Source organism: Pseudonaja textilis, chromosome Z, assembly GCF_049901715.1.
Source record: "Pseudonaja textilis isolate UNSWEBS1 chromosome Z, rPseTex1.2, whole genome shotgun sequence".
In the NCBI taxonomy this organism is placed as follows: Eukaryota; Metazoa; Chordata; class Lepidosauria; order Squamata; family Elapidae; genus Pseudonaja; species Pseudonaja textilis.
The window spans coordinates 6,272,339-6,337,351 of record NC_142008.1 but is presented as its reverse complement, the minus strand read 5'-3'; the positions used below and the strand labels follow the sequence as shown (position 1 = coordinate 6,337,351).

Sequence of the window (65,013 nt, the reverse complement as noted above, 5' to 3'; positions counted from 1 at the left end):
ATTATAAATAATCATCTTTCTCAGGGGAACCTGCCCAATGAAAGCAGCTTTCGAGCTGGCAGCCGGCAAGCTAGACCTAAAGGCAGTCCTCGACTTATAACCACAAATGAGATCAGAATTTCCATTGCTAAGCAAGGGGATTGTTAAGTGATTTGCAACCAATTTCACAATCTTTTTTGGCCATAGTTGTTTAGCAAATCACAGCGGTTGTTAAGTGAATGGTGCAGTTATTAAATGAATCTGGCCTCCTGCTCCTCCACAGCATTTGATTGTCTGAAAAGCAGGCTGAGAAGATAAAAAGGACATCATCTGACCCAGGAAACTGTCATAAATACATACTGATTGTCAAGCACCCAAATTCTGATCATAAACTTTAAGGCTGCTGTGACAGTCCTAAGGACTGATCTTAAGTTCCTTCCCCCGCCCCCAGTGTTATTATAAGTCACTAAATAAATGGTTGTAAATCGAGGATTTCCTGTAATGTTCTCTCCAGGGTTGGGATTCAAATTTTGTAACAACCGGTTCTGTGGGCGTGGCTAGCTGGGCACAGTCATGTGACTGGGTGGGCATGGCTTTTTTTGAAGCACCCCCCCCAATTTTGGGGGCCTTCTGGGCCTTAGGGAAGCCTCCAATTTGGGGCCTTCTGGGCCTCAGGGAAGCCTCAGTTTTTGCTCCCAGGAAGCTTTCCTGGGGCCCAGGAAGATAAAAATGGAGGAGGGGTGGGGGAGCTATGCCCTCCCTCCATTTTTTGCCTCCTGGACCTCAGGGAAGTTTCCTGGGCAAAGCAGTAAGACAGCGAGGGAATCCCAGCACAGCTGATCATAGGAACAGCTGATCGTCGGAGAAGGAAAAAGAAATACCTTAAGGAGTAACTGGCCGGGGAAGAACACAGTCAGCAATGTTGGACATGCGTGCAATGTTGCACATGTGTGATAAGGACTGACTGGGCAGGGAAGGGAGGGGCACGTGTAGAAGGGCAGGGCCAGCCAGGGGCACGATTCGCCGGTTCTCCAAACTGTGCAGAATCATAACAACCAGTTCTATACAACCGGTTCGAACCTGGAGAATCCCACCCCTGCTTCTCTGCCTCTGAATTTGGTTGGAATACCCAAGGTATCTTTAAAGCATTCTGTGGGGTTATACAAAAAAAAATGATATTTGAAACTCCAAAAAAGAATCAATTTCCACATGCTGTAAGAAATGCACAAAAACCAAAAAAATACTGTTTTTCTTTGAAAAGAAAAGACTATATTTACACTCCAACTTGGAAACATTTTCAACAGGCCAATGTTCCAAATGTGAAATGAGATCTTGAGATGTTTCTAAAAGCAGATCTCCTCATCTCCTCTGTTGACTGCTTAGCTCGGGTGCACCTATCCAGCAGCAAAGCAAAATAGTTTCAAGGCATAGCAAAGCAACAGCCCGTTATGTCATACACATTAAGGACTTTCTGTAGATGCTATTCATGGATGCTGCCTTATAGTTTTCCGTTTTCATTTTTATAGAGACTAGATGCAAAGGAACTTTCAGTTCTGATGCAAGCTCTTCTTCTGAGGAAGATGCGCTTGTATTCGAGAGAAGAATTCCTGGCTGGGGAATCCTGGAAATTGACATTCACACCTCTTAAAGTTGACAAATATTGATCTAGATTCCATTGTTTAGATTAGAAGATGTAAAGGTTAGGAGCAGTTACTAGGAGAAGGAACTTTTTAACTAATTGCCACAGGACTGAGAGCATGTGTTCTAGAATTCAAAATGAATTAATATGGCTTTCTCTTGATTTTTAAGTAGAGAATGGAAGTTAAGCAGCAGCTCTGAAGAACAATTCATTTCTCAGAAGAGAAAGAGGGAAGAATTTTGGAATAATTCCAATTTCCTGGTTGACTGAGTTTTTGTATCTGGGAATGATACTCATCTTAGTTTTCTCTCTTCCAGGTATTTGTTTCGATAACCACTGAGCCATAAGTATATAATAGTTATTGTGGATTTTGTTTTAGTTGAAACAAAATATTTTAATCATTTGTGTACTTTGGGGGAGGGGTCCTTGTTACATACTGTAATCCTATCACTGTCCATGGGGGAGGGGGAATAAAAGAAATTGGGAAATAAATATTCTTTTAAAGAGAACACGGTGTTGTTTAGTTTGGACTGATTTTGGTCACAGTGGATGCAGAAGAGGCAGCATCTTTTTGGCTCCCGATTACATTACTGAAACTGAAAAAAAAATATAATTGTTGCTAATTGATAATCTTGTATCTCAAACCTGGAAAACATCTTCTCAGAAGGACAATTCAAATAGAATGGGCTGGAAAAGATAGCATTTCCACCCAAACTCTCATAGGAGCTAGACTGCTGGGGGGAAGAGGGAAGAGGAGGAGGAGGAAGCGGGGGAGGAGGAGGAGGAGAGGAAGGAGAAGGAGGAGGAGAAGAAAAAGAGGAGGAGGAATATGAAAGGGAAGGAGGAAGAGGAAGAGAAATATAAAGGAGGAGTAGGAGGAATAGAAGAAGAACCTCAATGACCATCAATGAATAGCCATCTCAACTTGTCTTCCAATTAGTGTAATATTAGCATTCCATACAATTGTGTCTATGCCAGTATGAACTACAAACCTTTGATAGAAACCAAACTGCATCTTCCAGTATTACATGCTTGACGTTCTTCAAAACTTGGAAATTAATTAAAATTGCTTGCTTGAAAAGAAACTGAGAAAGAATACTTTTCAATAGCTTTGTACCAATAAATAGCATAACTCCACAACTATTCTATTATTATTCCTTCCTAAGATTGCTTAGATGGTAAGGGGGAATGTTTTGGGGGTTTCCAGATCTTGCTAAACCATAAATGATCTCAATTAATACCTGCAACTGTCAAAGCTTTCTCGATTCATCAAGATGGCATCCAAATGTAAATATTCGTCAAATTCTTGTGAGATTCCAGCAATCTTCTTAAAAAATCACATGGCAGCTAAAGAGTGAGATGGCTTTGAACAGAAGATTTGAAAGATTTCTCAAGAATTTGGGTAATTTTAAATGAATCTTAACTGGCAAGGCGAAGTGCCCAGTGTATTGTGCATAATTACCTGCTGAAGGCTGTTAAAGTATCAGCTACTTTGCTTGAATAAATCACAGTTACTATCTACCATTTATAATAAAGGTAATTCTTGAATTAAAACCCAATCATTTGAAATTATGACATTGAAAAAAATAATGTTTATATCCAGACTTCACATTGAACACTGTCATAGCAACCTCGGTTACATGTTCAGAATTTGGGCACTTGGTAACTGGGATATATTTACAATGGTTGTAGTAACCTGTGATCACATGATGACTGTGAACTTTTCAGTTCAGAATGGGATACCTTATCATGGCCAAATCTTTGCCAACACACCATAGCCAATTCACTGTGGCCAACTCGCCATTGGACAATTTAACAATTCAATTTAATTATTTAAATTAAATATATATATAAATTTTTGTCATTGATGTTTCATTTTGCCTGCCCTTTTCCATCCTTTCTTTAATGATTCTATATTTCCATTTCTTTGATATTAGTGTAACTCATATGCTGTATTTAGTCATCACACGGCAAGTTAGCCATGGTGAATTGTCATTGACCCTTCCCAGTGGGTCTCTAACAAGCCAAGTCAATGGAGAAAGCCAGATTTGCTTAATGATACGATTCACTTGAAATCATGGCAAAAAAAAGGTTGTAAGATTGGGCACTTAATAAGTACTTTGCTTAACAACTGAATTTCTGGTCCCAATTGTGAATGTAACTGTATTCTTAAAGGTTTGTAATCCTGAAGATACGCATAATTATTAAACTGGTAAATTTCCATCACAGTACATCTCATCTGTTCTCTTCAATTCTGAGCCTAGTTCTGACTTGGAATTTCAGTTCAGCCTGAAGCTCTCTGTTTGCTGTGACAAATTACAGTGAAGATGAAGATTGGCAAAACAAAAGTGACAATGACATTGTTTGGTTCATTTCCTTTGCCCCAGTGAAACAAGGTGGCTTCCACCCAATTCTTCTGTCTGTTTAACTAAGGTGGATAGATGCATTTTTAATGTGTTTTTTTTTGTTTCTTTCTGAATCAAGTGCATGTTTAATGTTTCTGCCAATACTGTTTTGGGGTTTTTTGCTAATTTCAAACACTTGAGCAAAATTTTCCTTGGAGTGGCAGATTTTGAAGCTGCCGACTTTCAAGGAAGAAATGCAGGGCTTTTCTGTAGTAATTAGCAATCATCAAATTCAAACTCAGAACTCACCAAAATGATAGTATGAGAAAAAAAATACGAGAACGCTGTAGCAAAATCCTGAACTGGGAGTAAGGAAATGAGTCTCTGCTTATATAAAATTACTACGAAAACATGAAGATGACAGCACAGGAATTCCAACCTTTGCCTTCAAATATGAATCTATACAGACACCAATGCATTACTTTGTAAATATGTGATGGCTTGCATTGCTTATATAATGGCAATCACCTCCATTATCAGTGTGAGAATTCCTCATTGAAAAGGAAGATCAAATCAATGTAATCACTCCTGATGTTTATTTTTATTATATTATTCTACAATACTAACAAACACAGCAAATAATAATAATAATAATAATAATAATAATAATAATAATAATAATAATAATAATAATAATAATAATAATAATAATAATAGAACTGGTGTGATCATAAGCCTGAAAAAGTGGTTGAAAATGAGCATGCAAAACTACTGTGGGACTTCCAAATACAGACTGACAAAGTTTTGGAACACAATACCTCAGATAGAAAAGTGTGGATCGTCAACATTGCCATACCTGGTGACAGCAGAATCAACGAGAAACAACCTGAAAAAATCACCAGATATCAGGACTTGAGAATTGAACTGCAGAGACTCCGGCATAAACCAGTGCAGGTGGTTCCAGTGGTACTCGGCACACTGGGTGCTGTGCCTAAAGACCTAGGCAAGCGCTTAAAAACAATTGGCGCTGACAGAATCACCATTGGTCAGTTGCAGAAGGCCACCTTACTGGGATAATAAAATTACTCACATAATCCACTGATACACCATGCAGTCCTAAACGCTGGGGAAGTGTTCAACTAGTGATTTGTGATACGAAACCCAGCATAGTTATCTTATTTGCTGTGTTCACTGTCGTTTTTTGTGTATAATTATAATAATAATAATAAATCCAAGTGATGAACAACCCTAATATTCCTTCCTCTTCCTCTTTTCCTTAGAACAACCCTGTGAGGTGGGTTAAGTTGAGAGAGAGGGATTAGCGCAAAGCAGTGGTGGGATTCAAATTTTTTTATTACTGGTTCTGTGGGTGTGGCTTGGTAGGCATGGCAGGGGAAGGATACTGTAAAATCTCCAGTTAGAGGTAGTACTTGCTATTCTCCAACTTACTCAAAATTTCCACTGCCGGTTCTCCAGAACCGGTCAGAACCTGCTGAATACCAACTCTGGCGCAAAGTCACTCACCCAGCTTTCATGTCTAAGGTAGGACTAGAATTCAGTTTCCTGCTTTCCAACTTGGTACTATTAAACCAAATTGGCTCTCTGGAACTGACTGGAGAAATCTTGAAGTCCATTGGACGTTGCTGAAATGGAGAAATATGGCAGAGACTGAAGTTGAAAAATGAAGAATTTGCCAGCTTGTCAAAGTTGACTCAAAAACTCTTAAAGCAAAACAAAACTGAATCACTGACAAATACGTGAATAATTTTGATATGAATATTAGGGGTGCATATTTGACTCTAAACATTTCCTATCCCCCAAGGTTTATTATTAGTTGTGTGCCCATTATAAGCCAGGGCTTCTGGGTGCATTGTGCAAGAATCGTCTTTCCCTCCTAAGGCCAAACAAATGAGAAATATACTATGTTTAGTTAGTTAGTTTTCTTTATTGTAATTGCACCTCGTACAACGAAATCAAACACCATCTTCAGTGCACATCATGACCATGAAAATAAACACAAACACACATCTTTCACCCTTCACACATTGAACCGGAAACATCCGACACCACACCAACACTGTGATACAGCAGAATTCAACAGAGCTACTGCCCTGGGATAGAAGCTGTTTTTCAACCTATTTGTCCTTGTTTTTATTATTATCCTGTATTGTCTGCCAAAAAAAGTTCAAAAAAAGGGTTCCCAGGATGAGATAGATCTTTGAGGATGTTTTGGACTTTCTTAAGGCAGCGGGAGCTATAACGCTCTTCCAAAGAGGGGAGATGGCAACCAATTATCTTCTGGGCAATGACATTAACCCTCTGGAGTACTTTCCTATCTGCCACTGTGCAATTGGCAAACCATACAGAGGTGCAGTAAGTTAAGATAGCCTTTATGGTTCAGCGGTAGAAGGTCACCAGCAGTTTTTCATTCAATTGTTGTTTTCTGCGAAATCTCAGGTAATATCATCTCTGCTGGGCCCTTTTGACCAGGGCTGCAATGTGAGCACCCCAGAAGCTTTAAACTGGCCACTTGCTACACTCGGTCTCCATTGATAAGGGCTGGATGTCTGATCATTCCTTCTATAATCCACTATAAGCTCTTTACATATGCAAGCGAATAGCTGTCTGTTTTACCTCTAGCAAAATCCCTCAAATTAGGTGGGTACACAATAAATGTCTCCCCTAGATCTGCCCTTATTTAGTCACACATTTTAGAAGTTCATTGCAACATCTATCCACTATTTCTGACTCTTCTGTCTTTTGGCAGTACAGCCCTGATCAATTTCATATAAGGCTGAATTCATTTGCAATTCTTCTGGACTTTGCAGTCCCAAATCCATAAAAATGTAGAGATCTGTCTGCAGGAATCCCTTCCAGAATCATCTACAACTTTATTCCCACAGGACTGGTAACTTGTTCCCTCTTTCCAGCCATATCTCAATGTTTGTTTCTCCCTGGCATGAATTCCTATAAGACTGCTGGCCCCACACTGTTAAAATAAAAAGCTACTGTAAGCTGCCAGCTGCAAGGCAGAACAATGACAGTCATCGGGAGCGACTCTAACCCTCCATTGTGGTGACGTTTAGTGTTCCTCATCACCCAGATGTTGGTTTGTACTTGTAAACAGGAAGCACAGAACCAAATTGGGGCTAGCTTTGCTGATGCTAGTGCTTTAAAAAGCGAAAACACTGCCACATGGATGTCTAGGCATGCAGTCAGTCATCTTCAAAAATCTTGACTGGAAAACAGGGAACAAACTTGCTGCTTTGGTGCATGTGGACAATGGATGCTCCAGTCATTTCCTCTCCAGACCAAGCAATTCTAAGGATGGTACATTCAATAAGGCAAGGAAGAAACCTCAAGTTAGGAAATATGATGCTTTGGAAGATCTGGAAATGTAGACAATTCATGTCTGCCCTCTGGTGGTTGCATTGCTTTATTAGTTTTAACTTTGGCAAGATTCAAAGAATCCTTTTTCATTTCCCGCCCCATAGAAGTTATTCTTCTTGCACTCAGTTCTTCAGCATGCGAGAGAATTAAGCTGCCGTATTAGAGTTGCTACTTGTAAATTCTCAATTTTTAAAAAACTGAGAAGACCTATATCCGCTGAACACTATAAAACAGAAGCCAGATAACCTAAATACGCTGCATTTAAACTTTCCTGCAACAAAATGATTTATTAAGTGTGAAGAGATAGGCTAGAAAACTCTGAGATGAAATTCTTATTGATCTTAGTTTTATTTTATTTTTCCAGGCAATGGTGTGTTGTACATTGTTGTAACTGCAGTCACAAAGTAGATCTCTACAAAGCAAATTTCCAAAGTGGCCCCATAAACTAGGTTGTGTGCACAGCAGTACGGGAGAAACAAACGTCTGTTCATAATAAAGTGTTTTCATCTCCTCCCAAGTTGATTGAATGAATCCCATCCTCACTGAAAACAATTTTAAAACTGCTAAATCTCAACTCTTAGAATATGCCACCTCGATTCTGAAAATTGCTATTTGTAGTTTAGTCACGTCTGAAATCCTTCGCATCTGTCATGCTGTGCAGGAAACCAAACACACACACTCATTTATGTAGGAATATATTTATGCTGACCAGGAAAACATCTTCGTTTTACCATGAAAGTCCCACTCCCCATTTTTTCCATATCTTTGCGCACCTGATTAACATGTAGGGAAAAAGGTATCTGAACGGTGCAATAGGGGCATCCTTCCCCAAAAAAGCAGCCTGTCTTGCAATAAATCCTTTCTTGGGTACGTGCAGAAATCACGTATTTTTATTTATTACCTTGCAGATGACAAAGAATGCACATCATATTCTATTTCCTAAATAACAGGTAGTTCTCCACTTACAAATATTTGTTTTAACGATGTTTCAGCCCTGGAAAAGGTGACTTATGACCACCACTCGCACTTACGACCACTGCAGCATCCCCACGGTCACATCATCAAAATTCAGGCACTTGCCAACTGGCATATATTTAGGATGACTGCAGTGACCCAGGTTCACCTGACGGTCATTTGCAACCTTCCCAGCCGGCTTCTGGCAAGCAAAGTCAATAAGGGGAGCTGGTTTCACTTAATGACAGCATGGTTCATTTAACAACCAAATTTGCTTAACAGCCATAATAAAATGTTTGTAAAATTGGGTCTGATTCACTGAACAACTGCCTTGCTTACGTGGAAATTCTGGTCCAATTCCGATGGTACACCCATACATGTAAGTTGCAAGTTTGCATTAATAATGGTGTGTGTTGTGTCTTTTTCCCTCCTGTGGATGCTTAGGATAATATAGGAAGCTGGCAGAGAACCAGTTTTGTCTAATGATGAAAGCATTGGGCTAAAAACTGGGGGAAGTCGCCAGTTCTAGTCCCACCTTGGACATGAAAGCCAGCTGGGTGACTTTGAGCCAGCCTCTCTCTCAGAGCCCTCACAGGTTTGTTACTGTGGGGAAAATAGGAGCAGGGAATAGGTTTGCTGCCTTATTTATAAAAACGAACGTGTGACAAAAGTAAACAAACAAAAATACATGTCACTTTATCTAAAGATCGTAGACGTTAGTAAACCCAGCATTCCAAAACGGAGGCAAATTACCAGCCGGAGTCAGGTTCTTGTGAAAGGGAAGGCCATATAAATATAAGTTTCAGGGGAATCCAGAGTTGCTTTTTCAGGAGGCAACTGGACTTTCTTGTTATTTCTTTTTCTTTTGAAGACGTTTCACTTCTCATCCAAGAAGCTTCTTCAGCTCTGACTGGATGGTGGGGAATGGAATCCAGAGCTGAAGAAGCTTCTTGTTTAAGAAGCGAAACATTTTCAAAACAAAAAACACAAAAAAAAAACAAAGAAAATCCAGTGGCCTCCTGAAAAAAAAAAAAACACCTTTGGGACAACCACCACCTGGATGACTGTGAATCGCTACAGATTCAAGGGATAAATTTCAGAGACATTTTCTCTCTCTCTCTCTCTCTCTCACACACACACACTCATTCTTTTCTGCGTTTTCAAGACAGCCTTTGTTCCTGCTAGTATTTTTCAGCTTTTCAAAACACTGTAGCCGTGATAAATGTGTTTTTTATTGGTTAGTAATGCATTAGCAAGTGCTTAGAAAAGGAAAGTATTTCAATTCCACACACAATAGATTTACAATAGTATTAAAAAAGGAAGGAAATAACTCCACAAAACTGCTCTACACACGAATCCTTATTTCTAGTGAGAAAATGCCAGGGCTTATGTCATCTTAGTGGGATTCTACTCAAGGGCTGCCCTACTGAGATCATTCGCTGTTTTTTAAAAAATTCTATTGTTGTGAAGGGGTGCAAAATGGATTTTATTCAAGCTATGATTTAAATAAAAAAATTTACATCAACATATTTATATAGTGAAGTGTTCTACAAAAATACTTCTGTAAATATTTCTGCTCTACAACTGATAATACTGGCCAGTGGTGGCTTTAGATCGCAGTTAAATAGACTTATTTTGCATGCCAACGTTTCAAAACTATGCAGCTAATTAAGGCATCTGGAAAAATATCAGAAAGCGACCAAACCTTAAGCTCTGGACTGGGACTAAATTAGTTTCAGTTAAGTTAGCTGAGTTCTTGAGTTCTACGAGACTTAAAAGCAACTAACTCTGCCTGATCCAGCCCCAAAAACCCTGAAATACATAACTGAGGTGCAGCCTCTCAGTCTTGTCTCTACTTAGAAGGGATCTGCAGGTGTCTTATATAGGACAGGTACTCATTAATGACAACTTCCTCTTCTTCCAAAGTTAAGTCCAAGTAATCTTCTTCATGTTCTGGAATATCTTCTAAGATTTCACTGACAGCATCCACTTCCATGTCTTCATCGGTCGAAGCCCCAGATGTGCCTACAAATACACGAGAAACGAAAAGTTCACAGAGAGCAGAATTTCACTTCCTGGGCTCTTTTAATCCAGCCTCGCCACAAAGGGCATCTTGCGCCATCATTTCTTATCTCCTCTGTGAAATAATGGGCTTAATCAAACTAGAAAATATCGGCTCAAGATTTAAGACTGTTCCTAGTTTTGATGAAAATCAGTGAAAAATGGAAACACCGGTAGTCCTCCACTTACTCCTTTAGTGACCGTTCAAAGTTACAATAGCACTGAAAAAAGGTGACTTATGCCTCTTTTTTCACACTTACGACCATTGCAGCAAATGTAATCAGAATTCAGACGCTTGGCAACTGACTCGCATTTATGACAGTTGCAGTGACTTTTGGACAAGCGAAATCAATGGGGAAGCCAGAATCATTTCACAGTCATGCTACTATTTCAACAACTACAGTGATTCACTTAAACAAATGTGTCACGAAAGGTCGTAAAATGAGGCAAAACTCACTTTACTCTCTCACTTAGCAACAGAAATTTTTAGCTCGTTTATGGTCATAAGCTGGGAACTGTCTGTATAGGTAATCCTCAAGTTATGCTGTAATTGAGCCCTGCAATTATGGTAGCAGTTGTGACGGTTGTAAAAAGGGTCACCAGGTGACTGGACCCAATTTTACAACCTTTTTACATGGCATTAAGTGAATGTGGGAATTAAAGTTAACCCATTGTTGGGACTGGGCTGAGGGTTACTGGCCCAGATGATTTTCCTGTCTCAGATGACAACACAATCCAGTTTCTATCCTGGTGCCTTAACCACTAGACCAGGGGTTCCCAAACTTGGCCACTTTAAGACTTGTGGACTTCGGCTCTCAGGAATTCCTCAGCCAGCTATGCTATGCTGGCTGAGGAATTCTGGGAGTTGAAGTCCAAAAGTCTTAAAGTATGCCAAGTTGAAAATCCCTGTACTAGACCAAATTCACTTCACGTTAAAGTCCAAGTCACCAACGCGTGGGCCTCTCTGCAGCCCATGGAAATGCCAGTTCTTCCACCAACCCCGCCTTCAATTGCCACATGACATTAAGAACCTTCTCGCCTCTCCTGGTTCGCTGCCTCAGTGTGTCCCGTAGGCTTTCTGTCATCCCTGAACTGGGCCTTTTACCTGCAGAATCCGTAGGCGAGTCTTTGGATGAGCTGGATTCATTGGAAGTGGCGGTGCTGTCCGAAGGGGTCTGTAAATCCGCTGGGAGGGACCCCCCATAATGAAGAAGAGTCTGTACGGCCAGCTGAATGTTGCCTCGGAATATTTTTAGAGCTTGCTCTACAACGCCAGGATTAAAGCCCATGTATACCAGCTAGGTGAAAACATACATTAAGTCACATTTTAATCTCCTTCCAAGAAATTTAGTATTGGCATCTTTCTCTCAGAAGAGACCTACTTCCTAATACGAGATGGAAGATAAAGAAAGCCGTTTAGAACTTCAGAGAGCGATGGAAATGTTAAGGGTGAACATGAACACAACAGATTCCAAGCCCTTCCTCAAGCCCTTCCCAACAGGCAGAATCCCAGATCCTCAGCAATGCCCGTCCTGACTGGGGAATTCTGGGGATTGAAGTACACACGGTACACGAAACCCAGCTCTGAGACCCATAGCAATAGCACTAAGGCTTATATACCGCTTCATGTGCTTTCCAGCCCTCTCTAAGCGGTTTACGGAGTCAGCGCATTGCCCGCAACAATCTGGGTCCTCATTTTACCCACCTCGGAAGGAAGGAAGGCTGAGTCAACCTTCAGCCGTTCAGGATCGAACTCCTGGCAGTGGGCAGAGTTAGCTTGCTGTGTTCTAACCACCATGCCATCTGATTCTGGCGCTATGCTGGAGACAATTTGAGAATCCATAGAGAGTCCTTGCTTATCGATTGCCTTGTTTAGTGACTGTTTGAAGTTACAATTGTGTAAAAAAATCCCTCTGCTTTGCGATCAATCACTGCATTTGTGTCGATCACAGTGTCCCATGTTTATGCTATTTGAAGGCTTCTCAACCAACTTGCGAACAAACTTCCGTGGAGAACATGGAAGCAAAATCGAAAGTCACAATCTTGTGATGTTTCGCTTAATGACCACAATGAGTTGTTTAGTGCCCAAGTAGGAAATGATGCTGTAAGTCCATCATTGTCATTGATTTACCCATTTAATGATTGCAGTGCTTAACTATTATCTTAATTGGGCTGCTAAGGGAGGATTACATACATATATACACCTTTCTTCCTTCCCTCCCTCCCTCTCATCATCCATGCAGATTAAGGTGTGAATTTATATTCCAATTTGCCAATATAAAGCAATGGGTGAAAGATTATGTGGCCTTATCTGCTACTTAAAACAGGAGAGCTATGCATCTAGATGAGGGCTGTCAAATTCACGGCCTACAGCCTGGATGCGTCACACACTGGCCACGCCCATGCCCGGTTTAGCAAAGGGGGGAAAAAGTTGTGATGCGTCACGTGATGCTGCTGTGCGACACAAATTTGACACCCCTGCTCTAGATAGAGCCATGCTCTGCAAATGGTCTGCTTTAGATAGTTTCCAATTTAGTTTCTAAATCTAAATTGGATGCAAGGTCTCAGTTTCATGCGCTCCCAATGGAACAGGGACTAATTTCAGAGGATTACTGGGCACAAAAACAGCTGGTCGATGTGAACCTACCAGCTGAACCTGGCAGCTGAAAAGAGGGACAAACAGAGCAAGATCAAGAACGTCTACCTAACAAAGGATGTTGTAAAGTACACGAGCAACTGGAAATAACTGCAGAAACAGAAACAATGCCAACAAAATCACTGGTACCTGATTAAGTTGCAGAGAGGATTAAGATAGCCACCCTACCTCCTTTGGCTCACATTATTTTAGCATTTTTTGACATTAAAAAAAAATGTGAGCCAAACTCGATGAAGAAAAACTGGGTTTCACCAAACAAGGAATTCTGACTAAAACCAGGACTCTTTAAAGCATTTCTTACAATATTGAGTTCTTCCTTGGTCACACTGGGATTTTTTTGAGTTGCAAATGCTCCCGTGTACCCTCCCAAGATGCTCTGAAGATGGGATGAGTAACTTGCAGCAAGTTGGAAACTGGAAATGAACAAGACCTCAAGAGAAGAACAGAACAGAAAACAGGAATTGCACACAGCACACGGGCTGCACTCCCGACTTACCTGTTCAATACTTTGCTGGGGAACCTGAAAGTCATCCCCTGGCGTAGAAGCATCATCACTTGGTAACAGCAACTGGGGATTATCAAGTATAACCTAGAGCAGAAAATGAATAATGTGAGAAACCAAACCAAGGAGAGTTATCCCAAGATAGTACAAATAGTCCTCACTTTATAGGCAGTCCTCGACTTATGACAAGTTTTATACACCGGTGCCCGGTCTTTATATTTTGTGCCACAATTGTTTAAACGAATCCTGCTTCCCCACTGACTTTATTGGAAACCTCCTGGAAAAGTCATAAATGACATCTGGGACACTGCAAACATTGGAAAGACGTGCTGGTTGCCAAGCAACCCAATTTTTATAATGTGACTGTGGAGATGCTGCAACAGTTGTAAGTAAAGGACCGGTTTTAAATCACCTTTTTGAGTGCTGTCATAACTTTAAATGTCATTAAATGAATGGCTGTAAAGCTGAGGAGGACTCGCCTAAAGCAAGCAATGCTTTGGCCTAATGAGAACAGAGGTAAGCACTAGGAGTCACCGTTACCTTCACCGCTTCTTCAATGTTCCCTTGTGACTTGTGAAGTGCCTCTCTGGCTGCTCGCTCTGAATAGCCCATGCTTTTCAAAGAGTTTATGCCTTCCAACCGCTTTCTCCTTTTCGCCTTCTCCTCCCTCCGTATTTGAGCCTTCTCCTACATGAGAACAACGGTTGAGACATTTTTTTTCACTATTCAGCAAAACTGTGTTTCCACACTCAACTTTTTATCTATAGATTGGTTCTTAACTTTGAATGCATTCCTTTCGACTCTGTGCCAGATCACAAAGTCATAATCTTAAAATCGTTGCCAATTTCTAGCGACCACAGAGATAAAAAGATTTTTCTCCGTTTACCCTAACCGGGTATTTCAACGGTGTGCTCATAGCACTATTTTATCTCAACGCTGATTCACGTATCAATTGTGAAATCATCTAAGAGCTTCTTCTCTAAGAATCCAGACCCCTCTGTCAAAACAACTCAGCTGTTACGTTGGAATATTTAATAGAATGTAATATTATAAAGTTTTGTTTGAGCTTGTATGTTTTCATTAAAACCCAGAAACCATGCCTCGTTTTGCTTTCTTTAGGCCTTCTTAGGCTGGCCTTCTTACTCCTTGCTGCTCACAGGCCTTGAATGAAGTTTATCCAGGCAAGAGAGATAACCAAGAGAAGAAAATATTTTGCGGTTCGGGGATGAATTGTGGTGTCCTTGGTGTTCTCCAGCTTGATTGTTTTCTTGTGGATATCTGGAGGAAAGCAACCAAGCTCAGAGAGCGCCAGATGTCTGGAGGGAAGAAAGCAACCAAGTTCAGAAAGCGCCAGATGTCTGGAGGAAGAAAGCAACCAAGATCAGAAAGCGCCAGATGTCTGGAGGGAAGAAAGCAACCAAGTTCAGAAAGCGCCAGATGTCTGGAGGGAAGAAAGCAACCAAGTTCAGAAAGCGCCAGATGTCTGGAGGGAAGAAAGCAACCAAGATCAGAGAGCACCAAGGACCCTGAAGGGAGATAAGGCCTACATTCCAGAGACAGTTTACGCTTAGATAAATGTATTCTCAGAAAAGTTAAGAGGCCTTGGTAAGAAAGGGAGGAGGAAGACCTTTATTTGGAGTGATACTGAGATGGGAAATGGGAGACAGGGTAAGGGAGTGTACCTGATTTTAACGTGCATTATCTGTGCTGGATAGAGGGGGCAAGCTGGCCACTCATCTGTAACCACGTACTGTTGTTGTTCTTAGGTGAAGAACAAAGAGCTTAATTTCATGCAACTTTTTCTTTTTTTTAATTCCAGCTCAGAACCGAACTTGGTAAGGAATAAATATTGCAAACCGCTCATTTGGTGAGAAAATAGGGGGATTCATAGGTATTTCAGTGCAAACAGAGGACAAACTGGCCATTTCAAATTTGTAAGAAAACCAGAGTTCTGATGTGTGGACTTCAATTCCCAGAATTCCCCAGCCAGCTTACTGACTGGGCAATTCTGGGAGTTGGAAGTCCACACACCTTAAAGCCGCTGAGATTGAGAAACACTGCACCAAATTCTTGAAATGCGAAATTTTATTAACGGTGCGCTATTTTCTGTACCCCAGCCTGCTATGAAATTGCCTGGCATGCTTCCTGCCCCTAAAATACCCCTTTTGGCACATTACCTCCCTCCTGTTGGAAATATGATTGGCAGCATGCTCCAAATGGCCGTCGCAAGCTCGTAGACCAAGGCGAGCCTCTTGAGCAGAGAAACCCAGAAGTAACAAGCTATTGACCTTTTCTGGGTCTATGACCAGTTCTTGGAATAAGCTATGTGCCTGCAAAGAAAGAGAGAGAAACAAGCAAACAAGAGTGAATTACAGAAACTGGTTGCTGTTTAGAAGTGCAGTGGTGAAACCATCATGCACCATAGTGCTGATCCACTGTACTCAAGGAGTCATAATCCAAGGAATCCCATGGGTAGATTTAAAATTTTAGGAAAGGATTTTAAACCTTGATAGGAACACGAGAACTCACTTTTTGAAGACATTCGGCAGCTTCTTTTTCTTTGCCATTGTGATAATGGCTTATGCCTTCAAGCAGGTAGAGCCTCAAGAATAAAGCTTTCTCTCGCCCAGAGCTCCCCTGGAGAAAAGGGAACGTTTACAAAGGGACCTCTCTCAAATCACAGCATCACAAACCAAGTCTATCTATCAGAAATCACTGATATCTGAGTGGGATTAGGAAACAAAAAATTAGAAGCCCATCTATACAAGGATCACCTTCCAACCAGTTTGGTGCTGATCCGGTGAAACTTCGCAGAATGAAATGAAATGATTTTAACAGGCACACCGTCAAACGTTTCTGATATTTTTGGCTTTAAACATTCAAATGAATGAAGCTTTAGGAATAAATACTCTTTTCCAGCACATCTTGCTTAATGTTAATTCAATGTAAATGAGGATATTTATTAGTAAATTTACATAGGTGGCCCATCTCACAACCCAAAGTTACTCTGGGGACTAGCTTGCAACGTGACTAACACCCCCACTCCACCCGGCCCGAAATATAAAAACACTGAAGTTCTTTTTCATGTACTTAATATTCATTCAATGGATCGGAGGATGGGGGCTCATTAAAACACACGTAACCAGCCTACTTTTATGGTGACCAGCCTTTCATGGTGCTCTCCGTAACACTTTCTGAAGCAGTCATGGGCGGCCAAGAGCTTTTTCTCAGCATCGTCAAGGCACTCCAGTTGGCCCAAGTGGAAATAGCACCAGACGATGTCCAGTTGCAGCACGGCGTAATTATCAACAGTGGTGAGGAGTTCTGAGGCACATTCACTGGAAAGCAGAACATATTGGACACAGGGGCTATGGAGCTGCTGAAATGCAGGTGGAAATTAAGAGGTACTGGGGGGGGTGCAATAGAGGTAGTCCTCAGCTTACAACAGTTCGTTTAATGACCGTTCAAAGTGACAACAGCCTAAATAAAATAAAAACGTGGCTGGCTGCTAGCATGTTTAGGATGACTGCAGTGTCACAGGATCACATGACCGTCATTTGTAACTTTGCAAGACACCTTCTGACGAGTAAAGTCAATGGGGAAGCCGGATTTGCTTAATGGCCAAGTGGTTCATTTAACGACTGCCATGATTCGCTTTACAAGTGCGGCAAAGAACGTAAGAACAGGTGTGACTTGATTTTAACTGCCTTGCTTGGCAACAGAAATTTGTCTCCCAATTGTGATTATAAGCCAAGGACTATTGGTACAGCCACACATCATCGTATCAGGGATCTCGCAAGCCAGGCGAATAATGGCAGGATCCTGTACTGAACATCTGCGGGGCAGGGTGAGTGAAATAGAATGACAGCAATGAAATCCCCAAAGAAGGGTATGGAGCAGCAATGCTACCCAAGACATAGAGATCAGCCAAAATATAGACGAGGGAAGTGCGGAATATGCCCAACTCCGAAAGAGACACCATTGTGTCAGCTCCTTTCTTTCTGAGCCACAACAACACAACTTTACAGAAGTCTCAGGTACCTCCAGGCAGACTGGCTAGAATGGAAACGGATCCCAAGGCTATTAGGAGGAGCTGAACTGGTTTCGGTCAGGGATGCTTAGAGGGTGGATCTTTGAAGTCTTTCCCACAGCTTCTCTGGAACTTTATACTTATATTTTGAGTTTGTGAGGTTCACATTTGGGCTGGGAAAGAGATCAATATGCAACCTTGTTATGCCCTTATCTCCAGACTCGCTAGCACAAGACGTCTCTTTCTGTTTCCGAGTACGGACAGCCTTCGAGTTACAACTACAACGGAGCCTGGTAATTACGGTTGCCAGTTGTGACAGTTGTAAAGTGGGTCACCATGTGACTGGGCCTGACTTTACAACCTTTTCTGTAGTGGTGTTCAAGCGAACCTACTGCTGCCTAGGAGTCAGTTTTTTGCCAGGAGCCAAAAATAAAAAATGGCTTCCGGCAAAACTGTCATCAATCACAGTCAACTAACTATGGGGCACCATAAAGGAGAGCTGGTTGCTGAGTGATCAAAAGGCAATCAGGATATTGTTTGGAACTCGAGTCGTTAAGTAGCTTTTGTAACTTCAGATGGCCACGTAACAAAGTTCGTAAGTTGAGGACTACTTGTACTGGGTTACCACTTTCTGGGATTGTTGGTTCAGTGACAAAGTTGCCAACACAGTTGAGGTCAAGGCTAGCTTTTAAAGCTTCTTTCTATTGTTGTGGGCTAAGCACATTGGGAAATGACAAGAAGAGAAGCGAAATGTTTTTGGGCCATTTTAACAAGTACATAAAATTGCTAGGTGAAGAAGCGCTGTAATTACTGCTGAAAGAAGCTTTGCAAAAGGAAAGCGAGATTTCTTTCTTTCTTTCTTTTTTTTTTACCAGAAGAATTTATCTGCATCCAACAGGTACGGCAAGGCCACAGCATATTCTTTTTTTTTGAGGAAAGCTCTGCCCTTTTCATGGTACCCCATGGCAATTAAAAGAGCCTGCAAAAACAAGGAGGAGGCGAAGAAACCTTTTACTCATAACAAAGCTTAACAGTGAAATTGTTTTTCAAACAAAACAGCCTTGGCTGCCAAGCAGGATGGGGGGGACGGACTAGCGGGACAGAGCGCAGCGTTTGCAGAATTCATGCTTACTTTTTTCGCTTGGGGAGGAATCTGGATAGTTCTTCCAGTCTGGTTTGCTATGTCTAGGTAAGGTACGTTGTCTGGGTCGAAAGAATTTTCTATAAAAGAGCACGTGCACAGAAAAAAAACAACACGTTTCAATAAGCTTGACTTATTTTTAAATAAATAAAAAGTGAAACAACCTAAATTTTGAGGGTCACACAGACCTTTCCCCCAATATTTTAATGAAGATACTGGAGACACACACCCCCAACGTTATAATCAATATTTAAAGTGGCAGAAAAGACACAATTTTACAAGTGCAGCATTTTTAATGAAAATGATTTGAAAATCTTGCTTTATGTAAGCTCAGTCTTGGAGGATTGTGCCAGCAAACTACTCAAAGGGATAGGGCGGCCATCAGCCTGATAACAGATGAGCAGTCCCTAAATAATTGGGGATGCCTATAAAACTGGACCACAATGACCGATCTAATCCCCTCATTCTCTATTTATAGGCAAGGATTTTCATAGGAGTTTTCCAATCAGGAATCTTGTGGCATCCCAGAGGTGGTATTCAGCAGGTTCTGACCAGTTCTGGAGATTCTGAGTAGTTCAGAGAACCAGCAAATACCGCCTCTGACTGGAGATTTTACAGTATCCTTCCCTGCCATGCCCACCAAGCCACGGAACCAGTGGTAAAAAAAATTTGAATCCCACCACTGTTGCATCCCAAAAGGCTGAATTTTTCAGTTTCTCAATTAAAGCTTTGTAACAACGAATACTATTTTCCTCATTCAAACCCTCCATACTTGTGAAAGAAGAGTTGCTTATTTTACAAAGTATGGGATGATAGTTCTTTCTATCAATAATAACTCAATGATTAGCAAATCTTTTTGGGGTGGGGTGGGGAGGAAGCAGGAGGAGCGCATTTAATCTGAGCTGACCTCGCCACTCTCAGTCACACAAATTTACATGTTGATTCTGGATCAGTCACTTTCTCTCAGCTCGATCTACCTGACTGGGTTGTTGTTGTTGTAGCCAAAAAAAAAAAAAAAAAAGGTCTGGTACTGAACTTGAACAGAAGTGCATGTCCAATGCTAATTACTACTAAATTGGAAGGAATGTAAGAAGGGAAAGACCAAGAAAATCATGGTTGGATGGAGTTGACAAGAAATTTAAAGGAAAAAAGGTGGCATGAAAAGCGTTGGACGATCTGAAGGAAAGAAGAATGCCTTCCTCCTCTCTCTCTCTCTCTGTGTGTATCGTACTCATAGTAGTCCGGGACTCAAGGAAAGAGTTCCTTTACCTCTTTCAGCAAGTATTTCTAGGCCCCTTTTCGTCCTCTGCATCCTTTGATTGATCTCTTTCTTCTTTAAGGCCTCTTGTTCATACTGTATCTCTTCTTCACGCATTTTTCTTCTGGCTTCTTCTTCGCTCAGCTTCAGCTCAAGCACCATCACTTTGACATTGTGGGTGACTCCCTGCTCTTCCAGTGTCTTCCCTGAAAAATGGAAACCAACTGGTGTTTCAGGTGAAATCAGCAGGAGGACTTCTGAAGTAGAAACTTCAGTGCATAGCCGTAGGAACAACTCTGTTCAGAAGAGGAATAAACAATTATTCTGATAACACGTTTAGGCACAAGATACGTACCTAATTCCAGTTGCTTCTTGTTTATGATTACTTTAATGCAGTTTTCTTCAAATCCGTATGTCTGTGCTATTCTGGAAAGAAGCACAATAGTTAGGCAAAACAATCCAACAATTCAGCTAGGTACCTTTTGAAAAAAAAACAAAAAAACCTAACTTTGCAAAGTTATCTCATATCAATAGTTTTTTTATTTATAATTACTTTAATGCAGTCTTTTTCAAATCTATATGTTGGCGCTATTTTGGAAAGAGGCACAACAGTTAGGCAAAACAATTCAGCTTCATGATTATACCGCTATGTTTCTTGGGGGGGGGGGAACCCTAATTTTTCAAAATTATCTTTATACCGGTTGCTTCTTATTTATAATTACTTTAATGCAGTTTCAGTGGGTGGTAAAAGCAATTCAGCTTCATGATTATACAGCTATGCACTTTTTAAAAAGCCAATTTTTCAAAATTGTTTTAATACATCATGATAGCAACCAAAGAGCACCATTTCGCAATCTTGATAAGAACCAGTGAAAATCCTTTCTATTTCTGAAAGGATAAAATAACAGGGTGAAGGATGATGCATTAGCCAGACTATTCCACTTAATGACATCAAAGTCACAATTCCAGACACACTCCAAGCCCACTGCTCTGGAATAAACATTTTTAAAAATAAACAGTGTATTTTAAAGGTATATCTTTTCATAACGCTATATCTACAGACCTTGAGTTATGACCCTTTGTTTAAGAACAATTCAAAGTTGCGGTGGTTGCAGAAAAAGGGATTTATGACCCATCCTCTCTTATGGCCATTGCACTACCCACCCACCCTAATGAATGTAATTTGGGCCCTTAATGGATTCCATTTACAACCAGTTGCAGCATCCTGTGATCACATGGCTGCAATCTGTGCTCTTCTGGCCATGTGATGCTTTATAATGTGACTTATAATGGAAATTCCAGTCACAATTGTGGTCATAGGTGGAAGACTATCTATACCCTGAAAATCTACTTCTACAGTCAAACTGAGGAACTGGTAAAATAATTTTCTTCTATGTTTATACCCTTCTGAGAACAAACATACACAAATGATCTGTATGGCATGTATGGTATGATATCATTATAGTATGCAGTTATATAAAGTAAATTACAGGATCTTTTAGCAAAGCACTTAAGTGAATGGTACTTACTGGGATCGCAGCTCTTTGCCTGTGATAACCAATTTGGTTTCCAGTATATTCTTTTGCATCTATGAAAAACGGGAAAATACTGATTCATTTAAAGGTGATATAAAAGATTTGGGGTATTCAAGCATGTTGGTCTTATTTACAGAGCAGCACTGCTATATTAAACATTCAATATTTTCATTTAGGAATTGTGGATATTGTTCTGATCAGCTTAGCAATATATTCTTTAACATAAATTTGGTTTCATTCCACTCCTTCCTAACTTTTTTCATTTTTTTTCTTTCCAATTTACATGCATTAGTAAACACAGAGCAAATGGGAATCTTAATATTCAGTCTAGTCCTATATACATACATAAGGCAAAAGAGGGGAAAGAAATAAGAAGAGAAAGAAAAGAAATTGCAATGAACAATGCAAACCTCAACTCTAGAACTAAGGACTGTAATTATACCCATGAAACCTGAAAGAAAACGAGGAGAAAAAGAATTCGGCAGAACAAATCTATTCACAGACATTCTTGAAAATCTCTTCACTTGCAGATTGTTCCTGATATTGGTCCTATTAAAGTACAAGAAGCATCAATTTCAAGTAAATACATGTACTTTGTTTTTAAAAATTCAATACTGATAATCTTTGATTTATGACCACAATTGGGACCAAATTTTGTGTTGCTATACAAGGAAGTTGTTCAGTGAGTCACACCCATTTTTATAACCTTGTTTGCCAGGGCTGTTAAATGAATCACTGCAGTTGTTAAGTAACCAGGTAGTTGTTGACCTGATCCAGTATGCCCCATTGACTTTGCTTGTTGGAAGCTTACCAATGGTGATCATGTGACTCTGGAACGCTACCTGCAACTGTTGTAAATACATGATTGTGAGGATGTCACTCAAACAGCTCTGGTTTCCCAGCAGCAACAGCAGGAGCAACAACGCACCATCATGTTGGCTACACACACCATCATGTTGGCCTATCTAAAAAAAAGCACTTGGATTGTTCTCCTGCCATCATTAAGTACAGGAACTTTTTTATGGACAGCGTTTTTAATGAACCACTGAAATAAAATGTACGCCATAATAGTGAAGATAGTGCCATGCCTTATTCCCGTTAAACGAGCATTCTTTTTAATGTGAGGGCTGGTGAAGTTTTCAGTCTTAGCCAGACATTGTAGCCAAACGCATTTCATTGCTTTCATTCAATAATTTCATCTGGAGCTATTTTCCCCTAATCAATTGCCTTTTACAATCCTGGGAGGATGAGCTAGGTTTTACTAGTGTTTCTACAACATGTTTATCTATTATTACCTTAATCACTGCTGAGACAATTGACTAAGTTTTACGGTAAACACAATCACATCAGCTGGGTTTGCCTAACACACATTAGGTTAAAATGTAGACAGACATTTTCTGCTTCAGTGTGTAATGAGAACAGAACTAACATTTTGCCTTGAAAGTTTGCCTCCTCTGGGCTTATGAAAAAAAAGACAATTCCAGGGGATTCCTACCCTATTCTCTTACACACAAATAAAACTAAGCAGTCTCCGTTTTTCTGGAGAAGGTGGAAGGAAAGAGATGACCAGAAGCAAGATGACTAGGCTCAAGTTACAGTAGCAAAGGGGGCGCTGTTGGAACAGCTGAAGGGCCAGGCTGAGGAGAAACACCCACTTGATAGCATATAACCGATCAATGCAAAGTATCCCCTCTCTTGAAAAGTCTATAATGTTGGGATAGAAGGAAGGAAAGAGAAGATGAAGTTGACCAGCAGCAAAGGGGATGGACTCAGTTAAGAGTGGCGATGGGGATGTTGGAAGAGCTGACGGACAGACTGTCAAAGAGAAAAGTCTACCTATAAAACTACTAAGAATCAACAGTGGCCTAATGACGTGTAGCTAATCAACGGTATCATTTATTCGTGTAGAAATGAATTATAAGTAGTCCTCAGGTTACAACCATAAGGCAGCCCACCCAATTTTTTACATTTTTTTTTATGGTGGTCCTTAAGTGAACATAGTGATTGTGAGTGAATCTATTGTTCGTTGTGGGAGCCGTTTTGCTAAAAAAACCCGCAAGTGACTGGTTTTGAGCAAAACTGTCATAAAACAATGGCCATATGACTGGTGGTGGGGATGCGACCATCAGAACTGTGAATCCGGCTCATCCGGCTCTGGAGGTCATAACTTTGAATGGTAGCTAAGCAACCAGTTGCAAGTCAAGGACCACCTGTATTATCGCTCAATATTTGACAAAAATGCACAGGCCTCAGGCACATTTGACGGACTTTCTTTAGATAACAGGAAGCAGCTGCTTACTTTACCCATCCTTGAAGGTAAAGCTACTTCAAGGGTCGCCACGCCCGTTGATTTATAAGCTTCGTTTCCCATTCCTCTCTCCACAGCTTTGCAACGTATTTCTTCCAGGAGAGCTTCTATTTCATTGCCGTTGTAATTGAGCCTGGCTGAATATTGCCGGGTGAGATCCTAGGGCAATAAAAACGAATCTGCTAAGAATACAAAACGCCATAAAAATGGCAGGACACAACAGGAGTGACTTGCTAGCTTACCTTCAGCTCTTCTCCAGCTTCTTGGTTGCTGTTGGTGTAGGGAGGCTTCCATAGCTGAATTTTGTCTTCACGCAAGTAATTTTTCAGCTTCGCTAAAAGGTATTTGTTCTGTGCCATCCTGACATTAAAAAACAAACAAAAGGAAAACATCAATCTTGGTGTGAGCCTAGTCCATATACCGGTAGTCAACTTACAACCCCTCGTTTAGCAACTTTTTGAAGATACTATGGCATTAAAAAAGGAACTCACAACTGGTCCTCGCACAAAGGATTGTTACAGCATCCCCATGGTTGTGTGATTAAAATTTAGGCGTATGGCAATTGGCATGTGTGGCTACATCATTCTCTGAAGCTTCCCTGGACAAGCAAAATCAACAAGGAAAAACAAATTTGCTCAACAACCATGTGATTCACTTAACAATTGTGGCAAAAAGGGCCATAAATTCAGATGTGGTTCACTTAACAACCATCTTGCTTAGCAACAGAAATTCTGATCCCAATTGTGGTGGTAAAAGGAGGATTATTTTATAACATTTCTATCAAAGGAACATGCATCCCACTATATTTATTTTTATACGTGTACATACAGTTTCCAAAAACCTCTTGATGATAAGTGAATAATTCAAAACTACTATCCCGTGACTTCTCTTTCTTGTGTTCAGAAACAAGTTTACTTTTATGTGAAAGTTCACACACTGTGGAGAACAGTAAAAATCCTCCTAGCATCCCACTATCCTGACCCACAGATAAGAAGGACTTTCTGTTCATAAGATAAACTAGAGGGAACTGAGTAGCAAGCAGCCTGTCAATAGGAAGCACGTTGGTGAATAATGTATTATGTTTTTTTTATTTATTTGCTCATGGAGTTGTCCTCATTTTACAAGCAGCAACTGGCAGGGTACAATCGTAAAACCTCACCCTCTGAAAGAAACTAACGTATGTGCCCACTAGAGATGGGTGCTGAATCCAAGTGTAAAGAATTCATGCTTTCCTTAAGGGGACACATTTTTTAAATTTCATAAAGCTAATCAAACTAAAATCTTAGCCATTTTTTATAAAGCTAGTTCAATTGTGTACAGCGAAAGTTTGTAGCTCAACTGAAATGTTATTTAGTTTTGGTGCCTTTGAGTCAGTTTTTGACTCCTGATGACTGCCTGATATGTCCTTGGAAGTTTTTTCTTGGCAATGTTTTTGTGGTTTGCCTCCCTCCTTCCTGGGGCTGAGAGAGGTCATCCAGCTGGCTTTGTGTCTAAGACGGGACTAAAACTTGGCTTCGAGCACTGATGGTTGAGGAATTCTGGGAGTTGAAATTTAAATTAAAATTACAAATAATCAGAGTTCAGGCATCTTAAAGTCGCCAGGGTTGAGAAACCCTGCACTACCCCAAACCAGGTTTCTAGAATGAAATACTGGAATAATGCTACATTTATCAAATTTTGTACATTGCATTTTGATCTGCAGAATCAACAGGTGACACTTTGCAATGCCAAAGTCCAGGAAGGCAGTCCAGAAATCCCTGGAGATTAAAAAACCAGCTAAAAGCCAGCTGAAAAGTTCACATAAAGAACAAAACAGAAGTTTTATGGGCAAACATTTCAAGCCATTTTTTTCCAGAAAAATTCAGTCCTCATGAAAAACAAAAAAAATTCTGAGGACTGCAGCTGTCACTACAACTCTGCCATTTCTGGTCTTCTGCGTTTTACTCTCTGCCAACAATCCCAGTATGATCCAAGTGGATGCCATGTTTTACAGATGTAGCCCATAAAGCCAGCCAACATTTCTGTTGTTTTGGAGTTGAGACGCAAGAAGGAAGCCAGAGAAAAGCACTGACTGGTCCTTTTGCAGAGACTCTCCCAATCACCATGTGGGAAACCAGAAGGTCAGCAGCTTAGCTTCCTTCCGTGTTACCCATTCCACCAACTCTATGATCCTCCTGCCCAGCTGTGCCATTATTCTTTCAGCCAGATCAGGAAATGGGAAAGTACCCCTCGAGCCAGGCAGATCTCCCAAGCAGCTGACTGAGGAAAGGAAGCCACCTTAAAGGGCAAACTTAATGGAAGGGGAAGAAGGAAAGGATACAGAGAATGGTTGTTGGTTATGGGCCCAGCAGAGAGCACAGTCTAACTAACCAGGATATACCAGTGAGAGTTTTTGGGGTGAGTTGCACATTACTGTAAAACAAACTGTTTGTTGAATAGTTATTTATCTGAAGAGCAATGGCACAAGTAAATTTGCCAAGTCTGTCCATGATATCCAGACTAGATGGAACAAACTATGTTTCATGGTCAATGAAATGTAGTTTACTGCTTACTAAGAGAAGGTTTGTGGGACATAATAACAAACCCACCAGATGTATCTAACTTTAGATCCTAATGTAGAAGAGGATGCCAAAAAGATACAAGACTATAAACGAAAGAATGAGCAGGCTTTGTGCATCATAGGTCTCACTCTCTCAGACCAGCAACTCATTCATATTCGTGGAGAGTTAAATGCTGCAAACTGCTGGGAGATTCTCAAGAAGATTTATGTTCGAGACAGTGTAGGAGCTCATATCAATCTTACACGGAAGCTGTTTAGAACACATCTTGAGAAGAATGGAGACATGTTAACTCATTTAAACTGTATAAAAAGCATTTTTCAAGAATTACAAGAAAAAGAGCTTATATTTAATGAGTTGCAACAAGTATACATTATACTGTCTTCTTTGGATCGAAGCTATGATGATTTTGATGACTGCTTTAGAGGTATTGCCAAAAGACAGTTTATCAGTAACTGAGATAACCGGCAGGCTATTAGAAGAAGCCAGAAGAAGGAGTGAACGTAACCAGCTGAGGGAAGATAAGCCTAATAAAGAAGAGAAATTATCTTCAAAGCTTGAAAGAAACCAGCTATAGTAAGTAAAGCACCCGGAAGAAGAGAATTTATCTTCGACGTATACACAATTAAAAAGTGTTTAATTGTGAGGCAGAGGACATTTGGCAAGATTCTGCGGAAAGGAAAATGCCAGAATGTAAAGAAGCCAAAGAAATCCTTTGAACCAGCTAACATACAGCAACTGTGATGTGAAGACGATTTATGGTGGTGGATAGTGGTGCATCCTGCATCACCAGAAGAGATAAGACAAAGTTTAAAAATGTCCACAAGCTCTCAGCATATATCACTCAGAATGGCTGGCACCTCAAGGCCAAAAGTGAAGGTATTATATATTGTCCATGTTTAAACCAGAATATAAAATGTGTATGTACCCACAGTTAAAGATGAACTTACTTTCTGTAAGAGTATTAGATAAACTAGGTTGTGGTTACATTTAAGGATAATAAGTGCATACTGAAAGGATAAATAAAGGGTAACTGCAGCTTTAAATGGAACATTGTATGTATTACATGATAGAAGAAAAGGGGCACAGACTGTATTTAACAATACTCGGGCCTCATAATGAATGTATCCATTTATTGCAGAGGCGCTTAGTGGCAAATTTAAATGCTAAAACGTAAGTAGAGTTATTGATGGAATAAGAAAACCCTGTGATAAATATTTATGCTTGTAATGTCTGCTGTGAAGATAAGAGTAAAAATATTGCCTGCAAATAGGCTAAAATGGTTTCAAAACTAAAGAACCTTTAGAAGTAGTATTTACAGACATTATAGGTCCAAAGAAACCCAGTATGGGGGTGCTAGATATATAGTGAGCATTATGGACTATTATTTAGATATGGGTTTTGCTACCTAATGAAAAGCAAAACTGAAACATATCAACATTTCTTCAACTGGTTAAAGTTTAAGAAAGAAAGACTAAACGGCAACTGATAACCTTTGTGAAAGATAATGGAACTGAATTTGCTAACAGCAAATTCAGAATAGATTAAAGGTAGCTGAATAGAGCACAAGAAATCTGCACCATACAGACCACAACACAACGCATTTATAGAGAGAGGCCAAACACTACAGGCAATGGTTAGAACAATGTTAACTGATTCTGGGTTACCTGACTTGTGTGGGGGAGGCTGCAATGTAAAAGAACAACATATTGAACAACGTGGTTAACTCAACTACTGGTGAATACCATTCACCATGTGGCATGGCAGAAGCCTGATCTGAGTTACCCACACATTTGGGTACCAGCATGGGTGCATATCCTCACACAACTCAGGCGTAAAGGGCAACAACAGAGCTAAACAATTTTTTCTTCGTTGGTTGCCAAGCTAACCATAGGGCATATAGATTTTGGGAGAGAAAGGCACATCTATGTTAAGTAAGTGCCAATGCCCAATTTCTAGACTACGTGAGGATGGGATAAGTTAGAACAGGATAACAATAAAGAAAGTGATTATTGAATCCACTATGAAATCATTAAGTATCCCTGTAACTTTAAAAATAAAGTAAGAGAGAAGTACAGGAAGAAATTCAGCCCATAGAGAAGAAGAAATAGAACCAATAAGCTCAGCATGATGAGAACCTGACAGGTAGTAATTCAAAAAAGTCCTCATACAAGCCCTGTAATTCCCAGAAGAACTACACGTATATCTAGACCGCCTGATAGATACCAGACTAAACAGTATGCCCGAGTAAATGATTCATACTTTGTGGATGAGAAATTAAAAGGTATCCTTCTAAAGATAAGGAAAGTTGGTATGCAGCAATGAATGAGGGTGAAATCATGAAGGATGTGAAAGTATATGTAATCACTTAGATTACCTGTAAAATATAAAACCGGTAACAAATGGAAGGACATAAACTGATAAGGATGGAAATTTAATCCATAAGGCAAGATTAGTAGCCCAAGGTTTCAGACAAAGTGCAAATGACTATGATGAAGTATTTGCACCTAGTCTTCAAAAACAGCAACATTAAGGCAGCATGCCTTAGTGTGGGCAGCAAGCAAGAAATATATAGTTAACCATCTAGATGTGGAAACTGCTTACTTGCATGCTCCACTAAGACATACTGTATATATGAAAAAGCCTAGTGGATTGAAAGGTGAAAATAATAATGATTGTTGGTTGTTAAAAAAGAGCCTCTATGGTCTTAAACAATCTGGCTATGAATGGAACCAGTATATTGTAAAAGAACTGAACAATATAGGGTTTAAAGCTGGTTTAGCTAGTACCATGTCTGTTTAAGAGGGAGATAAATGGGAAAATATCATTATTATTATTGTTCACTGATGATATTGCTTTGATTACTGAGACTAATGATGAAGCAAATAAAATTATAGCATCATTAGGTAAGAAAATAAAAATCAAGCAATTAGGGGAGATAAAGAGATATCTAGGTTTGAATATACTGAAAACACAGAAAGGTTTTAAGATATCTCAGGAGGATAAGATATCTAAATTGCTAATAGATTATAAGATGGAACTTTGTAAGCCTGCAAAGACTCCAATGAGTCAAGATATTTGCAAAATGGATGCTCAAAGTCCCAAGTTTGATAAGGCAATATATCAATCTTTGATTGGTAGCTTATCATATATTAGCAATTGGTCAAGGCCAGATATAGCTTATATTATTAATCAGCTGGCACGACATAATAATGATCCGCTTCAATGTCATTGGAATGCATTGAAGAGAATCTTAAGATATCTTAAAGGAACATTACACCATGCACTGTATTTAGAACCAAAAGGTGATCTCATACTGAGTGCTTATGCAGATGCTAGTTTTGCATCAGAAAGAGACACAAGAAAGTCGACTTCAGGAACAGCCATAATGCTGGGTAAGACATTAATAGGTTGGAAGTCAATAAGACAACAGCATATAAGTTTGTCTACTATGGAGGCAGAATTCTCCTGTTTATCCCTATTATGTACTGAATTCATTATGTATAAACAAATGATGAATGATATGGGTATAACTGTAAATTATCCAATAATTGTACATGAAGATAATCAGGCAGCAATTCAAATGGCCACAAATATTGCAGTAAAAACTAGGAGCAAGCATACAGATTTAAGGTACCTAAACGTTAGACAATCTGTAAAGAGTAAAAATGATACAGCTGGAGTACTGCATGTCGGAGGACAATATAGCTGATAATTTTACTAAAGCCCAAGGTGCCATTAAGCACCTAGAGAGTTGTGAAAAGTATGGGTTCAGAATGTAAGGGTATTATATATTTATATCACCCAAAAGGGGAGAATGTTGGGTATATGAATACTCCAACTAGGTTTGGGTGAATAAATGTATAAACCTAGGTTTAAGTGTTTGTAGCTTTAAGCACCAAACTCCAATATAATTTGATAATTAAGGGTGCGGTTGCAAGCAGCAGTAATAAGGCAGTGAGAGAGACGTAACACCTTCCTGGTGTTACTGGTCTCTGGTTACTGTTTTCCTGGTGTTACTGGTCGCTGGTCTGCTGGTCTCTCTGATCTCTGCTACCTGCTGTTTCCTACTGTTATGAGACGTCTGCTTGTTGGCTACTGTGCAAGATACCGTTTCTACTGAACAAAAGGACTGTTTACTTGGTGAGCTGTGCATACTCAGCGTTGTCTTCGAGAGAAAGGTATCGGAAGGAGAAGATTTACAAGCAGATAAGAACATTGTACTGACTGTTAATAGACTAGGTAACTGGATGGATATACTGGATAATGACATATGGACTGAATGACACTTCTTAATCTCTGTGTGAATTAAATAACTATTTAAAAACTACAAACAGTGTTTTTGTCTCCAGTGTGTGTATACTCTTGGGCCCAGCCTCTCTCTCATTTGGCTGCCTGGCTTGACTGCTGCTGTGCACTCTGCTTGGGGGTTTGTCCCCAAACACTAACAATGGTTTCTGGAATTCTTTCCAGCGCTTAATAGCAGCTTTATTCTGGACCACATGACTGGAAGGGAGAAAAAGAGGCAGGGGACTTGCAACAGATCACAATGATCATCACCATCATCATCAATAATTCTGATGATAGGAGACGGTTATTTGTCCCAGTGATGATTCAATTATGTAGGACTGGTAGAATATTGGAGAGAATAATATATTATTTTTCCTTTTCCACACTTGGCCTGCTTTTCCCTTACGTAAGGAAAATTGTGTTATTTTACTATCATTTTGGCATCTTCTTGAACATATGATCCCAACTGAGCCCAAAGTTTCTGTTGCTTAGTAAAACATTTGTTAAGTGAATTTTGCTCCATTTTGGGGGCACAGCTGAATCTGGTCTCCCCATTGATGTGGCTTGCCAAAAAGTTGCAAAAGGGGACCCCCTGACTTCAGGAGACTGAAGTGAAACACTGACACTCAAGTGAAACACTGGCATTCAGGACACTGAATTGAAACACTGGTCAACTGACTCATGTTTATGATGGTTGCATCATAAACATGAGTCAATTGACCAGAGTTTCAATTTTCATCATGTTACGATGCTGTAACGGTTGTGTGTGAAAAACGGCCATAAGCCACTTCTTTCACAGTGCTGCTGTAACTCCAAATGGTCACTAAATGAATTGTTGTAAGTCAAGGACTACATGTAGTGTGGGCTGCCAGACACCCAAAGATTAATTCCTAGCTTTTTTGTCCACCTTAACAAATGTTATTCTGGTTGTTTTATTATTATTTTTTCATTATTTCACTCTAGTTACCAATATCCTCGATGCTTTTATAAAAAACGGTAATACCAAGGAAAAAAGAGTTTGTTGTATGATGGGCAGCTATAGAAATACCTCAAATAAATAAATAAATAAATGGTTTGATTTGGTTAAGATGCTTTGGAAGGTTTTAGTTTGTTCACTGAAACAATGCCCCGAGCAGAAACAAATTATCCAAAATTATATTGTACAGTTTACATAGGTAAGTTGGGGGTGTATGGAGTGGGGGGCGGGGGAGAACAAGTGACAAAAAGTGTTATTAAGGCAGTGTTTCTCAGCCTTAGCCACTTTAAGATGCATGAACTTCAACTCCCAGCACCCCCCCAGCCAGTTGTACTCGCTGGGGGATGCTGGGAGTTGAAGTCCAAGCGTCTTAGTGGCTGATTGAGAAACACTGCATTAAAGGCATCACGACACACCCACCCCCCCCACCCCTGAAATTCCTAAAGGGCGGGGTTTGTCCCGATGGCAGTGCCAGTGCAAAGGGGTGGGAGGGGGCGGGGCTTGCCTGATGTCATCACGGCGCAAGGGTGGAGCTTGCACTGTGACGTCACGACGCAAGAGGTTACCTTTTTGCTGTGATGTCACGTATCTACTTATATGGACATGATACGCAACCTCGCGGGGGGGGTAGGAAGAGACACCTGTCTCTTCCCACGGCCCCACCCCTGTCCAAGAGGGCAGATCTTGAAGTCCAGCTCACCTAGAGGCTCAGGTGAGACAAAGAATAAATCTGAGGGTATATAAATAAAGGGTAAATCCAGCCCCTCCATGAAGGATCTCCAGCCCTGCGCTCCCTCTCTCTCCCGTCGCTAAGAGAGAGAGAGAGACAGAGACAGAGCGGGACGCCGGCCGGCCCTGAGCTATCCTCATCAGCGGCTTATTTCACCCCGTCCCTGAAGGGAGGAAGAAGACGGGAGCCTCAACCGCCCAGGACCTGTCGCCCGCGGGCGCCACGCACGCCCACACTCACCTTCGCGAACTCTTCTCAGTAGCCGGCGCGCGGGGCCCTGGTGGGGTTGCGTGTGTGGGAGAGAAACTTCGAATGGCTCGTTCCGGACGTCAGAAACGAAAGCGAGAGAACGCTCCTGCGCTGACGGCGGACTCCGCCCGGGAGAGGGGGGCGGGGCGAGGGGCGGGCACGTGACCGGCGGCCTGGAGCCCTCCCGCCGCCATTTTGGAGCCTGTCACCGAAGGTTCGAGTGGGCATGCGTGCGCGGGAGGGGCGGGCCTGGCTTTCTGACTCCTCCCTCCCTCCCTCCCTCCCTCCCTAACCGCTGCTCGGTTAGGAAACGCTTTCAAGCAGGATTTCATTCCCCCCACGATTTGCAGGAGGCTGTGGCCCTCTAGTGGCCCTCTCCGGCAGTGCAGTCCTTGAATTTGGGATAGGACTCGTTGGCGGCTCCTTTTAAAGCAGAGGAGCGCCAAACTTGACAGCTTTAAGACTTATGGACTTGAACTCCCAGAATTCCTCCTCCAGTCATGCTAGCTCAGGAATTCTGGGAGTTGAAGTCCACAAATGTTAAAATTGCCTAGTTTGAAGACCCTTGTTTTAAAGCAATAAGTCTGTGGAGATCCAGATTATGGTTGTCCCAAAGGTGCTTTTTTATTTCAGGAGGCCACTGGACTTTTTTCTTTTGAAGACGTTTCGCTTCTCCTCCAAGAAGCTTCTTCAGCTCTGACAGGATGGTGGGGAATGGAAGGATTTTAAAGCAATAGATAGCTTCCTCAAAGAGAGCTTGGGCTGGAGGAATCCGCTTTCTCCAGTAATGTGGAAAAAGGGAGAAAGGGAAGACACCCCCCCAAATCAAATAGAATACCCCAAATAAAAACAAAAATGAATGAATGAATGAATTCTTTATTGGCCAAGTGTGACTAGACACACAAGGAATTTGTCTTGGTGCAAATGGTCTTAGTGTACATGAAAAGATACTATCGTCAAGAATCATGCTGTACAACACTTACTGATAGTCATAGGGTACAATAAGCAATCAAATTGTACTAGGAAACAATCTATGAATCATAAAGATACAAGCAACAAAGTTACAGTCATACAGTCACAAGTGGGAGGGGATGGGTGATAGGAATGATGAGAAGATCTACTATCTTAGTAGATAGAGTAACTTAACAGGAATAAAGAAGAGGTCTACCACTGACTTTTTATTTTAGTTTCCAGTGCAGTCTGCAATCTGAAGATTTCCTGGTGGTCTCCTGTTCAAATTCTAAACAGATACCTTTTGTTGCTTTGCTTTTTTTTTCAGATGCTGGTATTTTCTGCAATACAGATACTCCTTGACTTATAACTGTAACAGAGTCTGGAATTTCTGTTATAACTCAAGATGGCCATTAATTGAGTCATATGGCCAGACTGATCTTACAATCTTTTTTGCAATGTTGATAAACAAATGCCACATGATAAAACGAACACTGTGGTTAAGCAATTTAATGCATTCAGAGGGCTGCAACTGACCATACAGACTTAGGACATATTGAGTCCAAAATTTCAATTGCTAATCACAGTTGCTAATTATCCCATTTTACGACTTTTTTGGGCATAGTTGTTAAGGGAATCACTATATTCAAATTAGTAACATGATTGTTGTAAATGAATCTGACTTCCCCAAGTTTCAGAAAGTGACCACATGACCACAAGGGCCTAAAAGTGATCCCTGGACACCCCAGGACGCAATTATGATAAATACGAGCCAGTTGTCACGCACCCAAATTTTGATCATGTGACCATGGGGATGTTGCAAGAGTCAAAAGTGTGAAAACATAAGGTTTTTTTTCAGCACCGTTGTAACTTTGAGTGGTCACTAAATGAATGGTTGTAAGTCAACTACAAGTAGTAAAACTGGTTACTGATGCAGGCATGGGACTGTGGGGGAAGAATGGGCAATCATTGGAATTCTGGAATAGGATCACAGATCCTTTTGTGTGGCTGTTGTAACGTTGATTGCTAAGCCACCAATCATTAAGCAAGGACTATCATAGTAAACTGGGACTTCTATAGATCATGCATGCAAACAAACTCAACAAAGGATCTGGATACAATGTAAATTTTTATTCCTGATTTATCTTATTTGAAAAATAATATATGTATGAATGAATGAAATCATAATACATGGATAGAAAACTGTATATCATAGTTATTAGTCTCATTCGGGGATCCAAAAAGGTTCTCTTTTCTGACTTGCAAACGAGAATGTAATATGCAGAAAGTAAATCTGAAATATAAAATAGTTGCTGAGTTTAATGATAGCAGAAAGATCATTTCAAGATTTATCAGTTGATTTTGGAGTGTATATCCTGAAAAAAGATACATTGAATTCAACAAAAGTATTTGTTGATTTCTTGAGATGATATCACAAATTGCCAATTCAGGTAGCTATTTAAAATTCCCCTTATTTTGTGTCTATTGAGAAATAAGATCTACTAAAGTTAATTGGACTCATTTTCAGCTAAGAATGTATGTGATTGCCTTGCCTGAAAGGAGGCCTATATTTAGCTCAGTTGAGCTACATTAATAATTTTGGAAAGGCTGATATTTGTGATAGATATTTTTGTGGCTATACAGCACAATGGGAAGAGTATCCTGCTTCCTAAAGATAATTATTTGAAAGGAAAGACTAACTGTCATGTCCCTTTATATATATATTTTAAATGCATTTCATTTATCCATAAAAGGAATAAAGGGGTGTTTAGGAATATTGGAATAGCTCTCCAAACCCTCTTCTTTTTAAAATGAAATAAGCTTACTGACCTGGAATAAATGGAAGTAGTTCTTGATTTACAGTCATAATTGACCAAGGCAGTTGTTAAGAGACTCACACCAATTTTCTGACCTTTTTGCCACAGTTGTTAAATGAATCGCTGCAGATTCACATGGCTATTAAGCAAAACTGGTTTCCCAGTTGGCTTTGCTTCTCTGAAGCTCTTGGGCAGGTCACACCTGACATTCACATAAGCCTGGGACATTGCAACCACTCTAAATACAAACGAATTGCCAGGCAACCAGATTTTGATTTTGTGACTGGGAAGGGATGTTGGGACAGTTTTAAATACAAGGATTGGTTGTAAGTCACTTTTTTCAGTGCTATTGTAACTTTAAAGAGTTGTTAAGGGATCCCCAAACTTGGCAACTTTAAGACTTGTGGACTTTAACTCCCAGAATGGCTGGAGAATTCTGGGAATTGAAGTCCACAAGTCTTCAAGTTGCCAAGTTTGGAGACCTCTGTCCTAAACAGTTGTTGAATCATTGTAAGTCAAGGACTATGTATAGGTACAGTTGTTAACCATTGATAAAACAGAGTTAAAATAAAATAAATTTCCACAGGGCAGGTTTTTCTCCCCTTATACTGAATCTTCAAAACACATATTTACGCTAGTCTATTCACTTAAAATATATTTTAAGAAAATATAGCTAGTAGGTTGACATTAAATACAATGCATTCAAGCTTCTGGTTTCAAGCTGGCGCAATGGAATTCAACTTGTTTCCAATCTAGGAGGGAAATCTCAGTGCTAGATATCCCCACACATCTGCCATAAGGTGACCAGTTTTATTACATTTCCTTCCCATTTTCACTCTATAGAATTTGGAGAAAAAATTCCATTTTCTTCTAATGAAGAATATTGGGCTGCTTGAGCAATAAAAAAACCCTTGGGAAGCAATCATAATTCAGAATTCTCTCATTCTTTGTGAGAAGCAGAAGTGTGGAAGTAGCTGCAATTCCACCTCAGGGGCATCCAAACTTGGCAACTTTAAGACTTGTGGACTTCAAGTCCCAAAATTCTCCCAGCCAGCCAAAGTTGCCAAAGTTGGACACCCCTGTTCTACGCAACATATATTTCGGAGTATAAGACACACTTTTTCCACCCCCAAAAGTGGGTGGAAATGCCTGCGCGTCTTATAAAACGAATGTTGCTGAAGCCCTGCCAACCTGCCGGCCCCCACCCTTTGGCCTCTGCCTCCCAGCAATTTGCCTCCTTGCACTAAACAGTAAACATCCTGTTTCAGCTTCCACAGAATTTGATTAGCACAAGCAGCTGATTGTCAGTTGGATCAGTCTTCTGACGATCAGCTGTTTCAGGCTGCCATTGCCTATTGCCGCCTCCACACGCCCCATTTTTGGCCTCCATGTACCCCGTATTCAGCCTTTGTGTGCTCCATTTTCTGCCCTTCCGATCCCTGCCACCTGGAACGGGCCGAAAATGGGGCATGCAGAGGTGGCAATAGGCAATGGCAAATCCTGAAATCTGAAAGCTGGTCGTAGGGAGGCTAATCAGCTGCTTGTGCTAATCAGGCTGTGCTGTAGCTGACACAGGCTGTTTACTGTTTGCTGCAAGGAGGCAAATTGCTGGGAGGCAGGTTTTTTTTTCTGGTTTTCATCCCCAAAAGCTAGGTGCATCTTATACTTCGGAGCATCTTATACTCCGAAAAATATGGTAATCCTTCCTTAAAATACCATACACACTCCTAGAGCAGAGGTGCGAAACTCAAGGCCCGGGGGCCAGATGCAGCCTGTGGGATGCTTTGATCTGGTCTGCAGGGCCGCCCTGGAAACAGTGACGGACCAGGCTGCAGTGCCTCTGCCAGCAAAAATAGAGCTCACAAGGGTCACGCACGGCCCTCGCAAGCTCTGTTTTTCTGGCAGAGGATTGCAGGAGGCTGTCCCAGCTGAAAACGGAACTTGGGAGCCCGTTTTCACTGGCAGAACACTCAGGTTGCCACATATGCCACATATGCCACATACACCCCTGACGAGCGTAATGTTGAACTGGCCATGCCCACCCTGGCCACGCCACTCCCCCTGAGGTCAAACACAACCTTAATGAGGCCCTCAATTAAATCAAGTTTGATATCCCCTGTCCTATAGCCATGATTCCTAATCTTTGACACTTTAAAAGAGATGGGCTTCAATTCCCAGACACACTCAACCAGTATGGGTGGGGAGGAGTTCTGGGCATTGAAGTCCACTCCTCTTAAAGTGGCCAAGGTTGGGAAACATTCTGCCTTACAGAAACATTGATTCTAAACAGTATATCAGTTGTCACGTCCACAGGAACAGAAACGCTACCTGTATATTACATGGAAAATTATACCAGTGCACGAGGCAAAAAGAAGCTTGCTGTATCTACTTTAGCTGTAGTGATAGGCCTACCACTGTCTTCTCTTATAAAATTCTCATTGGGAGACATATAACCCAAGTTTCCTTGCAGCTTCAGAAATCTTGGGATTTTTCTTCTGAGGGAAAGGGTAATAAGATAGCTTACTAGGTACTGGTTTTGAAGCTGAGATGTTGAGGCTGGAATAATCACAAATGGAAGTTACTGAGGTCCGAGTTGAGTCGGAACTGACTGTCTCTTCAGGAGGGCGTGAATTTTCCTCATTGATGGAGAACGCAATGGCCGGTTCAGAGCTGTCTAATGACTCTTCACAAGACCACATGCTATGTTCAGTCCGGTTTTGGACATTATCACAAGGCTGTCCGTGGTGATGTCCCAGACGGTGGATACCAAGGTGTATGCGCCACGGTGAACTGTCTTGGGCATTTTCTTGGCAGGGCAAATCCACTTTGATCTCTCTTCCTTTCAGTGCTTTTCTCATGCTCTTGTTAATTAAAACAGCACTGATCATGGATTCTTTGGGAATGGTCCCATTTCTACCTGTGAAGAAAATTCAATTTTAAAAGGAAAATGTTATTTTCTGACAATGCGTTATACAGGAGTGTTTCACAACCTCAGTGAGTGTAAGATGTGTGGACTTCAACTCCCAGAATTCCACAGCTAGCTATGATGCATTATAACTCTAAATCTGATATGACCAATTGTGTGAGCGCAGGAAAACATGCTACACATTCCAGAGTTAAGCTTTTCAGCATCTACATACCACAGGTGAGGCCTTATTTTGAAAAGAAGCTTAGAACAGAGCACAGGTAGCCCTTGAGTTACAACCATTTATTTAGCAACCTTTTAAAATTATGACAGTGCTGAAAAAAGTGATGTGCAATTGGTTCCCATGCTTATGACCATTGAGGTGTCCCCAGGATCATGAGATCAAAATTCATACCCTTGGCAACCAGCGTGGATTACAATGGTTGCAGCATCCTGGGAAAAGCCAAGTCAAAGGGGAATTCCACATTGTGGCAAAATAGGTTGTAAAATTGGGTGTGATTCACTTAACAACCATGTGTACCCCATTCTAAATTTAAAAAATTGGCTGGAAACAGACATCTTCCTTAGAGACTTAATGATGTACAGTGCAATCGTTTTAATAAATTTTATACTTTGGGCGTTTCCTCAGGGGAACAAATACCGTCACACTGGCAAGTGAACATTTGCTATGAAATGAATCTTATACCCAAATACAGTGAGTCCTCACTAAGCAATCACAATCAAGACTGACAACTTGTGTTAAGCAAAGTGGTCACTACGTGAAACCAAAACTCTGCTTATGATCTTATTTCAGCTTCTCTTTGCTTTACATACCTGCGAAGATTGTAAATGCAAGGATTGGATGCAAAGTTGATCTTTCATCACCATCATAATTAGGAACAGTCACTAAATGAGGACTGGTTGTAGCTATTATTATATTTCTGAATGGAGGAAAAAACCCGGCCATTTTTTTAAAATTTAGAAGTAATGAAAAGTAGCCCAGAAATAGCTTATTGATCTAAACCAATCAATCAGATTTAGTTCCTACATCCTTTTCGTAATCCTGTTTATTTTTAAGTCATGTTTGTTCAACAATATGGTAAAAGATGTTGACATTCTTTTATAGGAAGTATATTTCCTAGATGTCCCTGTTTCATCTGCAAATGGGCAGTCCAACAATTCAATCCTTTAATTGTAAGAAAAGAAATGTCTTCAGCTTTTCCACTTTTCTACTTTAAGTACTCTTGAACTGGTCCTTGAACAACAATATTCCATATTTATTCTTTTCAGTCATTAGGTCAGTCACTTTGTGTGTGTGTAAGAGATGTGCAGAAAAAGCACATTAGGAGGGATGCTCCTGCAAATCAGTTGGTTACTCTTGTATCTTGTGGGGGCAAACACTTTAGGTTTTCTCCTAAGCTTTTGGGTGAGGTACCCTGATCTGTTGTCTTGCCAAGGATCTTTTAGACATTTCCTATGCCGCATTTGGGAAGCATCGTGTTTTAGTTCAATAAGACAGCACACATAGACAGTGCGGCAAAAGACAGTTCTCAACTTATGATAAAATTGAATCTGGAATTACAGTCATAATTCAAGATGCTTGTTAAGTGGGTCGTCATGTAATGGTGCCCAAAGTTATGACCTTTCTTGTGGCAGTTAAGTGAATGCCACAGTTACTAAGCAAGCACCGCTGGAAATTGGAAGTAAATGCCAGCTTTTGACAAAAGATATTGTAAATTGTGGTCATTTGACTGTGGGATACTGCAGACAGGTGTAAAATGCAGCCAGTTGCCAAGCACATGCATGTGGTGCTGCCTGTCTGAACTTTGAAACTAGATTGTAAATACTTTGTGGGGATGCATTGTAACTTAGAATGGTGGCTAAGCAACTGATCATGGATCAAGGACTACCTGTAATTTCCTGGTATCCTCCCTGCCTTGTTAGTTCCTGGCATTTTGGACGTCTTATTCCCTTGATGGCTCTTTTAGAACAAAGTGCAATCTTTAACTTGTTCAACACAAGCCAATGAAACAAATCTACTGAAATACTTGTGAGTATTTTCAACTTCTTTCTTATGAGCAGTTGCTCTCTCCTTTGTCCCTCCTCCCACAAGATTTAGAGGAACTATCAGTTCAATGTTACAACGGCACTTAAAAATGTGACCTACGACCGCTTTTTCCAGTTACGACTTTTGTATCATTCCCCATTGTTATGTCCCTGGGACTATCCACAGTCCCCACTCAGGTCCGCTCCAGTTGTGGGGGGCGTTACTGCCTCCCCATTGGCTGACCACCCCAGCAGCCGGCTATATAAGCAGGCTGCGGGGTTCAGGTTAGCCGCTGGTTGTTGCGAGCCCGTTCCAGGCTGGCGAGCTCAATCAGCCCTTTATTGTTATTAATAAAGTATTTGTTGCTTGTAATGCCCTGGCTAAGTCTCTCCTTCCTCCGAACTTAACACCCATGATCCTGTAAACAAAATTCAGAGCTTGGCAACTGGTTCATGATTGTGGCCACTGCTGTGTCCCAAGGTCACATAATCACCTTTTGTTACTTTCTCACAAAGTCAATGGGGAAGCCAGATTCAGTTAACAACTGGGTTACTAACCTATCTACTGCAGTGACTCACTTAACAACTGAGGCAAGAAAGGTCATAAAAAGAGGGAAAAACTCACTTTACAAACGTCTCACTTAACAACAAAAATTTTAGGCTCAGTTGTGGTTGTATGCCAAGGACTATTTGTAGTAATTTATTTTCTCTGGTCTTGGGGTTACTTTTTGGGGGAGGGCATGGATGAAAATTTTCCTTAGTTTTGCCAGACTGAGGCAGAAGCAGGAGCAGAGAATGAAACGGATTCCTTCGGACAGACCTATACTCTCTGTCAGCCACTTGGTGTCATACTTGGTAAAGCATACTTGCTTTTCCTTTTGACCTGCCACAATTAGTTTTTTGCTTTCCCCCAAAGTTACAGCCCCATATTTCTTTTCTCCCCCCTTTGGTCTCCTTTAAAAAAGTGATTTTAATCTTCTATTACAAATTTGGCAAACCAGTCCTTTCTTGGGTTGATTTCAAACAACTGGCCTTGTTTAAAATACACGTTTGAATACTTGTTTAAAACGCATGTTGTTACTGCTGTTGCTGCTGCTGTTAAAAACTGTTTGTTCTGTTTGTTTGATCTGCAAGATCTGTTCTTAACAGGACAATTAGCAATATTACGTTTTACATTAAAGGCCAAGAGAGTTTGGCTGCAGGTTATTTGAAGGACTTTCTTGCACCAAATGAATTAGCTAGACTAAAGAAGAATATTTGTAGCTCAGAGTTGAAATGAGAGGTTCTTGGCACTTTCTGAGCTTGGTTGTTTTCTTGCAGATGCTTTATTACCCAAACTAGATAATGTAAAAAGTTAGAATCCACCCCTTTCCTAAAAGAATGTAATATATTAGGAAATATTAAAAAGGAAGAATATTACATTTCCCTAGGTGAGAAGTTTTTTGGAGGGAGAAAGCAGCCCCCACTTTCTTAATAGCCCTCATCAGATGTCAGCACTTAAGAGATAGCTAGCTCTATTCATAAACAAATATGAATCCAACAAAGATCCAACAAAGGTAGGACTAGCCCTCAATACCTTCATTGCATCACCCTCCAAACTTCAACCAAACTTAGCTCAGACATTCACCATTAAACCTTTTTTCCAGTCAGCCTCCATGTCTCCAGTGCTTTTGTCCAGGTTGGAATTGAACCAGATGGATATTTCTTCCCAAGAATTGCACTATCACTGCTGAACCAGCTTCAGTGATGTTACCTAATTTGGATAATGAAACATCTCCAAAACCCCCAACCAAGCTCAGAATTAACTGGAAATTTGGAGGTGGTATCCTGATAACTCTAGGTACAAGATGCCAGGCTGGAGGGTGGGATGGGGCAGGAAACCCAGTATGGTGGTTTCAAAGATGTGATCAAAGCTCTCGCTTCACTTTTAGCAAAAAAGAAAAGAAACATTAGGGCTGCCATCTTGTTGTTTTTGACCCCTGTAATTTTTTTTGTGGGAATTCCATTTCTGTGGTCTCCCATTTGGCACATAAAATATACAGTACAGAGGACATATTTTTGGGGGGGAGGCAAACCTAAAAAGGGGCAAATCTCAAGTTCATAAAGATAAAAAATTGGTTTAGAAATGTGAAAAATCAGTAGATAAAATTGCAAAGGAAGATTCAAGAGCTAAACCTAGGAAAAGGTTACAAAAACACACATTCCAACAAGCATCTCTAAAATCAAGCATTATCAAGCACTAAAAAGACAAATTGGTTGTCCAGATTTTTTTTATCTAAACATAAAAGACCTCATGGAGTAGGACCGTTTGTAGGTTAAAAGTTAAATGACCAAAATAAATGAATAAAGAATAAAAGTGAGGCTGTTGTTTTTTTCAAAAAAAAAAACTTTGGATCTTAAATCTTTAGATTTAGAACAGCATTCCGAAATGAAGAACTGTCCTTTATAATAAGAATGTATGATAGTTGCAGATAAAGCACATTTAGTGCAGAGCTCATCACCTTTCTTGGTTTTTTCAAAATGACATTTGCTTTTTTGTCTGAATAAACCTCCCAGGTAGCCCTTAATTTATGACCGTTCATTTAGCAACTGTTTGAAATTACAACAGCACAGAAAAATGTGATTTATCACCGTCCTCAAACTTATGACAACCATAGGGTCCCTGCAGTCACCTGATTGTGATTCGAGCACTTGGCAACTGTCAGGTATATAAAATGTTTGCAGCATACCAGCGTCACATTATCACCACCTGCAACCTTCTCAGCCGGCTTCCAGCAAACAAAGTCAATGTGGAAACCAGCAGGAGGTCACAGATCATGGTTATCCAACGTGTCGCTTAATGACCATGGCAAAAAAAAAGGTTGTAAAATTGAATGTGGTCCTGTGATGTCTCAACCACTGCAGAATTTAAGAATGAATTTTCTAGTCTAGATTGCAATTGTCAAGTCAAGGCCAACCTGTAAAACCTGTTTATATTCTGGGGTTTTTTTTACTTGCAGTTGCCCTTGCAATGGCTTACTTAGAAGACATGGTGTAACTAAACATTTAACAGTGGTAGTACAGTTAGTCCTCAACTTACAGCAGTTTGTTTAGTGACTGTTAAATGTTGCAATGGCCCTGAAAAAAGGAATGTGATTATTTTTCACTCTTAGGATTGTTGCAGCATCCACCATGGTCACACGTCAAAATTCAGATGCTTGGCAACTGGTTTACATTTTATGACGGCTGCAGTGTCCCAGGGTCACGTGATCCCCTTTTGCGACCTCCTGACAAGCAAAGTCTATGGGGAAACCAGATTCACTTAACAACCGTGTTACTAACAACAGCTGCAGTGATTCACTTGACAAATGTAGCACAAAAAGTCATAAAATGGAACAAACTCATGTAACAAATTTCTCATTTAACAACATAAATTTTGGGGTCAGTTATGGTCATAAGTTGAAGACTACCTACAGTAGATTTACGGCAAGGTGGGTCACAAAGCAGATTTCTTCCTGATCCTGTACAAACCTTATGATGATCTAGTTTAGAGGTGTCAAATTCGATTTCATTGAGGGCCGCATCAGGGTTGTGTTTAATCGGGGGCTGGGGGCGTGACCGGATGGGTGTGACCACTTTGACGTCACTCATGTCAGGGCATCTGTGGTGGCCAGAGCACTCTGCCAGTGAAAATGGGCTCATGAGTTTCATTTTCAGCCGCGGCAGCCTCCCTACCACCCTCTGGTACCTTGGGGGACAGCACGCGACCCTCCCAGGAGCTTTCTTTGGCCTCAGTGGCCTTCTGCCACCCTCTGCCAGAAAAAGCAGAGCTTGGGGGACAGCGCATGACCCTCCAAGGCTCTGCTTTTGGCCGCAATGACCTCCTGCCACCCTCTGCCAGCAAAAACAGAGCTTCGTTTTTGCTGGCAGAAGGTGGCAGGAGGCTAGCACAGCCAAAAACGGAGCCTGGGAGGGCCACATGTGGCCCTACCAAGCTCCCTTTTATCTGGCAGAGGCACCGCAGGCTGGTCCTTTGCTATTTCCAGGCCAGCCCTGCAGGCCAGATCAAAGCAACTCATGGTCTGGATTTGCTCCATGAGCCTTGAGTTTGACACCGCTGTTCTATTGCAAGGAAGCATGAATATGCCTCAGCTATGGAGTACGGCAAGCTTGCTGAAATGAATGGACAGAAAGAACTATTTCAGCCATAGATAAATTAGGTAATTAGAAGGCAATTATTATGCTCTTGTAGCAACTGGCAACTGTCCCAGAGTTCTTTCTCCACGAATGGCTCTCATACTATTTTTTTTAACTTATGGATCTAACACATGAATTTTCCTCAATCCAGTAACCTTTAGAAGTGTTACGGTCACAACTCGTATTGTTCTAGGCCAGGGATAGTCAACCTTTTTATACCTACCACCCAGTTTTGTATCTCTATTAGTGGTAAAATTTTCTCTAACCGCCCACCGGTTCCACAGTAATGGTGATTTATAATGTAGGGGACAAAACCCCTACGGCCCACCATGAAAGCTGGAACACCCACTAGTGGGTGGTAGGGACCAGGTTGTCTACCACTGTTCTAGGCCATTCCAAGCCTGGGATTCTGGTAATTGTTAGGAAAAGTCATTGGAAACTCACACTTGCAATTTTCCATGTTATTGATACTTTGAAGATCTTTAGCCCTGAGCATTTATACAAAAAGCTGGTGTTTACCATGCACCTGGCCTTGAAGTAACTCCCAGATGTTTGAACAGTACTGTTAAGTCAGTGTTTTTATGGACGCACTGCATGTTAGGGCTCAAGGGAAGACTGGCATCAAGTTTGCACGACAGACTTACAAAACAGAATAGAAGAGATAGAATCAAGATCACATAAAGTGTTAGTACCACTTTGTAATGCCTTAGTTAAGGCACACACTTAGAATATTCTATCCACTTTTGGTCACCACAATGTAAAAAAAAAGATTGAGATTCCAGAAAGAATGCAGAGAAGAGCAACCAAGATGATGAGGAGACTGGAGGCTAAAACATATGAAGAACGGTTGCAGGAACTGGGTATGTCTAGTCTGATGAAAAGAAGGACGAGGATGATATGAAAACAGTTTTCCAATATTTGAGGGGCTGCCACAAAGAAGAGGGGGTCAAGCTATTCTCCAAAGCAGCTGAGGGCAGGACAAGAAGCAGCGGATGGAAACTAATCAAGGAGAGAAGCAACCGAGAACTAAGGAGGAATTTCCTGACTGCCAGAATAATTAATCAGTGGAACTACTTGCCTCCAAGAGTTGTGGGTGCTCCAACACTGAAAATGTTTAAGAAGAGATTGGACAAGTATTTGTCTGAAATGGTACAACGTCTTGCCTTAGCAGGGGGTTGGACTAGAAGACTTCCAAGGTCCCTTCCAACATTGTTATTCTGTATTCTGTAATTGTGCATGTTGTGTACAGGGGTTCACATCTAACCTCAGCTCTCTTCTACATAGTTGCTGGCCTCATTCCCCAAATATAAGAAGCATTTTATGTCACTGAGTAGGATTAGAACTTCCCAGAGATACCCTGTGGTAAGAGGGGCATCCAATAAATTTTACAAGTAAGTAAATAGTCTTTCCTTCTCCTTCCTTGACTTGGCTAAGTAGTTCTCCATATAGATGGTCCATCTGCCGAAAAGCAACCTAATCAGCATTCTATCTTCTTCCTACATTGTTTTTTGAAGCAATGTAAGTGTCCACCAGGGGACCCCAAACCCTGAAGTTCCTTGACACTTCATGAAGTTCCAGATTGTTCACCAACAACACCAAATATATATTACATAAAAATTATTTAATTACTTTAACTGATGGTTGCTTACCTGGGTAATAAAATGTCTGCAAGAAAAGCTCAAAGAGCACCAAAGTCCCTACAAAATTTTATTTATTATTTTATTTATTTATTTATTTTTGTCAATTGCTTACAAGATAATAGGTATAAGTAAAAACATAGTTATGAATACATGGGTACATATAAGAAAAATAAAAGAAACAATAGGACAGGGACAGTAGGCACATTGGTGCACTTACGCACACCCCCTACAGACCTCTTAGGAAAGGGGTGAGGTGAATAGTAAACAGTCTAAGGTTAAAGTTTTTGGGGTTTGGGGAAGAAACCACAGAGTCAGGTAGAGTATTCCAGACATTGACCACTGTTGCTGAAGTCGTATTTCCTGCAATCAGGTTTGGCGCGATTAACCTTGAGTTTGTATCTATTGTTTGCTCTTGTATTGTTATGGTTGAAGCTGAAGTATTCATTGACTGGTAGGACATTGCAATGTATGATTTTATATACTGTACTTAGATCGGACCGAAGGCGGTGTAGTTCTAGGTTTTCTAGGTCTAGAATTTCAAGTCTGGTGACATAAGCTATTCTGCAACGAGTAGAGTGGAGAACTCTTCTTGTGAAATATTTTTGGATTTTCTTAACTGTGTTAATAACAGATACGTAATGTGGCTTCCAGACTGATGAGCTGTATTCGAGTATTGGTCTAGCAAAGGTTTTGTATGCTTTAGTTAGTAGTGTAATATTACCAGAGAAAAAGCTATGTAAGATTAGGTTAACAACTCTTAACGCCTTTTTGGCTATGTAGTTACAGTGGGCTCTAGCACTTAGGTCATTTGAGATGAGTATTCCAAGATCCTTGACAGAGTTTGGATCATCAACAAGGTCTTGACTATTCAGCCTGTATTTTATTTTCTGATTTTTTTGCCAATATGTAAGAAAGAGCATTTATTTGTTGAGATTTGAAGTTGCCATTTGTTTGACCATTCTGATACATAGTCGAGGTCTTTTTGAAGGGGAGCAGTATTATCTGTGGTGTTGAATAGCTCTACATCATCAGCGAAGAGAACGCAGTTGCTCTTAATATGATCACAGAGGTCATTTATGTAGAGTATGAAGAGAATTGGTCCTAGAACACTGCCTTGTGGGACACCACTGTTGACAGGTACAGAATTTGATAGGATGCTCCCAATTTTGACCATTTGTTGTCTCTTTGACAGGAATGCTTCTCTCCAGTTATGCAGATGTCCAGAGATACCATAAGATTTTAGTTTTAGGTGTAGTTTGTCATGTACCACTGAATCAAAGGCTTTACAAGTCTATATAGATTCGCGTCTATTGCTTTGCCCTGATTGAGTTGTGTAGTCCATATGTTTTTGCAGTGTAAGAGTTGCAGATTGCAGGTTAGTTTTTTCCTAAAACCAAATTGTTTATTAGAGAGTAGGTTGTTTGTCTCTAAGTGGAGGATAATGGATTGGTTAATAATTGATTCCATGACTTTACAGGTGACGTAACATAAGGAGATTGATCGGTAATTTTCGCCTAAGATGGGGTCTCCCTTTTTGAAGATGGGGATGACCGTGGCTTGTGACCATAGGTTAGGCAAGGAGCTGGTCCTGAAAGATTTTTCAAAGATTATGCTTAGAGGTTTGGCTATGGCAGTGGATAGCTTTTCTAAGTAGTAGGCACATATTTCGTCCAGTCCAATAGATAGAGATGGTTTTAGATTGCATAGTGCTTTTTCAACATTGTCTTCTGTAAAATTGATAGGTATTAGATTATTGTAATTGTCTGTGGTTTGACTAGGAAATACTGGACATGATCCATTGCTGTTTACAAATACTGAGCCAAAGAATGTGTTAAAGAGGTTGGCTTTAATAGTGTCATCATTGCAGTCTTTACCATTAGGTCCTTTCAGGGGTGGGATGGACCTTGAGTCTTTTAGTTTGTTGTTTACAAATTGTAGAAAGTACAGGTGGAATTGGTGCGTAGAAGGTTTTCTTCTTGTTTAATGTGATAATTGGTGCATTCAGTTTTTATCTGGTGCATAAACTTTTGTATCGGCTTTTGAAGTTGGCAACTCGACCAGATTTGTTTTTCCGCCAAAGTGATTTCTTTTTGGATTGAAGCTTCCTTATTGTTTGGGTAATTTGTTTTGTTCTGGTTTTGGGAGTTTGATGAGTCATATAGTTTGATGACTCTTTTGACTTCAAGTAAAAATATGTTGTAATGGTCTTCAACAGTATTGCATCCAGGGAATAGAAATTGCCAATCAAGGGATGAGAGATTGTTGTTTATAAGATCATAGTTGCCTTTTTTGAAGTTATAATTGAGGATTCTGTTGTTGTGATGATTTTTGTGTGGACGTATGTTGAGACAAAAGTCAATCATGTTGTGGTCACTGTTGGAAAAGGGTTCTTTAATTTGTATTCCATAAATTGAATTCAAACTATTGCAGAACATGAGATCGAGGCAGTTGTTAAGTCTAGTGTTGTTGGTTACTAGTTGTTCTAGTCCCAGATTTGTTACTGCATTGTAGAAGGTTGAATGTGTGGGTTCAGTTGTACATTTGTTAAGGGGCCAATTAATATGAGGTAGATTAAAGTCACCAAGAAAGATAAAAGTGTATGCCCATGTTAGTAGTGTATTTAGCTTGTTTGCATGTTCGACGTCATAATCAGGGGCTCTGTAACATAGTAAGAACCAAAATGTGATATTTAAGAACAGTTCACAGACGATGGTCTCAGGAATAGCAAGCTCCTGGGTAACTTGGATGTTTTTTAGATGTAGGGACTTTTTATAGAAGATAGCAACACCACCTCCTCTACGAATTTCACGATCTGATCCGTAAACATGATAGTCTCTTACAGTGGTAATGGAGTCAGGGAGAGATGTGTTGAGCCATGATTCACAGACAAATATAATATCAAATGTCGCCGTATTTAGTAAGAGGAGAAATTCAGTTATTTTATTTACAAGGCTTCTTGCATTGAGTAACTTGCATTTAAGACCAGTTGTGGTTGGAATAGAGGTAGCTAGGGGTGTGCATGCCTAGTTTTGAGTGATGTTGGATTGGATGGGGCGTGGTTGGATGCGGAGTTGTGGGTTTTGTGACTTTCTTTTAATGGATGCGGAGTTGTGGGTTGTGTGACTTTCTTTTATTGCAATCAGCTCTGTAGTCAATTTATACAGTTTTTGTGTTCTGCGCAGAGTTTACGGAGGTGGATTCTTTGCAGTATGGATAAGTATGGTCTTGAGTGAAGTTTTTTTGTGGTTGGGATTGGTTTTTGCAATGGCATTTATTGTATGAATGAATATGCGCTTGCTGGACTCATTTTTGCATACAACTCTACAAAATCTTGGGGCCCACAGAGCCGTCATTGTATTTGTACCCATGGTCATCTCTGGTTATTTCAATGATATCTTCAGGAGAGATGTTTGTTGTATTTGAGTTGCTTATGATATCACAAACTTCGGAGATGTCATCTGATTCGTTGGTGTCTTTGAGACCAAATAAGATGGCATTTGGACGTTTCTGTTCACGTTCCATGGTGTCTCTGATGGGTAAGGAGATATTATTTGTGGATTTATTTGAAGGGATAGTGATTGTTTGTGGCTGTGGTTTGGTGGTTATTTTTGGTTGTAGTTGTGATTGTAGTTGAGGTAGTGGTTGTGGTTGTTCTGGGATTTGATTTTGAGCTGATAGGTACTCACTTATCTGTGCTGTATTTTTTTTTCCAAGAGAAATTAGGCTTGCTTGTATAGTTGATTAGGCTTGCTTGTATAGTTGATTAGGCTTGCTTGTATAGTTGGATTAAATGAATTAAATTAGCCTTTCAAGCTTTCTAGAAGCTCCCTTCCATCATAAAAACACTCAAGGTCAGTTATGTGTGTGGAAAGGCCTTTATCCTCCTTTTCTTGATCAGCCATCTGAACTGGGCCAAAGAAACAGAAGGACAAATAGACCTTCCCACCTGGCATTTGCCAGATGTGCTGTAAGTCCAAAAGTTGCAATCCCAACATTTCAGAAGGGGGTGCCAACTTGGGAACAAGCCTGCTTTGGAATCAATGTATACTGGGATAGAAAGGAGAAACTGTCTCCATCTATCCTTACATAGACAGAGATAAAAGGCCAGTATTGGGGAACACAGTGGAAGATGCCTCCTTGTGCTATACATAACCACCCCAAATCAAGATGGAAGCTGAGCCAGGCTGAATGGGAGGAACCAAAGTTTTCTTTGAAGGTTTCCATTGGCAGGAATAATTCTCCCTTTCCTTTCAGCAGTTTTTCCTTTAGTATAGGAGTTGGCCATCAGTGCAACGGATCCCTTACAAGAAAGTTTATGATGACATAACTTGATAAACCGTAATGCAAATGCGACACAATTCTCTCCTAGTTATATATTAAAATCCAGGATCCACATTATTTGTTCAGTTTCCACCTGACTGCTTTTCGATGTTTAGGAACAAGGTGAATTTCAGCCTGAAGGAGAGTCATTACAACAACTTATTCTAACTTCTTGTGCCCCAGGTGTCTTGGGAGTCCATCTCCCATAATGCTCCATAAGGAGTTGTAGGAATTGGAGTCCTGGCACATCTGGAGAAAGTTAGGAGTCTGCATTGAAGCATTTCTCTTTTTCTTCATTACCCTTTGAAAACATTTATAGGTGGATCACACTTAGGATCAGAATTTCTGTTGCTAAGCAGTCTGATTATTAAGGGAATTGCACCTGGTTTTATGAACTTCTTTGCCACAGTTCTTAAGTTAATCACACAGATGTTAAATCCACTTTCCCCACTTGACTTTGTCAGAAAGTGGCTGGAAAACTTGAAAATGGCAATTGCATGACTCTGGGATGCTGTAACCATTGTAAATACTTGCTAGTTTGCCAGCGTTCAATTCAGGATCACGTAAATGCAGGGACACTGCAATGATCTTCAGTGTGAGGATGGGTGATAATTCACTTTTTTCAGTGCCACTATAACTTCGAATGGTAGATAAATAAATGGCTGTGAAGACTACCTATATATGTAACCCCATGGTATAGATTGAGGAATGACAAATGAAGAAATGTGTAATCTTAAAATGTAAATCTAACTAATGTCCCATATAAATACATCAATAAATAAATATGTTTGATCTTCCTCTTTTTTCCCTCGTTTTCTCAGAACATAGTTGAGTCTCCTAACAATATCTCTAGGACTGCAGGCTAAAAACCATGATTTCAGTTTTCCTGGGAAACTGAACTGATGCATGACATCTAAAGATGGTTGACAGATGGACAGAGTGAGCTCCCATGACTTGTCTCAGCTTTTGCCAACCTAGCAGTTCGAAAGCACATAAAAAATGCAAGTAGAAAAATAGGGACCACTTTGGTGGGAGGGTAACAGCGTTCAGAGGCGCCTTTGGCGTTTAGTCAAGCCGGCCACATGACCACGGAGATGTCTTCGGACAATGCTGGCTCTTCAGCTTTGCAACGGAGATGAGCACCGTCCCCTATAGCCAGAATCGACCAGCACGTGAATCTTAACCTTTTAACTTTCTGTCCTCTACAAATGTTCACTTTGATAGCCAAACATGTTTAAGGCAGATGAAAAGCACTACAGGTTGACTTACAACCATTTGTTTAGTGACTGTTCAAAGTTACAGCAGCACTAAAAAAAAGTGACTTATGACCATTTTTAAACTTAACGACCATTCCAGAATCCCCATGGCCATCAAAATTTCTGTGCTTGGTCACCGTTATGTATTTATGAAAGTTCCACTCTCCCAGAGTCACATGATCATCTATTGCAACCTTCCCAGATGGCTTCTTTCAATGGGGGAGGCAAGATTTGCTTAACAACTCCCTGATTCACAACTGCAGTCATTCGCTTGACAGCTGTTGCCAAAAAGGTCATAACATGAGGTACAACTCACTTAAAAACTGCCTTGTTTAGCAGCAAAAATTGGGTCTCAGTTGTGGTTGTAAATTGAAGACTAGCAAGCTCTGCTAAAAAACCAAACATTTCTGCTGGTAAGAATCGTCAGCAAACAAGTTAATTTGCAGATGACGCAATGTCTTTATTTATTAAATTAGGTTTTCCTACTCCTGCAAGGACAGAACTCTTGGCAGGTTTTAAGAAATAACATTAAGCAACTGTGGAACAACAGAGAAAACATCCATGAAACAAACAATTCAGAACTGAAACAAAGGGAGATTTACATACAATGGCATTATTTGGAAATCTCTCTCTCTCTCTCTCTCAGCCCAGCCCACTTCATAGACCGAGAAGCAGAAGGACAGGCTGTGATCGTACTGGATAGGGAGTTTAAGACAAGAAGTGGAAAACTATGTTGGGAAAAGGCGGTGTCAGATCGGTTTGTTACGAGATAATCCTCGACCTCCTGACCGTTCGTTTTAATGACCAGGTGAAGTTAGAACAGCACTGAAAAACTTATGACCTGTTTTACAACCTTCACAAGCATCCATGATCAACATTTGGATCAGGATCGCCCCCCCACAACTTGGCAATTTTAAGACTTGTGGACTTCAACTCCCAGAATTCCTTAGCCAGCAAAGCTGGCTGGAGAATTCTGGGAATTGAAGTCCACAAGTCTTAAAGTTGCCCAGTTGGGAGACCTCTGATTTGGATGCTTGGCAATTGGTCATTTATGATGGCAACAGGATCCCAGGTCATGTGATCTGCCGTTTGTGATCTTCCCAGCCAGCTTTTGACAAGCTAAGTCAATAAGGGAAGCTGGATTCACTTAACAACTGCAGTGATTCACTTAACAATCGTGGCAAAAAAAATGTTAAATTGGCTGCAACTCACTTAACAACTGTCTTGTTTACTAACATAAATTCTGGTCCCAATTGTAGTTGTAACTCAAGGACTATCTGTACTGCTATTCAGAAAACCCCTTGGCTGCGTTCCTTAAGTCACCAAAAACTGAATTTACCTCAAAGGAAAATTTTAACATCCTAAGTATGCTGAGGTTTCTACTTTTCAAATTTTCTGGGACTGTTCTTCAAAGAACAGTTATTTTTGAATTCTTTATCCAGGTTGATGAACACAAGATCTTCATTTTTTTTAAGCATCTCAACTTCTAGCAAAAAAATTCAACCTTGAATGTCTACTCCACAGCACGTTACTGTAATTAAATCGGACAACTGAATCAACCGTTATATTCTGATTACTTCTGTTGGCTTAGTACTTTAAAAACATAACAGGAACAGTTCTAGATACTTGTCCCTTACCTTTTCCCCTATACAGAAAGAATTGGGTTCCTAGGAACCATTTAATTGCAAATCCAGGTAGTTTCTCGTCATGCCAGATTTTTCTTCCGTTTGCTAAGTTCCTTAGTATTCTGCTTGGATTTGGGAGCGTTCAAAACCTCTCCCTTTTTTTCTCCAAATCAATAAATTAAAGCAAACCCCAGAACAGGATTGAACAAGTATGTCATAGGAGAAGAAATGTTTATTACCTATTGCTGGTTATCTTTAAGATAACTGGCATCTTTAAGATGCCAGAAGACTCACAATGGTGCCTTTGAGAACAGGCAAGGAAAAAAATCCATTCCTATATGTGTTTATCCAGAAATATGGCTTTTATTGTTACTTGGGACTTATTTCCTGCTGTGGGGAGAAGTTTAAGATGAATATCCGTGTTAAACTACTCCGCAGCCCAGGAGTAAAATGCCAAGTGAAAAGACCTGTTTCTGGATAAGCCTGTCGAACTCACCATTCATACCGGTTCTCAAGCTCAGAGCACCATTAATGGCTCTTTGTGGCCTCATAAAGACCTAACTGGAACACATAACATGTAGCCCACTGCATCGGCTAATTTTTAAGATGGCACAAGAAGTTTCACCGTGCAATTTAATGAAAAGTTGCCTTTCGCAGTGTGAATGCCTTCTTCTTGGGGAACAACATGGAATTTAGGAATGCCAGATTGTCAGACTCTCAGTTGCTTCAAAACATACCTGTTTTAAACACAACAACATGGGTGTGCAGCTTTTGTTTCTCTTTCAAGTAGTGATATTGCTCCTGGAGCTGGTTCACGTCCATCTTGCTGGGCGGCCTGGAACTGTCTGTGGCTTGCCGGTTCGATGAATGACTCACTAGAAAAATGCCACTCATATATTTATAAGCCTTCATCATCTGTTCCCATAAGAAAGACAAAACGAGGCACAAGCAACGTAGTTCCCTCATCCTGGTACCATTGGAAAGAGGTTGTTCCTGGGGATCTGGCTGAAAGACTGCTGGTTTCATTCAGCAGCAATATGCACTTTGCTCAGGTAAGACAATTTGCTGGGCTACCAGGATGCGGCTTTAAAGAGATCAAAAAATGGGTCTGGCCAGAACTGTTTGTTGGTTTAAGTTCACTATGAATGTGGCGTGGCCAAAATACTACGTACATGTCGCAAAGGTCTCATCTCACGAAAGCCAGGTGCACAAAGAGCCGGGATGTTTGGTTGACGTTCTCAACTGCAGATTTGTGCCGAAGGCGGTTTTCCAGGTCTCGCCAGGAGCTTTCTGTCTTCCCTTCTTCTTCTTGCATTTTCTTCTGTTTATTTTGAGTGATTGATTAAACACCCTCAACTTGATTTTAACTCCTAGTGACTACACAGATGGGTTTTAAAAAATATATTTAAATAAATAAAGTATTTATTTCTATTTTGTATTAGTATGGTTGGGTGTACAGACACCCAGGCATTTAGATTGGATCTGGCATTTTTGTCACCCTGTCGAGTCCTTCCCAGATGTTGTTTAATGATATTTAAAGGTATTGTAACACTATCTAAGCTGTTCCGAGTAAAACCGCCTTTGGCAATTAACTGATGGTAATTTTGTGAATGCCAATGGCGTTCAAGTGGCGCTCAGAATGTCTTGGGATTGTAAGGTGTCTATTAGGACTGGTATTGTTTTTGCTTTCTTTGGCAACTTCTTATACTTGTATTTGCAGATCTCTCTATTTTGGGATTTTCTCCAGTTTCTTCCAGAGGTGAATATTCAGCAGATTCTGACCAGTTCTGGAGAAGCGGTAGTGGAAGTTTTGAGTAGTTCATAGAACCAGCAAATCCCACCTTCTGACTGGCCCCGCCCCCATCTATTCTCTGCCTCCCAGCTGATTGGCTGGGTCTTCTTTGGTTGCCCTGCACAGGAGAACGGAGCTGGAAAGCAGGCTAGTGGGATAGGGAGGGAATTGGGATTTTGCAGTATCCTTCCCCTGCGACACCCACCAAGCCACGCCTACCAAGTCACACCATGTCCACAGACTCAATAGTAAAAATTTTGAATCCCACTACTGGTTTCTTCTCTTCTCTTCTGCTGTCTCCAGGCATTGTCATATCCACTATCCAGACTTTTAAAAATCTTATTGTTAAGTCTGGGATATTATTTAGTCTGTTTTAAATTGAAAGTCTCGGAGCACTTTAGCTTTTTCATTTTCCATGACTTTATCTATTTTGAGGTCCCATTTAATTCTTGCTTGCAGGTATTATATTATTATTTATTTATTTATTCGATTTATATAGCTGCCCATCTCAAACAAGTGACTCTGAGCAGTGAACAATCACAAAATCAATTAAAACCAAATTACAATCACAATAAGAAAATTAAGTGTGTACAGCAGCCAAGAAGAATGACAATCCATAGATGTTAATACAACCAGGAAATAAGGCCCTTCACACACTCAGGTCCCAGACCTCGGCAATTTTATTGTTTATTTTACAATATCCTATTATTTCAGGTAGATGCCATGGCTAACAATGCCAGGATGGTGATGGTGATTTTTAATTGGTCCCCAACTCCCAGAACGAGGTGGAAGATCAGCTGTGGCACGATTGGAGACTTGGAACATTGTTAGCCATTTGGAACGCCTTTGCACACTCCCCACCCGTGAGAAATGGATGATGTACTTCTCCAGCAGTAAATTCTTGACTTTCCAAAGAAACAAAAGGAATTTATACAATGTGCTGCTAGGGAGTCAAAAGAGATCATTTCTATAAGGTCTCCTGAAATGTTTGAATCAAAGATATACAAAACAATGGTTTAGCAGCTTAATTAAAAAACAAAGCAAAAAAAAACCCTGCCTAAATTGGATGGTTTCTAATCAGTGTCACTACTGATGTTCAAGAGGAGTTTGATAAGGCTCATTTGCATAATAAAAGATATCTTTGGCCTGCTGTTATTCTACTGCAAGCAATAGCTATATTGTTATCTAAATTACATAAAGATGTTGCTGAGCTATTTTCTTCCTATCTGAGAAGCTAAATATTCAGGGCCTAAGAGGGTCATTTGCAATGAAAGAACATGGCCTGTTGAATTTCTACCTTCCTTATAGCTCTTAAGTGTAAGAACTTTTTTGTAAATGGTCGTTACCGTTGGGCTTTTCCAATGACATGATTCTCATCCAGACTGCAAACTAGCAAGCTTTTCTCATCATCAAATCTTGGTGGCTGAAACAATAAATTTGTTGAAGGCCTACATGCAAGGAGTACATATGAAAAAATAAAAACTCAGCAATTTTGGTGAGTGGGGAAAAAAAAGTAAGTGTATGGAGACAAAGGTGGGTATTCAGCAGGTTCTGATCAGTTCTGGGGAATCGGTGTGCAGAGATTTTGGAGTAGTTCATGGAGGAACCCGTGGTAACCTTCCCCAGGGTGTGCGGGAGGATTGGAGATTTTACAGTATCCTTCCACCTGCCACACCCGCCGGCCACACCCGTCTAAGACGGACCAGCCCACCCAGCCACACCCACAGAACCAGTAGTCAAAAAAAATTGAATCTCACCACTGGTGTAGAAGAATTATTCCCAAGCGTTTAACTGAAACAACAGCAAAAATTACCTTTCTGGATTAAACTGTGAAATGAAGTTTGAATTTGGTATGGATATCATAAAAGGGCTGAAATAATGCCACCATTGTGACTCAGCCCATACATTTCATGAGCTGCATTTGGGGGAAAACTCAGAAAGTGCTACAGATACCTGCTTGGCCTCTTGGAAGAAAGATAGGATTTAGCACAATCAATCCCATGTCAAGGTTGTGTGTGACGCGAGTGTGTGCACGCACAAAGGTAGAGGTTGGTGCATGTAGGCTTACAAGATAGATGGCCAAAGGACATGATCCTTTTAATCCTCATGCCTTCCAGCCAGCAGGCATAACCTTAAAATCAAGTGTCTATGGAGCGTCTCCAACCAATCAGGCTCATGATTGTCCCAAATATGTTTTTTTCAAAAGGCAACTGGACTGTCTTGTTTTTTTCCCCTTGAAAACATTTTGCTTCTAATCCAAGAAGTTAGAACTGAAGAAGCTTCTTAGATGAGAAGTGAAACATTTTCAAGGAAACGCCCCATCCCAAAGAAAGTACAGTTCCTTTTTGGAAAAAGTACCTTTGGTACTTAAAGTGAAGTATTATCCACCTTACTGAGAGTCTTTCATGCCACACATTTCTATGGTGAAATTTGAACTCACTTTTCTTAATGTTTTAAAAAAACTTTTAAAAATATTTTAATTATTTTTTTGGGAAATGGAAAAAAACATAAAGTTAAAAATACATGCATTGTCAAAGAAAAGAAAACCACACATATGAAGTTTAAAAAAGTGAAAATACAAAAGGAAAACAAAAGTATATCATTTTAGCTGCAAATAATTATGAAATGTGTTCAAAGTTACCGTATTTTGGAATTATTCCTTGTTGCCAGCAGTACTGTAGTTGCTGGCAACAAGTAGCATCAATTTGGAGGAAATGTGACAGGAGGAATGGGAAGAGAAAGAAAGAAGAGGAAGAAGAATTTTTCAATCCCAAATGTCTGTCAAATGTTTTTAAAGCCAGGACATCGGTAAATAATACTAAATAACATTCTGATCCATTCCCTCTTGCAATCTTGTTTTTTATTTGTTTTCTGCATAATGTCTTAATTGTTGATTTTACTGTAAGCCCCTGTAAGCTACTTAGAAAGCTACTTTAAAAAGATGTTGAGACTCTAGAAAGATTGCAGAGAAGAGCAAACAAGGCTAGTCTAGTAAAGAGAAGGACCGGGGAGACAGGATAGCAGCCTTCCAATATTTGAGGGGCTGCCACAGGGAGGAGGAAGGGGTCAGGCTATTTTCTAAAGCACCTGTAGGCCAGACAAGGAATAATGGATGGAAACTGAACAAGGAGAGATTCAACCTGAAAATAAAGAGAAACTTTCTGACACTGAGAACAATCAACCAATGGAACAGAAGTTGCCCTCGGAAGTTGTGAGAGCGACATCAGTTGAGACTTTCAAGAAGAGACTGGACTGCCATTTGTCAGAAATGGTGTAGGGTTTCCCGCTTGGGCGGTGGGTGGGGTTGGACTAGGTGACCTACAATGTCCCTTCCAACTCTGATTACTGGTATCTGTTATCTGATAAAGGGACTGGAGACCAAAACATATGATGAACAGTTGCAGGAACTGGGCTTGGCTAGTCTAGTAAAGAGAAGAACCAGGGGAGACATGATAGAGGTCTTCCAATATTTGAGGGGCTGCCACAGGGAGGAGGAAGGGGTCAAGCTATTTTCTAAAGAGCCTGTAGGTGTGTGTGTGTGTGTTGGACTAAATGACCTACACGTCCCTTCCAACTCTGTTAATCTGTATAGTGTGAGATGGGCAACCATGACAGATAGATGGATGGATAATTTTCACTTTTGTTTAATTTCTGCTTCTAGCATCGCTCTAAACAGATCCTTCACAGGGAGGCTGTGCGCTCCAGTTCCCTTTTACGCTCGGGTGTTGGGGTGAACATGGAAAGCTCTGCATACTCCGGACGGATGTGTGGGCGGGCCGGCCGGCTGAGAGGTGGGAAATCCGGATCCTGCATCACTGCCCCGGAGAAAGCAGCCAGCAGGGAGCGCGGCTCTCGGCTCTCTGCAAAGGAGGCGTCGGCGTCCGGAGCTGCTTCCACGTCGCCTCCCCACCGCGCTCCTTGAGGGAGGCAGGTCAATCATGGCACTCATCCTCTGGCTCTGCTGCTTAGGGTGGGACTTAGCACCCAGCAGGTACCGAGCAGGAGGCGGAGGCCTCGGTTGCGGCAGCAGCTGGGCGGGCTGGAAAGAGCCGTTTGGTCCGGTAGCAGCCTCGGGGCTCAGCCGCCTTATCTCCAGCAGCGCCCGTCGCAGAGAGACAAACCGCGGCTCCTATAGCGCCTCCGGAATGCAGATCCCATCATCCCCGGCACACGGGAATGGGAGTTATAGTGTCTGACGACCCAGAGAATGTCTGCTTGGGAAGGCTGGTTTAAAAAAGAAGCCTGAAAAAAACTGAAAGTCGTTTTAGTTTGGGTAGAAAATGTACTTTTAGCCAAGCTCTCCCATGAGACACAAGACCTCTCATTCTGCCTCTCCCTCTCTCTCATATTAAAATTAAAGCATAAAAATAGTACTGTGCATAAAATTTAAAAGGCAGGGATAAATTTTAAAAAAACTTTAAATAAATAAAACCTATCATTATTTATATAGTACTTGAATCATAAATATTAATGAAATAACCTCTCCCTCTCATCCTTAACAGGGTGGGGTATATCCCTGGGTAGCTTGGGCTAGAGCAGAGTTTCCAAACTTGGCAACTTTAAGACTTGTGGACTTCAACTTCCAGAATTCTCAAGTCCACAAGTCTTAAAATTGCCAAGTTTGGAGACCTCTGGCCTAGATGCTTCTCTTCTTTTTGCACATGTTCAGTGCACTGAGGCTTCTACTCTGTCAGATAATTAGGCTTAGATGAGAATCTTACGTTTTCTCCAGGTCTTTCAGTTAAAAACCCAAATAGTCACTGATAATGGAGCAAAGTTTGTACCTGTTTTTTGCTGAGGTTTGTGCTGCAGTTTCACCTTGCAGTCATAAGGCCTGTACATAGGAGTGCAACTTTATTAGGAGGTGAGATTAAGTAAGAATCAATTTTACAGTATAATCCTTTACTCAAGTTTCCACGTATACAGCCATACTATTTAAACTTGGTGATTTTAAGATGTGAGGACTTCCAACTCCCAGAATATCCCAGCCAGCATGCTGGCTGAAGAATTCTGGGAGTTGAAGTCCTCACATCTTAAAATTGCCAAGTTTGAAAAGAACTAATCTAGGATTCCAATGTTATTTTTGACAGGTTAGGCCACAACTAAAATTTCAAAAGATGTTGCTATCAATTCTGCTACTGTATCTATGCCTGCAAATGCATATTGATTGGAGATTTTTTTTCCCTCAATGGATTAAATGAGAATTCTAAACCAGTAGTATCATTAGTACTACTTGGAAAATTTCTTAAGGCATGGAGCTGTTTACCTTGACATTGGCATTTTAGAGTACTCTGTTTGTTGAGAAGGGAAAAACATCATAGTTTTAAAATAATTTTAAATCCCCTAGTAAGGCAAACACTGCAAAGTGTTGGTATGAGGCGTTTTAAGACTTCTTGAAGTTTACAACTATATTTAAAAGCAAACCTGACTTGAGCTCGTGAGCTGTAACATGCTCAGATGAGGAACCAAAGGTTAACTATGCAGTTAACTGCTGTAGATTTCTTAATAGTTCAATATCCGTTAGACCAAAACAAACTAAAATTACAGAGAAAGTGCATGTTACCTTATAAATTCTTCTTGCACATAGATTCTGGATCTTCTTTGAAGGGCAGGTTATGTAAACCTCTTCCTCTCTGTGTATCCTATGCTTTAAAGACAGTGTATCCTGTCAAAATAATCTACAATCATTTTATTCAAAGAGAATATCCAGATGGCATAGGCCATAAGAATTAAACATATTTCTGCAAAGCAGTTTTACACTATGAAGGCTCAGCCATATGATGCCCCCCGGAACTCTCTGGAATTGTAATTTAGAATAAGGGAAAATATTCATGGCTAAGAACTGACCATATTTATTGTATGCAGCTAGTTTAATTTTAATAGCAAGTGGAATGAGTTCTTGGACTGGTCTTGAAAAAAGCTAAGCAAGTTTAGATCTGATTAACACTTGGATAGGTAATATTTGGAGATCCTAGGACTAATAGATTAGATCTAAGATTTGTGGTTAGTTAATTGCCTCATTGTTTTTTTCTTATAAGTTTTGTAGGGGTTTTTAAAAATGTGTGGGTAGGTGGATATCACTGTGTTGAAGCCTTCATGACATCAATATTCTCTTCTCTGTAAGCCTCCATTTCATTACAGGTAGTCCTTGACTTATTTGACAATTGTGGCGATTTTGATCGTAAGTCAGTTTACTGGCTCCTGTAAATTGGGTCATCGTTGGATCCAATTTTACAACGATACTTACCAGGGTTGGAAAGTGAACCACTGCAGTTGTTAAGCAAATTCAGCTTCCTCAGGGGATGTTTTTTTCCTTTTGTCAGAAAATTGCAAATCATGATCATGGGATGGCCACGGTGTCCTGCAACCTGGTTGCCACAGGTCTGAATTGCATTTGTGTGTGTCTGCAGGAATAGTTTCTAGCAAAAAATTGATCATTCAGAAGAATGGATTTGCTAGAAATGGTGAATGGTGGGACTTATGTCCGGGGCGGAGATGAGTCTGTCTACTGAAATGAGGTGGACTGGTTGCTTTCATGGTGTGGAGACAATAACTTGGTCCTCAACACCAATAAGACCAAGGAGCTTATAGTGGATTATAGAAGGAACAGATCAGACATCCAGCCCTTGCTTATCAATGGAGACCGAGTGGAGCAAGTGGCCAGTTTTAAGTTTCTGGGTGTTACCCTAAAAGAGGACCTGACCTGGGGTGCTCACATTGCAGCCCTGGTCAAAAGGGCCCAGCAGAGATTATACTACCTGAGATTTCTCAGAAAACAACAACTGAATGAAAAACTGCTGGTGACCTTCTACCGCTGCACCATAGAGAGCATTTTAACTTACTGCACGTCTGTATGGTTTGCCAATTGCACAGTGGCAGATAGGAAAGCTCTCCAGAGGGATAATGTCATTGCCCAGAGGATCATTGGTTGCCCTCTCCCCTCTTTGGAAGAGCTTTATAGCTCCCGCTGCCTGAAGAAAGGTCAAAACATTCTCAAAGATCCATCTCATCCTGGGCAGCCTTTTTTTGAACTATTACCATCTGGCAGACGGTACAGAATAATAAAAACAAGGACAAATAGTTTGAACAACAGCTTCTGTCCCGGGGCAGTAGCTCTTTTGACTTCTGCTGAATAGTGCAGTATTGGTGTGGTGTTGGGGGGTTTCAGTTCAGTGTGTGGAGGGTGAAGGATGTGTGTTTGTATTTATTTTCATGGTCATGATGTGCACTGAAGATGGTGTTGGATTTTGTTGTATGGGGTACAATGACAATAAAGTAAACTAAAACCAAACTAAACTGAACATGATGTGGAAGATGGCCAGGCTGCGCCCGAGGGTGGGGTCACACACATCCTCATGCCCCCCAAAAGTGACCTAAGCCCAGCGCCCCCTCCCCAGTTCCCCTTTGAAGTCCATTGACTCTAATCTAGCACCAATTTGCATTTATTCTGGCTGCTGGTTTCTTGCTCCTGACATGATTTGCTTAAAGAACATGTGATGTGCTTTATGGCCATAATGATTCACTTTATTTTGTAAACAAAAAACATCCCACCACAGCTGTACCAAAGCTGTCATCTTCTATTCCTCTCTTGGAACGAGGAGAAGAAAAAGAAATAGGTAGCTGTCTCCCACAAATGAATGTTTTAAAAATTGGGTTTTGTGAAAAACAATAGTTAAAAGGAGAGCTAGATCATGCAGAAATGAGGCCTGGGAACACTGATAGGAAATGGTGAGATATTTTTCCAGCCTAATCATGAGGATTTCAATCTCTTTTTTTAATTGAGGCTCTAATTTGCACCCGAGAAATAGGACATCAATCAGCGATCCACACATTGTGATGGTGGGAAGAAGCCAGCAAGAAGTGATTGGTCATGTAGAAATTATTGCTTCTTCCGAATTCAGAATTAATAACACGTTCTTTCTCCAGCTGAAAGTAATTGCGGTCGATGGACGGTTGAGAGTCATCTATGAGGACAGTATTAATTTTGACAAAGATCTGCCAGAATTTGGGTACGTTTTTCTTCTTCTTGCCTTTGGTCTAATTGGTATACTCTAGGTTGGTCTTCTTTGGATAAACAAAATCCTGGGATTTGCAATCCTGACACATCTGGAAAAGGCCTGTACAGGCCTTTTCCAGATGTGTTGGGATTGCAAGTCCCAGAATTCTAAGTTGAAAGATTTAGCTCAAAAGTTTCTCAATTTTGGCAACTCCTATTCAATTTGACAAGGAACACAATGTTTTCCTAGGCACATATCCTTGTTTATGGATTTAAATGCTATTTTGGAATATAAACAGTCTTGATGAATGACTTACTCCTGGAAGAAATCTCTGTTGTTTTGCTTAAGTTTGGGTCAGCATGACACTGCACTTAAGATGACATCCATCTGGGGTAATTAGCCAGATTTTCTGCTGACTAACTCACAGGTGATGCTAGAGAAGTATGCTAGTTCCCAGAACTATTATTTCTGCAGCTTCTCAGAATAATTTATTCTCTCTTTTTTTTAAACCACTCATCTGAATCTGTAAGAAAAGTTATCCAGAATGCTGACTGGGGAATTCTAAGAGTTGAAGTCCACACCTCTTAAATATGCCAAAGTTGAAAAACTTTGGTCTAACACTGGCTAGAATTCTAGGATTGTATTTAGATATATATGTTGCCCATTCCTAAATATTCATGTTTATAGCATTGTTCCAATATCTGAGGAGCTGCCGCAAAGGAGAACAGGAAGTCAAGCTATTCTCCAAAGCACCTGAGAGCAGGACAAGAAGCAACGGATGGAAACTAATCAAGGAGAGAAGCAACTTAGAACTAAGGAGAAAGTTCATGACAGTGAGAAAAATTAACCAGTGGAACAGCTTGCCTCCAGAAGTTTTGAATGCTCCAACGCTGGAAGTTTTTAATAAGATGTTGGACAAGCATTTGTCTGGAAATGGTATGGGTTTCCTGCTTGAGCAGGGGGTTGGTCTAGAAGACCTCTGTGGTCCTTTCCAGTTCCGTTAAGTCTCTTATTTGAATGTTGTATTATTACTTCTAAATGAGAAAAATTACTTAGAGAATATACTTGCAGATCAGAGATCTCTTTCTCACCCAGCATTATTTAAAATTATTTTTAAAAATACTTTTGCTTTTATTCTGCCCGTTGTGAGGATGCTGGAACAGAAATAGAAGATCCAGGTTCTAGTTTTTCCTTAGCCAGCTGGGTGTTCTTGATCCGGTTTACTTCTCACCAAGAATTAAAGAATTACAGAGTGGGAAGTGATCTTGAAGGTCTTCTAGTCCCAATCCTATACGGTTCCAGTCTCATGGCTGTCCAGTCCCTTCTTAAGAACCGCCAATGCTGCAGTCAGTGTGGTGTAATGGGGGAAGCTGCGGGATCGATTTGTTTACTTATTAAAGTTATATGCTGCCCATCTCGCCACAAGGTGACTCTGGACGGTTTACCAGCAAATAAAAGCAACAAGATAAAAGTATTAAAATAATAAAATTGACTTAAAATGAACAAAGATGACAAGGAAGGGAGCAATATGCACTTGGACAGGGACAAGCCTTATTTTAGAATAACAGAGTTGGAAGAGACCTTGGAGGTCTTCTAGTCCAACCCCTTGCTTAGGCAGAAAGCCCTATATTATTTCAGACAAATGGCTGTCCAATCTCTTCTTAAAAACTTCCAGTGTTGGAGCATTCACAATTTCTGGAGGCAAGTTGTTCCACTGCATAACTCTCAGAAAATTTCTCCTTAGTTCTAGGTTGCTATTCTCTATTCAATCTTCTCTCCGTTTCAATCCATTCACTTCCTCCAGAATGACAACGGATGGCAGGCCAGTTGGCAGAGCCAGGACAGAGTCAGGCCCTTCCAGAAGGCCCAGAGGGTAGGGGATGAGCT

The 65,013-nt window shown here is 40.6% G+C and overlaps 3 protein-coding genes across 12 annotated transcripts in view; 1 reads left to right on the top strand and 2 right to left on the bottom strand.

Annotated features, from left to right (window-relative positions):
* Positions 1-9,521: 9,521 nt before the first annotated feature.
* On the bottom strand, positions 9,522-32,738 carry NUB1 (negative regulator of ubiquitin like proteins 1). 8 transcript variants are annotated; one of them, XM_087917015.1, is made up of 17 exons: positions 32,593-32,711; positions 32,189-32,322; positions 24,290-24,396; positions 24,041-24,158; positions 23,790-23,957; positions 21,485-21,543; positions 20,311-20,381; positions 19,967-20,161; positions 18,689-18,777; positions 18,429-18,535; positions 16,678-16,864; positions 16,056-16,163; positions 15,704-15,856; positions 14,067-14,213; positions 13,521-13,613; positions 11,474-11,666; positions 9,522-10,332 (listed from the first exon to the last, which is right to left on the bottom strand). In XM_087917015.1, the coding sequence occupies exons 4-17, from the start codon at positions 24,155-24,157 to the stop codon at positions 10,160-10,162; spliced, it is 1,860 nt and encodes a 619-aa protein (XP_087773141.1). In that variant the 5' UTR covers position 24,158; positions 24,290-24,396; positions 32,189-32,322; positions 32,593-32,711; the 3' UTR covers positions 9,522-10,159. The 8 variants fall into 8 exon arrangements, with proteins under 8 accessions (XP_087773141.1, XP_087773144.1, XP_087773145.1 ...); XM_087917018.1 differs by having other exon boundaries at positions 32,189-32,352; positions 32,593-32,700; XM_087917019.1 differs by having other exon boundaries at positions 32,189-32,329; positions 32,593-32,700.
* Positions 32,739-33,776: 1,038 nt separating this feature from the next.
* Positions 33,777-54,405, bottom strand: CZH9orf152 (chromosome Z C9orf152 homolog). 2 transcript variants are annotated; one of them, XM_087918052.1, is made up of 3 exons: positions 54,075-54,405; positions 37,894-38,286; positions 33,777-34,846 (listed from the first exon to the last, which is right to left on the bottom strand). In XM_087918052.1, exons 1-3 carry the CDS (start codon positions 54,361-54,363, stop codon positions 34,683-34,685), a joined length of 846 nt encoding a protein of 281 aa, XP_087774178.1. In that variant the 5' UTR covers positions 54,364-54,405; the 3' UTR covers positions 33,777-34,682. The 2 variants fall into 2 exon arrangements, with proteins under 2 accessions (XP_087774178.1, XP_087774179.1); XM_087918053.1 differs by having other exon boundaries at positions 33,777-38,286.
* Positions 54,406-62,245: 7,840 nt separating this feature from the next.
* The window catches only part of XYLB (xylulokinase), a 133,953-nt gene continuing 131,185 nt past the window's right edge, over positions 62,246-65,013 (top strand). The window contains exon 1 of one of the 2 annotated variants that reach the window (XR_015740281.1): positions 62,246-63,138. Coding sequence is in view for 1 of the 2 variants with exons in the window: in XM_087917419.1 (XP_087773545.1) it covers positions 62,966-63,138 (173 nt within the window). In the remaining variant the exon portion in view is untranslated. The remainder of the gene's footprint in view (positions 63,139-65,013) is intronic. The other variant, XM_087917419.1, reaches the window with a different exon arrangement.

What these genes read in the sequence shown, in the direction of transcription:
- NUB1 (XM_087917017.1), bottom strand. Translation starts at nt 24,157, where the DNA reads ATGGCACAGAACAAATACCTTTTAGCGAAGCTGAAAAATTACTTGCGT. An exon ending in AAGCTGGAGAAGAGCTGAAG is followed by an intron (nt 23,958 to 24,040) that starts GTAAGCTAGCAA and finishes TTATTGCCCTAG; the next exon opens with GATCTCACCCGGCAATATTC. An exon ending in ACATTGAAGAAGCGGTGAAG is followed by an intron (nt 13,614 to 14,066) that starts GTAACGGTGACT and finishes TTTCTGCTCTAG; the next exon opens with GTTATACTTGATAATCCCCA.
- CZH9orf152 (XM_087918052.1), bottom strand. Translation starts at nt 54,363, where the DNA reads ATGAAACCAGCAGTCTTTCAGCCAGATCCCCAGGAACAACCTCTTTCC. An exon ending in TGTTGTTGTGTTTAAAACAG is followed by an intron (nt 38,287 to 54,074) that starts GTATGTTTTGAA and finishes TTTTCTTCACAG; the next exon opens with GTAGAAATGGGACCATTCCC. An exon ending in AGCTTCAAAACCAGTACCTA is followed by an intron (nt 34,847 to 37,893) that starts GTAAGCTATCTT and finishes TTTATATTTCAG; the next exon opens with ATTTACTTTCTGCATATTAC.